A 71833-nucleotide genomic window follows, 5' to 3' on the forward strand; every position below is an offset into this window, starting at 1 on the left:
ACCACCATCCTGTCCCGGTAGGAGAGCCTCTACCATGCTTACCCTACTCCTCTGCCTCCAACCTTGGGACACTATCAGGCTCTGTTGGGGAACCTACCCCAACACCCTACTGGACATAGTGGACTAGCCCTGCTTTAGGGTGCCTAGACACAGTTTGTCCCCTGGCAACTCTTTACTTGCCACTGACAGAGGGCGACATGGGGGTGCCGGAATATAGCTGGTCGAGGAGGGCTCCCAGCTGACTTTGTTGACACTCAGGCAGGTGAAATCCTTCTTCTCTAAGACCCAGAAAGTAAATCATTATTATACTGACTGATCTCTAGCTCAATGGAGAGAGTTCTCCATAACAGATCTAAGTTGCCTTTGCCATGTAGAGGAAAAACACACCTCATAACCAAAAAAGGTCGAAGAGGGTGTCACAGTGATCCCTGGAACCATTTTCTACCGTAGGACAGGGATGAAATATGGTTAGGGTTCCCCTGCCTTGTTGTCCAGAGCAGTTTTCAACTGGTGTGCCTTGAGGAACTCTCAGGTGTGCCCCAAAATGTTTCCTAATCTTGAAAAAAAACAACACTCCCTTATAAACGTGACCTGTGGAACGCAAATGGAATTTTGACTTGAGGGCACCAGTGCCGCTCAGATAATATATCGAATGGCACATAGTTACATCTGTATCGTTGTTTCAAGTCCAGTGCGGTCAGGCTGTTGTTATATTTGAATCATTCATGAGCAAAGTAATTTATAATTTTACTTCGCCTGTGAGAACCATTAGCACAGGCAAGTCTGATTATTAGTCTTAGCTCTACCAGAGCCTCTGCCATAGAAACAAACGGAGCAAGGCTTTGTGTCGGTGGTTTCACCTTTTACAATGCAGAAAACCACTTGCCTCATGCTCAAACCATTCGAAACTAAAGACCTATTTTACCGGATCTACATTAATTTATTTTTTCTTAAAGGGGTACAAACAAATGAATCATGATGAGTAAGGAACTATGCAAACTATGAAAATAGTTCAAATAAACCCCATTTAATCTTTAATGGGGATGGGTAAATACTCCATGTTGAAAGTGTGTTTATTATCTGTGTGTACGTACCTGAGGGAGTGTATGTCTGTGTAATCTGTATCACCTGCCTCTTCCAGGAGGAGGAGGGACCAGAGGTGCTGCTGGTGAAGGAGGAGGGGTATGAGGAGGATCTGGGGAACCCTGAGGGGACCATGGTCATGGAGGACAACCAGACTACACCTCCTCCTGAACCCACAGAGGAACCAGCTGAGCAGCACAGGACCACACAGTCTCACTGAGATGAGCCCACTGTGAATGGCATTAGGTCAGGGCCCTAGTGCTGATCTGCAACATCCTTTCACTCTGTATCTCTTACAGTCAGTAGACATGGAGGATGGGAAGCCTGATCTGCTGCTGGTCAAAGAGGAGACAATAGAAGACGGACCAGAGAGCATTGACCTGCTGAGTGGACTAAAGATGGGGGAGCCTCCCGCCAAACATCTGCAGGAAGAGGTTTTAACCTCATAACAGTTGCTGCCTTTAGCCTGCCTGCTACAGGAGATATCAACTGGAAGATGGACCCTGCGACAACACAGACTCTCCCTGGCCTTTGTCCTCCTCATACTTTCCTAATGTTAAACCAGACCTCAGACAATATCAGTGCTTCAACAGTAAATGGCTACACAAGCCCATTGACATATAACAGTAGTAGAGATGGAATCAATAAAAGCAGAAGCACCAAAGAGAAGTGCTTCCTGTGTTCATTCTGTGGGAAAGCCTTCCGTTTCCTCGAACTGTTGGAGATCCACCAGAGGATGCACACGGGGGAGAAGCCAGTTGGCTGCCACATGTGCCAGGTCAGTTTCTCCCACTTGTCCCACCTGAAGAGGTACAAGAGGTACCACAAAAGAGGGAAATCTTACAGCTGGGCCCAGTGTGAGAAGAGGTTCAGCACCAGCTGACAATGCCCCTGATGGTGCACATGGGAGAGAAGCCGTTCACCTGAATGCACTGCGGGAAGAGGTTCTCAAAGAGGAGTTACCTCAGGATACACCAGCAGAACATGCACACGGCCCATGTATAGTGACATGTACAGTGCCTTGCGAAAGTATTCGGCCCCCTTGAACTTTGCGACCTTTTGCCACATTTCAGGCTTCAAACATAAAGATATAAAACTGTATTTTTTTGTGAAGAATCAACAACAAGTGGGACACAATCATGAAGTGGAACGACATTTATTGGATATTTCAAACTTTTTTAACAAATCAAAAACTGAAAAATTGAGCGTGCAAAATTATTCAGCCCCTTTACTTTCAGTGCACCAAACTCTCTCCAGAAGTTCAGTGAGGATCTCTGAATGATCCAATGTTGACCTAAATGACTAATGATGATAAATACAATCCACCTGTGTGTAATCAAGTCTCCGTATAAATGCACATGCACTGTGATAGTCTCAGAGGTCTGTTAAAAGCGCAGAGAGCATAATGAAGAACAAGGAACACACCAGGCAGGTCCGAGATACTGTTGTGAAGAAGTTTAAAGCCGGATTTGGGTACAAAAAGATTTCCCAAGCTTTAAACATCCCAAGGAGCACTGTGCAAGCGATAATATTGAAATGGAAGGAGTATCAGACCACTGCAAATCTACCAAGACCTGGCCGTCCCTCTAAACTTTCAGCTCATACAAGGAGAAGACTGATCAGAGATGCAGCCAAGAGGCCCATGATCACTCTGGATGAACTGCAGAGATCTACAGCTGAGGTGGGAGACTGTCCATAGGACAACAATCAGTCGTATATTGCACAAATCTGGCCTTTATGAACGAGTGGCAAGAAGAAAGCCATTTCTTAAAGCTATCCATAAAAAGTGTCATTTAAAGTTTGCCACAAGCCACCTGGGAGACACACCAAACATGTGGAAGAAGGTGCTCTGGTCAGATGAAACCAAAATTGAACCTTTTGGCAACAATGCAAAACGTTATGTTTGGCGTAAAAGCAACACAGCTCATCACCCTGAACCGACCATCCCCACTGTCAAACATGGTGGTGGCAGCATCATGGTTTGGGCCTGCTTTTCTTCAGCAGGGACAGGGAAGATGGTTAAAATTGATGGGAAGATGGATGGAGCCAAATACAGGACCATTCTGGAAGAAAACCTGATGGAGTCTGCAAAAGACCTGAGACTGGGACGGAGATTTGTCTTCCAACAAGACAATGATCCAAAGCATAAAGCAAAATCTACAATGGAATGGTTCAAAAATAAACATATCCAGGTGTTAGAATGGCCAAGTCAAAGTCCAGACCTGAATCCAATCGAGAATCTGTGGAAAGAACTGAAACCTGCTGTTCACAAATGCTCTCCATCCAACCTCACTGAGCTCGAGCTGTTTTGCAAGGAGGAATGGGAAAAAAATTCAGTCTCTCGATGTGCAAAACTGATAGAGACATACCCCAAGAGACTTACAGCTGTAATCGCAGCAAAAGGTGGCGCTACAAAGTATTAACTTAAGGGGGCTGAATAATTTTGCACGCCCAATTTTTCAGTTTTTGATTTGTTAAAAAAAGTTTGAAATATCCAATAAATGTCGTTCCACTTCATGATTGTGTCCCACTTGTTGTTGATTCTTCACAAAAAAATACAGTTTTATATCTTTATGTTTGAAGCCTGAAATGTGGCAAAAGGTCGCAAAGTTCAAGGGGGCCGAATACTTTCGCAAGGCACTGTAATGTAGTACTAGTTAGTTTATAGTTCATTCTGTTGGTTTTGGATGTAGTAGGGAACTGGATGAGGTGAACTGAGGAAAGAATGAGCATGATGAGGCAGAGTAGATGATATGCTGATGGTTTGTGTGATGGAGTCTGTAAAAATGCTTTACTTATGAAGAGTGACAACCTTGTCCATTTAGGTTGATACAGGTGTGTTATAGTAAGATAATGATAGTGCCTTAATTAATATTTACTTGACAATAAGTAGTGAAGCTGTGTGTAATGTTAAACCTTTTCCAAATTATTCTAAAATTAATTTTATCCAAGTGAGGTACCAGATTTACAGAAAATGTAAAGTGTTACCATAATGAAAAGTTATTATTCTTGTCCCATATCATTTTGTGCAATAAAAGTACTGTACTTCATAGTCCCTAATGTGAGTGTATGACCATTTTATTGAAATTAAATACAAAATCAACTTACATTTTTGTTGTTGACAGAGACTCCACCACAACCACCACCACACAGAACACAACCAGTGGACAGGAGGGCTGAACAATCTCAGTCCTGGTGGTCATCAGAGAGACAGAGGCTCCAGTCAGGGATCCAGTCTGCAGCCCAGACCCTTCTCTTCACAGTCTCAGTGCATGGATGAAGCAGGGCCTGGTAGATAGACCCTCCTGTTCCTATGATACAAACACCACAGTACCCATGTTGAACAGAGCAGGTCACCCTGGACTTCAAGCATTCACCATGAGAGGTACCTAGCCTATAACACAGCACACAATCCCAACAACACCCCAACAATGGCTAGCGGTCAAGGAGGGAGCTCAATGACTAACCACCTGAAGGTGGTTGCTCCCGCTTCTACCTCTGGTGTCAGTCACAACATGGAGAGGCCCTTCAAGTGTAAACTGTGTTAAAATATCTTCTCCTTCCTGAGTAACCTTACCAGACATTGGAGTGTCCACAAGGGGAAGGAATTGTATCCTTGTGGCTTGAGATATATCAAAAAACATTTCATTAAACTAGGCAAGTCAGTTAAGAACCTATTATAATGACGGCCTACCCCAGCCTAACCCGGATGATGCTGGGCCAATTGTGCTCCACCCTATGGGACTCCCAGTCATGGCCAGTTGTGATACAGCCTGGAATCGAACCTGGGTCAATTGTGAAGCCTCTAGCGCTGAGATGCAGTGCCTTGGAGCGCTGCGCCACTCGGGAGCCCAAAATCAGGGCTGGGGTCAATTAAAAATAAAGGCAGTCAAATCAGAGAGTAAACTTAAATAACAATTGGGGGGGAAAATCTAATATTTTCAATTACTCCTCAAACTAATTAGAAGATCATTTTTTTCCATGTTTTAATTTTAAATTAAAATCACTTCCTGGATTAACTGCCTTCAATTCAAATTGACGCAGATGATGTCTGAGAACTATTCATTTGCTGAAATATTAGATATCATGTGAAGTGTCCTGGGGCAAGAGTTTATTTCGATTTTTGGGGTAAGCTCACTTTTTATTGAAGTGTAACATATTTCCCCTCTGAGTTTGGTTTTGCCTATGTTCTATTAACCTCTCTAGGGTACGTGGGATGGTAGCGTCCCACCTCGTCAACAGCCAGTGAAACTGCAGGGTGCCAAATTGATTTTGCAGAGAGCCACACCAATTTCCAGAAATACTCATAATAAACATTGCTAAAATATACAAGTGTTATGAATGGAATTTTAGATCCACTTCTCCTTAATGCAACCGCTGTGTCAGATTTCAAAAAAACTTTACGGAAAAAGCACACCATGCAATAATCTGAGTACGGCACTTAGAGACCAAAACAACCCAAACAGATATCCGCCATGTTGTGTGGTCAACAGAAGTCAGAAATAGCATTGTAAATATTCACTTACCTTTGATGATCTTCATCAGAATGCACTCCCAGGAATCCCAGTTCCACAATAAATGTTTGTTTTGATCGATAATGTCCATCATTTATGTCCAAATACCTCCTTTTGTTTGCGCGTTCAGTACACAATCCAAACTCACGACGCGCGATCACGAGGAGTAGACTAAAAGTCAAAAAGTTCCGTTAGTCCGTAAAAACATGTCAAACGAAGTTTAGAATCAATCTTTAGGATGTTTTTAACATAAATCTTCAATAATGTTCCAACCGGAGAATTCCTTTGTCTGTAGAATTGCAATGGAACAGAGCTAACTATCACGTGAACGCGTGAGACTGAGCTCGTGGCTCTCTGGCAGACCTCGGACTCATTCCCCTCTCATTCGCCCCCACCTCACAGTAGAAGCATCAAACAAGGTTCTAAAGACTGTTGACATCTAGTGGAAGCCTTAGGAAGTGCAATATTATCCCATAGACACTGTGTATTCGATAGGCCAAGAGTTGAAAAGCTACAAACCTCAGATTTCCCACTTCTTGGATTTTTTCTCATGTTTTTGCCTGCCATATGAGTTCTGTTATACTCACAGGCATCATTCAAACAGTTTTAGAAACTTCAGAGTGTTTTCTATCCAAATCTTGACAATTGACATTAAAGGTAAAAAATAAAATTTTAATTGAAAATTTTTTTCTTATAACTTCAAGAAATTATAAAATATTTTGACAACCCTACTTATAAGCTTTTAAATTATATCAAACTCAACCGTTAATATTTTCTAATGATGAAGACATGGATGTCCCATGGTGGGGGAAGCAAAATGCGTCAACTTTGAGCATCTCTATCTCCTGAATGTTCTGGCATTCAGGTACAAAATAGTCACTTTCTGACCACTTGGGCAAATACGTAGGTAAATTTAATTCAAATCAAAAGGGTTGTGGTCAAAAAGTGATTGAAATCAAATGGAGCGAGCCTTTTGTTTAAGAGGGTAATAGACGATTTTAAAATATCTTTGTTGTTCCATGTAAAGCATCTGTGAGGGGGGAAAGCGCGTAAACGCTTTTCTTTTAGCCACACCCGGTTTGAGCTAACGTTACATCCTTTCACCTCAGTGTAAACGGAAGTAAACAGTGACCAAGATCATTTCCACGTTACAGTTATTTGTTATTTATACTTTTTGTTGACACGATGGAACTCTAAATATGACTCGTTTAACTGCACAGCATCACATACTTAACCCGTGCAGTCTTTATTTCGCGTTAGAGACAGGACTTGGTTACAGGACTTGATAGGTGTTATCTAGGTAACGCTAGCTGCTAACAATGGCTAACTGTATGGTTTTTCACACTCAGATAGCCTCCATCATGGAGGTGCTAGCGAATGCAGCCGTGTCAGAGATCTGTAAACTCGTAGACGACGACTATGCAGTGTTTCGTTTGGAAATAACTCAAAGCCAGAAAGAAAACAGGGCATTACGGAGGAAACTTCTGGAAATGAAGGTGGCACGGGAGCGCGCAGAGAGGACAATGCGAGAGCGCGTCCTCGCCAGTTCCAGAAGTGTCAAGATCCTCGACCGATACAGAGGAATGGCAAGAGGTACATTTTGCAGAATAGTACAGGCGAAATTAAAATTATGTTCACTGTTTCATAAAGCATATATTTTGCAACACTTGTACAAATTGTGGCCCTTAACATTTCAATACTATCCATCTGCAGCCTTGCGGTATAACCTGCGTCTAAAGCTAGTCTGTCAACAAAATCAATACTATCGCCATCTACTTGTAGGGATTAAGGATGATTTTCCTTCCCCCCCTGAATTCGTATTTTATGACTATAGATGTAGAAAACACATTAATTTAAAAAAAACACACGATTAACTCTGGATACAATCGCGTTTGATCACAAACATATATATTTATGCAATACATTTTCCAAAATGGATGAAAAGAAAACTACAATGATATGTATGTCCAAAATAATCTGTTTTGAGGTACTGATAATAATTACAAAAACATGTTATAGAATAGCAAACACTTTAAAATTAACTCAGTGGAAACGTATCTGAATTCTTGATAAATGGAGGAGAACGTTCAATTATCAATCATGTAGGTAATTAAGAACAGTGGTATGATATGACATAACAATTTTAACAATTTTATTTATCTTGCAGTGTTGAAAATTGTGTTCATATGAGAAAAAGTTTGAAACCAGTTTCTGCATATGTAAATATTTATATTTTAAGATGATAACAGGTTATAGCTACAAACATGCCAGTCTGGTGGTTTTAAAGGCCCGAGGTTGGGCTGAAATGTTAAACCTATAGTAAAAGTGAGGTTTTCCCTTCAACCCCACTAAAACAGAATCAAACTCATCAGAAAACAGTCACATACTGACAACGTATCAGGCTCCTTAACGCAATGACAAACATACCACACTTTTCTATTTAAAAAATCTTACAGTATGAATAGGTATAGGTTAACCCTAATGTCCATTTGTTAAAATACACTCGTCTTTTTCAGCAAAAAGATATGATACATGACAGAGATGTTAGAATCCCTCTTCTCTTTTCTTCCCTCGCTATATCTGACACTAATTACAGGCCTCTCTCATCGTTTTAAGTGGGAGAACTTGCACAATTGATGGCTGACTCAATACTTTTTTGCCCCACTGTACATGCCAAATATAGAACATAGTGTTCCATGAAAGTTATAGAAAATAGCTCCTACTCTTTCTATTATCTGTTCAGACACCAATCCTACCTACAGGTCTGGAAAATGAGCTCTTTTAGTATTTCTCCAGCAGGTTTCCTCCCGGTTTCCTCATGTCAAAGACATGTTAAAAACACTACAGTAAATACTACAGTATACAACAATCTGCAATAACACTTACGATAGTATATACTACAGTATTCTTTCACTAAAGTATTTATACTAGACTTAACAGTAAATACTACAGTATTCACTGTTGTGTACTGAAGTCTGCAAAAACACAAAAACACTAGTAGTAGAGTATAATATAGTCTCTTTTTTTTTATTAGGGAAGCGAGAGATACTTCACATTGTTCCAGTTTTCCAGACGGTCAATGACTGCAGAATGGGTCTAAATGATAGTAATCGGAAAATGATAGTGTAGGGGAAAGGTACATCAATAAATAACCTCATAGCCATGTTCACAGAGGGTTGCAAAAACAAAAAACACATTCATATGAACATGTAGTGACTGTTCAAATAAAAGGACTGATAAGTCATCACCTGAAGTAACCTCTTCAATAAGAGACACACGTGGAGACTGAGCAGAACACTGTCATTGAAGTTGTGTAGCCAATGTTTGTACTCTGAAACCACACTCATAATAAGAAGTGGTTGTTTCAAAGACAGAAACATAATGTTTGAATTTAGGCACACGGGCTGTGGTCTCAACAGACAAAACAGACTGAGCCATAGCCAGACATAGGAGCTTCAGGCACTCAGACATCTTGTCTCCAATCCATTTATTTCCTAGCATCTCCGACAAAACATCTTCCCTCATGTTTTCACTTTCCGCTGTAGATGTACAATAGTCCACTAACTATTTGAAAGAAAATAACACTTGATCGTTGTGCTAGTTCATGGTTAGACTGGCATTGAGGTGACTCGCAGTATGCTTCATACGCCTCCTCCTTTCTCTGTTTGTGAAAAAGCACACTTGAACCGTGCATTGTTTTGACAACAGCAAATACCCCCATTTGCCTTTGCTGGATCCAGGAACTGGCTGGGCAGGTTTGTAGTTGAGGTGACATCCCCATGGTGAACACCTGAGTGCTTACTTAATACGTGCTTGGATAGCTTTTTCCTGTTTTCTTTCATGTTACATTTGGGGCGTACTACCGTTTGCCAGTTTTTATATGACACATACCCACCGGGAGATTATTTGATGTCCCAGCCTCTCCCCCGTTGTGTGACCCGGTGTGTGGTGTCCCAGCCTCTCCCCCGGTGGGTGGTGTCCCAGCCTCTCCCCCTGTGGGTGGTGTCCCAGCCTCTCCCCCTGTGGGTGGTGTCCCAGCCTCTCCCCCGGTGGGTGGTGTCCCAGCCTCTCCCCCGGTGGGTGGTGTCCCAGCCTCTCCCCCGGTGGGTGGTGTCCCAGCCTCTCCCCCGGTGGGTGGTGTCCCAGCCTCTCCCCCGGTGGGTGGTGTCCCAGCCTCTCCCCCGGTGGGTGGTGTCCCAGCCTCTCCCCCGGTGGGTGGTGTCCCAGCCTCTCCCCCGGTGGGTGGTGTCCCAGCCTCTCCCCCGGTGGGTGGTGTCCCAGCCTCTCCCCCGGTGGGTGGTGTCCCAGCCTCTCCCCCGGTGGGTGGTGTCCCAGCCTCTCCCCCGGTGGGGAGATGGAGGAACTGACTCTTATTCAAAAACAAAGTCGCAAAAACAATGGAAGTGAGCCTGCACCCTGAAACCAAGGTTGCACCTGTCGATGCAACATCCTGTGGGAACAAACACAAAATGCAGAATACATTAACTCCAGATCAAAATGAATGAACACTAGTGACAAATATTATTGACCAACTTTTATATTGAATTGCTCTACCGAGGTGAGCATTTAAATGCAGGTTTAGTTTGCTTCAGTCGGTGGCCATAGGGATTGTAGAGGCCCACAGAGGACAGTGATACAGCTTGGAGCACCGTGTGCATTTCTGCACCGGGGGTGGCTGCGTCCCTTCCTGCACACTGTGATTTGACAACAGAAAAACTAGAGTTATCGAGGACATTGCTAGCTAGAACAACAACAATATGAATGAGGATGTACTTTCTGAGGACTAAGGATACAATGGAGGTTGGAACGAAAATATACTCCAGAACTTTCTAAGTGCCCTAGTGGTAAATTGAACGTCACCAAGTCAGCCTTCTTCCATCTGAAAAACATCTTACGACTCAGACCCTCTCTCACTGAGCCCACTGCTGAAACCCTCATTCACACGTTTGTTTTATCACGCCCGGACTACTGCAGCGCCATTCACTACGGACTCCTCACCAAACCACTGGACAGACTTCAACATGTTAAAAAAAATGAGGCTGCGCGAGTCCTCACACACACACACACCAGCCCTTGAGACCCCATCACCCCACCCTCATCGAACTCCACTGGCTCCCAGTTCAATACAGGATCATCTTCAAATTGCTCATGCTCACCTACAAAGCACTCAATGGACTGGCGCCCACATACCTTACTGACCTCCTGCACCCCTTCACTCCCACCTGTTCACTGCGCTCCTCTGATACCGGCCTCCTCCACCTCCCTCGCACCAGGCTCCGCTCCACGGGAGACCTGGCTTTTAGCACTGCAGCTCCCCAACTCCGGAACTCCCTCTCCATGTCAACCTCACGATCCATACACATATTCAGGTCCACACGAACACACAGGCTTACCTGGATTCTCTGTAGTCTTGAGCTTTTATCTGTCCTTCGAGTTCACGTCCCTGGTTAGTCTGTCGGCATATTTAGTGTTCTCCCTGGTTTGTCTGTCGTCATGTTTAGTGTTTTCCCTGGTTAGTCTGTCGTCATGTTTAGTGTTCTCCCTGGTTAGTCTGTCGTCATGTTTAGTGTTCTCCCGGGTTAGTCTGTCGTCATGTTTAGTGTTCTCCCTGGTTAGTCTGTCGTCATGTTTAGTGTTCTCCCTGGTTAGTCTGTCGTCATGTTTAGTGTTCTCCCTGGTTAGTCTGTCGTCATGTTTAGTGTTCTCCCTGGTTAGTCTGTCGTCATGTTTAGTGTTCTCCCTGGTTAGTCTGTCGTCATGTTTAGTGTGCTTTTATATACTGTATTTAATATAGGATTTTGTTTTTTTATCCTGTTGACTTTGGGTGTCGTGAAAATAAGTCTAATAATAATAATACTTTTTTTTAAATGATCATTATCATTGTGGGAGGATTTGCTGATTTTCTGTTTCTCTCTAACTGAACATCTCAAAATGAGCTTGATTTGATGTTATCTTGACTGGGAGTTTGATCATAAAGTGCTCCAAAATGGAAATGTTCTCTTCTGAAATATAATTTGAGGAGTGGTAGTTGACCCAAACGTGCCCATGAAATCACCAGGTTCCTGGGTCCAGACCAATCAAAGGCCTTTGTGTCCCATGAATTTACACAAAGTTACAGGGTTTACACAGTCCACCATTATATAATAATCGGAAATCTTTATGATCCAAAAATGCCGATTACCAATTATTATGAAAACTTGAAATCGGCCCTAATTAATCGGCCATTCCGATTAATCGGTGGACATCTAGTGCGTGGCATCATTGTCATCCTTGACCATCAAAACATAGGTGTAGACATCACCTTTTCTGTGTTAATGTTTGTTTCAGAAGATAACGCAAAATAGATTATTTGATTATGGTGGAATGTAAAATGGCCACCAAGAGGCATTTTTGTTATGCCTCCATATCATAAAATGTAAAGAGAGCCAAATTGTACAAGTGTACCAAGTTGTATGCTTTTATGAAAAAGTTAAGTTAAACTGGCTTCCAGTTGAAGCTCGCATCCGCTACAAGACCATGGTGCTTGCCTACGGAGCTGTGAGGGGAACGGCACCTCAGTACCTCCAGGCTCTGATCAGGCCCTACACCCAAATAAGGGCACTGCGTTCATCCACCTCTGGCCTGCTCGCCTCCCTACCACTGAGGAAGTACAGTTCCCGCTCAGCTCAGTCAAAACTGTTCGCTGCTCTGGCTCCCCAATGGTGGAACAAACTCCCTCACGACGCCAGGACAGCGGAGTCAATCACCACCTTCCGGAGACACCTGAAACCCCACCTCTTTAAGGAATACCTAGGATAGGATAAAGTAATCCTTCTCACCCCCTCCCCCCTTAAAATATTTAGATGCACTATTGTAAAGTGGTTGTTCCACTGGATGTCATAAGGTGAATGCACCAATTTGTAAGTCGCTCTGGATAAGAGCGTCTGCTAAATGACTTAAATGTAAATGTTAAGTTGTCACCTAAAACTAAAACATATCGCCTGGACTAGAAGGCAGAGGCTGCGGGGCCTGTTGCCCTGTTCTCCTCTGCGTGTGATTTTTGATGTGTTAACCACATATATGGTTAACCAGAATTGGGTCTTGGTCAATTTTTGGATAGTATGCAATAATTCACCCGATTACTTAGCAATCTTGCACAAAGACACTATATCATATTTGTTATTTAATGAAATTCCTATTATTTACTCATAGAAAACAATGTGACGCATGGAACATAATAAATGAATCAATAAATAGTATATCAAGAAGTTATGAGAAGTGTTACCTCACATCCTTGTCAATTGTAGACAGTGTCTATATTGTACAAAATACCATTGAGCATTGACAGTAGTTAACCTAACCACCTCTTGTCCCCCAATCACTCTCTCAGGTGAAGGACATCCCACTGGAGGCCATAGCAGCTTTATGAAGCCAGCGGAACACAATACATGGAGAGATGACCAACCAATCACTGTTGATGAGGAGAGTGGAACCTCAACCCAGCACGTTATTGTGATAGAGGTTCGTGTAATAGTGCTGCATAAAGAAATAAACGTTTTACTTTGTAAATCAAATGTGGCCAGTTTACTTCAGAAAGGATTCCCTCAGCTATTCACTTGCTTACATGAACATCCTTATTTATCTGCCATAGGGGAGCTTGTGAGGCTTCCCTACGACATTGTTATCCAATTCAACTAGTTACCGGCAACAAACTCCTGTCTTCTTGTGTCAGGCTACAGATGCAGAGGTTATAGGTTCTGGGGTCAAGCAGGAGAGGTCTGTAGGAGAGGAGGACCCACGTCACTGCAGAGACATCCAAACTGGAGCGCCCCCTGAAGCCACGGAGGATCTCGCTGCCGCTGTGCCCCATCCCAGGACCCGACGAAGCATCACGGAGGTCAGTGGAATGCCGAACGACGTCCTCAAGTCAGAGACCGACACAGAGACTTTAACTGTAACACAAAGGCTCTTACATACAAGATCTGACCACAGATCAGACCCAGAGAGACTGGTGCTGGGGAATCTGGGCTGTCCTCCTGCTCCTGGCTCAGAGTATTTACCTGTATTTCACCAGAGCCAGGGGACGGTTAATTCCCATGGAGATGGTGATACGTTAAACACAGGAGGTGATGATCCGTCTTGTTCTTACCTTACAAAGATGGACCCTGGCAACATATCCTTGGGTTTAGAGAGACAGACTGATCTGTCTAGAGGGGACTGGAACCGGTACAGTAGTAGTGTATACTCTGAAGGGTGCCTAGATAAGAAAGGGGAGTGTCTAGTTGTAGATGAGGTGACTGTGAAAGTGGAGGACGACACTCCTCTGACATGGAATGCTGACAAGACTCACTTAGGAGAAGGACACTCGCAAGGCAACACCAGAGACTTCTTAGACTACAGTGAAAGCTTAGCGACAAATCTAAATGTTGTGACCCACTCCCCTTTACACTCTTTCAGGGATCGCGACCCAGTGTCCAAGTCGATGGCTCCTTCCGATTTACAAGGCTGTGTCCTTTTCGATCCGGTATTGAACTCAAACGACAGGACTAGAGCCCAGGCTCAGGGAGGGGGAGCTACATCAGGCAATAGTAAAGAAAAATCGTTCCTCTGCATGTTCTGTAACAAAGGCTTCAGCTGCCCCCAGAACGTGGCGATCCACCAGAGGGTCCACACGGGGGAGAAACCCTACAGCTGTACCCAGTGTCACATGCGCTTTGCCCAGGCTGGAACCTTGAAGAGGCACCAGAGGGTCCACACAGGGGTGAAACCCTTCAGCTGTACCCAGTGTCATATGCGCTTCGCCCAGGCTGGTGACCTGAAGAGGCACGAGAGGGTCCACACGGGAGAAAAGCCATTCGCCTGTAATCACTGCGGAAAGAGGTTCTCTGAGAGGAGATATCTCAGGATACACCTGCAAAAAAACAATTTCCACTCTTTAACATAGAAAGTAACCATTCCACTTGATAGCTTCTGACGTTTAGATCCTACATTAAAGGAACACTCAGAGAGATGACATAGATGCAAAAAGTAAACCACAGCAGTGGGTCAAAATCTACAACAACTACGAGCGTTGAAGTGCAATGCCCAGACATTGTTGGATATACAGTAATTTCAGAAATAATTCACACCCCTTGATTGTTTTCCACATTTTGTTGTTACAGTCTGATTTTTTGTTGTTGCTGAAATTGACATTTTGTGTGTCACTGGCCTACATACAATAGCCCATAATGTCAAAGTGGAATGATGTTTTTAGACATTTTTACAAATGAATAAAAAATTCAAAGCTGAAAGATCAAATCACATTTTATTGGTCACATACACATGGTTAGCAGATGTTAATGTGAGTGTAGCGAAATGCTTGTGCTCCTAGTTCCAAAGATGAGCGATGACTGAGCGGCAGAGGCAAGATGTAATAGATGGTATAAAATACAGTATATACTTATGAGATGAGTAATGTAAGATATGTAAACATTATTAAAGTGGCAAGTGATCAATTTATTAAAGTGCCCAATGACTTTCAGTCTGTATGTAGGCAGCAGCCTCTCTGTGTTAGTGATGACTGTTTAACAGTCTGATGGCCTTGAGATATAAGCTGTTTTTCAGTCTCTCAGTTCCAGCTTTGATGCACCTGTACTGACCTGACCTTCTGGATGGTAGCGAGTTGAACAGGCAGTGGCTTGGGTGGTTTTTGTCCTTCCTGTGACATCGGGTGCTGTAGGTGTCCTGGAGGGCAGGTAGTTTGCCCCCGGTGATGCGTTGCCCTCTGGAGAGCTTTACGTTTCGGGGCGGTGCAGTTGCTGTACCAGGCGGTAATACAGCCCGACAGGATGCTCTCAATTAAAAAGTTTGTGAGGGTTTTAGGTGACAAGCCACATTTCTTCAGCCTCCTGATGTTGAAGATGCGCTGTTGCGCCTCCACCACACTGTCTGTGTAGTTGGACCATTTCAGTTTGTCCGTGATGTGTACACCAAGGACCTTAAAACTTTCCACCCTCTCCACTACTGTCCCGTCGATGTGGATAGGGGGTGCTCCCTCTGCTGTTTCCTGAAGTCCACAATCATCTTCTTTGTATTGTTTATGTTGAGAGAGAGGTTGGTTTCCTGACACCATACTCCAAGGGCCCTCATCTTCTCCCTGCAGGCTGTCTCATCATTGTTGGTAATCAAGCCCACTAATGTTGTGTCGTCTGCAAACTTGATGATTGAGCTGGAGGTGTCCATGGCAACACAGTCGTGGGTGAACAGGGAGTACAGGAGGGGGCTGAGAACACAACCTTGTGGGGCCCCAGTGTTGAGGATCAGCGAAGTGAAGATGTTGTTTCCTACCTTCACTACCTGGGGGAACCTGTCAGAAAGTCCAGGACCCAGTTTCTCAGGGTGGGGTTGAAACCCAGGGCCTCAAGCGTAATGATGAGCTTGGAGGGTACTATAGTGTTGAATGCTGAGCTGTAGTTAATGAACAGGATTCTTACATAGGTATTCCTCTTGTCCAGATGGGATAGGGCAGTGTGATGCCGATTGCATCGTCTGGGGATTTATTGGGTCGGTATGCAAATTGAAGTGGGGTGGCAGGTAAGGTGGAGGTGATATGATCCTTGAATAGTCTCCCAAAGCACTTCATGATGACAGAAGTGAGTGCTATTGGGCAATAGTCATTTAGTTCAGTTATCTTTGCCTTCTTTGGTACAGGAACAATGGTGGCCATCTAGAAGCATGTGGGGACAGCAGACTGGGATATGGAGAAATTGAATATGTCCGTAAACACGCCAGCCAGCTGGTCTGCACATGAGTCAATAAGTATTCAACCCCTTTGTTATTGTGGGCCTAAACAAGTTCAGGAGTAAGCATTTGCTAAAATGTCATATAATAAGTTGCATGGACTCTGTCTGCCATAATAGTGTTTAACATGATTTCTGAATGACTGCCTTGTTTCTGTACACCACACATGCAATTATCTGTAAGGTCCCTCAGTCGAGCAGTGAATTTCTAACACAGATTCAACCAGGGAGGTTTTCCAATGTCGCACAAAGAAGAGCGCCTATTGGTAGATGGGTTAAAAATATAAAAATACTGTACATTGAACATATCCCTTTGAGCACGGTGAAGTTATTAATTGCACTTTGGATGGTGTATCAATACACCCAGCCACTACAAAGATACAGGCGTCCTTCCTAACTCAGTTGCCAGAGAGAATGAAACTGCTCATGAGGCCAATGGTGACTTTAAACAAGAGATCAACCGATTATGATTTTTCAACACCGATACCGATTATTGGAGGACCCAAAAAAATCGATACAGATTATTTTGACGTTTTTTAAAATGTATTTTATATAATGACAATTACAACAATACTGAATGAACACGTATTTTAACTTAATATAATACATCAATAAAATCAATTTAACCTCAAATAAATAATGAAACGTGTTTAAATAATGCAAAAACAAAGTGTTGGAGAAGAAAGTAAAAGTGCAATATTTGCCATGTAAGAAAGCTAACGTTTAAGTTCCTTGCTCAGAACATGAGAACATATGAAAGCTGGTGGTTCCTTTTAACATGAGTCTTCAATATTCCCAGGTAAGAAGTTTTAGGTTGTAGTTATTATAGGAATTATAGGAATATTTCTCTCTATACGATTTGAATTTCATATACCTTTAACTATTGGATGTTCTCATAGGCACTTTAGTATTGCCAGTGTAGCTTCCATCCCTCTCCTCGCCGCTACCTGGACTCGAACCAGGAACACATCGACAACAGCCACCCTCGAAGCAGCGTTACCCATTCAGAGCAAGGGGAACAACTACTCCAAGTCTCAGAGCGAGTGACGTTTGAAACGCTATTAGAGCGCACCCCGCTAACTAGCTAGCCATTTCACATCGGTTACACCAGCCTAATCTCGGGAGTTGATAGGCTTGAAGTCATAAACAGCATAATGCTTGAAGCATTGCGAAGAGCTGCTGGCAAACACAGTAAAGTGCTGTTTGAATGAATGCTTACAAGCCTGCAGGTGCCTACCATCGCTCAGTCAGACTGCTCTATCAAATCATAGACTTAATTATAATATAATAACACACAGAAATACGAGCCTTAGGTCATTCATATGGTCGAATCTGGAAACTATATCATATTCTTTCAGTGAAATACGGAACCGTTCCGTATTTTATCTAACGGATGGCATCCCTAAGTCTAAATATTGCTGTTACATTGCACGACCTTCAATGTTATGTCATAATTATGTACAATTCTGGCAAATTAGTTCGCAATGAGCCAGGCGGCCAGAACTGTTGCATATACCCTGACTCTGCGTGCAATGAACGCAAGAGAAGTGACACAATTTCACCTGGTTAATATTGACTGCTAACCTTTCTTTTAGCTAAATATGCAGGTTTAAAAATATATACTTCTGTGTATTGATTTTAAGAAAGGCATTGATGTTTATGGTTAGGTACACGTTGGAGCAACGACAGTCCTTTTTCGCGAATGCGCACCGCATCGATTATATGCAACGCAGGACGCTAGATAAACTAGTAATATCATCAACCATGTGTAGTTATAACTAGTGATTATGATTGATTGTTTTTTCTAAGATAAGTTTAATGCTAGCTAGCAACTTACCATGGCTTCTAACTGCATTCGCATAACAGGCAGGCTCCTCGTGAGGCAGGTGGTTAGAGCGTTGGACTAGTTAACCGTAAGGTTGCAAGATTGAATCCCTGAGCTGACAAGGTAAAAATCTGTCGTTCGGCCCCTGAACAAGGCAGTTAACCCACCGTTCCTAGCCATCATTGAAAATAAGAATGTGTTCTTAACTGACTTGCCTAGTTAAATAAAGTTGTAAAAAAAAAATTTTTTTAAAGGCTAAATCGGTGTCCAAAAATACAGATTTTCGATTGTTATGAAAACTTGAAATCGGCCCTAATTAATCACCCATTCCGATTAATCGGTCGACCTCTCTTCTCTGTTTACATCAATGATGTCGCTCCTGCTGCTGGTGATTCTCTGATCCACCTCTATGCAGACGACACCATTCTGTATACCTCTGGCCCTTCTTTGGACACTGTTAACTAACCTCCAGACGAGCTTCAATGCCATACAACTCTCCTTACGAGGCCTCCAACTGCTCTTAAATGCAAGTAAAACTAAATGCATGCTCTTCAACGATCACTGCCCGCACCTGCCCGCCCGTCCAGCATCACTACTCTGGACGGCTCCGACTTATATGTGGACAACTACAAATACCTAGGTGTCTGGTTAGACTGTAAACTCTCCTTCCAGGCTCAAATTAAACATCTCCAATCCAAAATTAAATCTAGAATTGGCTTCCTATTTCGCAACAAAGCATCCTTCACTCATGCTGCCAAACACCCTTGAAAAACTGACCATCCTACCGGTCCTCTACTTCGACGGTGTCATTTATAAAATAGCCTCCAACACTCTACTCAACAAATTGGATGCAGTCTATCACAGTGCCATCCGTTTTGTCACCAAAGCTCCATATACTACCCACCACTGCGACCTGTATGCTCTCGTTGGCTGGCCCTCGCTTCATACTCGCCGCCAAATCTACTGGCTCCAGGTCATCTACAAGCCTCTGGTAGGTAAAGCCCCGCCTTATCTCGGCTCACTGGTCACCATAGCAGCACCCACTTGTAGCACGCGCTCCAGCAGGTGTATCTCACTGGTCACCACCAAAGCCAATTCTTCCTTTGGCCGCCTTACCTTCCAGTTCTCTGCTGCCAATGACTGGAACAAACTGCAAAAATCACTGAAGCTGGAGACTCATATCTCCCTCACTAGCTTTAAGCACCAGCTATCAGAGCAGCTCACAGATCACTGCACCTGTACATAGCTCATCTGTAAACAGCCCATCCAACTACCTCATCCCCACACTGTATTTATTTATCTTGCTCCTTTGCACCCCAGTATCTCTAATTGCACATTAATCTTCTGCACATCTACCATTCCAGTGTTTAATTGCTATATTTTATTTACTTCGCCACAATGGCCTATTTATTGCCTTGACTCCCTTATCTTACCTCATTTGCACTCTATGTATATAGACTTTCTGTTTTCTTTTTTTCTACTGCATTATTGACTGTATGTTTTGTTTATTCCATGTGTAACTCTGTGTTGTTATATGTGTAAAACTGTTATGCTTGATCTTGGCCAGGTCGCAGTTGCCAACCTGTTTAAATAAGGTGAAAATTATGCCGATTATTTGTTGAGACGTGTATGTGTGGATTTCATATCGTGGATTTACAAATTGTTTATGTTTAATAAACACACAATGGGACGTTTCATTCTAATGCTTTCATTAAGACTCTCTTCAGTATACATCACACCTGATCTCACCCTATTCTGCATACACACAACCGTGCTTTATAATCAAATACTAAATATACCTACACATACCCACATACTAACAAACACCTACTGTCAAAATAGTTTAGTCAGGTTTGTCTGATGGGGACTTAGAACTTATGATAGCTGACTTGTTTTTACCCACAACATATTTATGTCCACCATGATGGGTTTAACAATAATGAAGTCATTCTGTATCTACAGTATAGGACTCAAATATAGCTGGGATAGATAAACACTCATGTTGAAAGTTATTATCTGTGTGTATGTACCTGAGGGAGTGTATGTCTGTGTAATCTGTATCACCTGTCACTTCCAGGAGGAGGAGGGTCCAGAGGTGCTGCTGGTGAAGGAGGAGGGGTGTGAAGACAGTCTGGAGAACCCTGAGGGGACCATGGTCATGGAGGACAACCAGACTACACCTCCTCCTGAACCCACAGAGGAACCAACTGAGCAGCACAGGACCACACACAGTCTCACTGAGGTGAGCCTACTGTGAACTACTGTCTGAATGGTATTAGTTCAGGGCCCGTATCCACAAAGTGTCTCAGAGCTGATCATAGATCATAATGAATGAGACTATGTAGGTGAGGAGCTGATCCTTGATGGATAATGAGACTCTTTGTGGATACTGGCCCAGATCTTGATTCATTTTGTGTGAAGTGTCAGACCATGCCTTTGAATTATCAAACCATTAGTGTCAAGTAATCAATTCAACTAACATGTTTGCATCATACTCATAGCAATCCCTCATTGCCCAATCAGAAGATGCTCCATAGCAGGGTGCTCATATCAGATTTCTTGATCCAACATCCTCTCACTCTGTATCTCTTACAGTCAGTAGACATGGAGGATGGGAAGCCTGATCTGCTGCTGGTCAAAGAAGAGACAATAGAATATGGACCAGAGAGCATTGATCTGCTAAGTGGACTAAAGATGGGGGAGCAAGGTAAGGGAGAAAGACATATAGCCCACATACAGAAATAGATCTTCAAGTGCACCTGGCTATTGTTTTAAACAAATTATAATGTATGAACTTGACCAGGTGATTGTCAAACAAAAACTCCATATGTAGAGTTCTCTGCCATGTTTGTAAAGTATTTTGTAACCGCTTCCTGCAGGTGGTTTGCTGGAGGCTAACAGAGACTGGGTGGCCATCTTGGATTCTCAGACTGGTGCAGCCAAGGGCCCAGGGGACGACATCACCGAGCAGTCCAGGACCAGAAGCGACATAGTGGAGGTCAGTGGATGGGACAGCGTCTTCAACTCTAGGCTGGGGAACAACACTGTTAACCACAACCAGAAACAGACAGTGGAACACAAAACAACAACCAAACTTAATCTCCATGACAACAGACTGGCTGAGACTGAGGCGAGGCATAGATTTGGTCTGCAGGGACGGGGAGGTGTCAGTATGCGGCGGAAGAGAACAGACACAGACTCGGCTAGCGATGCTCCGTCCTGCTCCTATATTTGTGATTCAGAGAGACTGATGGTGCCTCAGGTTAACTCCCTAACAAGTGCTGCCTTCAGCCATCCTTCAATAGGATCTATCAACTGGAACATGGACCCTGCGACAACACAGACACTCACTGGCCTTCATCCTCCTCATACTTTCCTAATGTTAAACCAGACAGACAATGCCAGGGCATCAACACTAAATGGCTACACAAGCCCATTGACAAATGACAGTAGTAGTGGTAGTAACGCTATCAGCAGATCCGGTGGCAAAGAGAAGCGCTTCCCGTGTTCATTCTGTGGGAAAGCCTTCAGTTTCCCCAAACAGGTGGAGATCCACCAGAGAATGCACACAGGGGAGAAACCATTCAGCTGCCACCTTTGCCAGGCTAGTTTCTCCCACTCCTCCAACCTGAATAGGCACCAGAGGGTCCACACAGGGGTGAAACCCTTCAGCTGTACCCAGTGTCACATGCGCTTCGCCCAGGCTGGTCACCTGAAGAGGCACCAGAGGGTCCACACAAGGGAGTAATCCTACAGCTGCCCCCAGTGTGAAAAGAAGTTCTCCTGCCAGAACCAGCTGAAGATGCACCTGAAGGTCCAAACGGGATAGAGGCCTCCTACGCACTGCAGGAAGAGGTTCTCAGAGAAGAGCTACCTCAGGATACACCAGCTGAAAAACCAATCCACTCTATAACAAAGAAAGTAACCATTCCACTCGATATCTTCTGACTTTTAGATCAAACAAAACATAAAAGACAATTAAATATAATTGTAGTCAGCAGGAAATCTCTACAGATGCATTTGGAGTACAGAGAGTAACATATTTTAGTGTTGAATATTTTTGGGTAGAATATTGCATCTAGACAAGGCATTTAAGCAATGCAAGAACTTTCCATTATACATTTCAATCTGGTTCCGGGGCATCATTTGAAAGCTTATTATATTTCCAACATGACTAGCTAAGTTCTAAAATACGGTCTTACAGTGTTAGGCTTTGATAAGGCACTTTAGACAAACAGATCTGCATTTTGTTGCACATAGAATGGAGTCATAAGTGCATTCAAGTGCGTGTTCCACATCAAATTTTCCTCACAATACGACAAACATGCTCATTCTGTTCAGGACAACCCAGGGTATGACATATGTCATCCTTGTCACTGTACATCAAACATGACGAACGTTGATACCCCAAATGACACGGGTTTTCAAATGTGAAACGTGAAGTGCACATTTTTGTTGACAAGCACCATTACTGCAGGAATGAAATAATACAGTTTGATTGTTTAAGAAATCTAAAAAGTCTCTCTTTTTGTTTACAATCATTCCACGACACTTCTCACAAAAATGTCTGTAGCGTCCGAACGGTTTTGCCTGCAAACTAATATGACCCCTCTATGGAAAGATGAGGCGCTTCCGAACATGATGTTCTCCGTTTTGCTCTACGACCCCCATAAGTGTCACAGGACTTGTCAGAAGGTAACCGGTGCTGATTAAAACAATGAATGGAAGTAATGGGGGTAGTTTTGTGCCTACCCCCAAAAAATAAGAATACACTAAGATCGTGTTGGGAAAAGAATAAGATTTCAAATGATGCACACCTGACCCAGATTGAGATTTATAACGGAAAATGTTTGCATTGCTTAAACAACGATAGTAATTGTGTTATGGTGGGAACAGAGGGCTGTGTAATTTTTTTATTTTTTTATAAATAGAAGTGTGCTTGCTTCAGTTCCTCAACATCGAAGCTAGGAGCTCAAAAAGCACCTTATATTTGAAGGCTCTTTCCTTGAATCATAAAAGATCATTATTATGTAGGAACTGCACGGTTTGGAGAGGTGTGTGTCCACTTGGAGTCACCAGTTAGTCCTCACTTAAACCCTTGTCATTTGTTGATCTTATGTTGCACCTACCCCCCTTTTTTCCAATATAATTATCATGTTACTGAATGTATCCAGAGTATTTTCAGATTTCGTAATCAACAAATGTGGCAAAGTCCAGTAAAATGAACATGAAATCAAGTGTCATGTTTGGATTGAGTCTTGTCAGGTGAACTGCTGTGTCCTCACCTTTAGGAGATCATGGGGAAATGATCAGACCAAAGTGTTCTCTTTCAACTGCTACCATGGGAATGCATATACATTTACATATTTCTTCTGTTGGAAACATTTCAATATGGCCCTTTCCATATAGACAAAAATGTCCACAAGTGTAAAGGGTGAATGAGAACATTTCTCGAGTTCATTATGTTTTTCTGTTGTTGAGACGTGTATGTGTGGTTTTCTTGTGTATTTAAAACTTGTTTATGTTCAATAAACACAAAATGGGACTTTTCATTCTGAGAATTCCATTGAGACACTTTTGTATACATCAGGGTCTGTATTAACAAAGCGTCTCCGAGTAGAATATTTGTCATACGTGCTGAGAATAGATACATTTTACTCTGATGGGTAAAAATAAAAGCTATGCGTGAAGCCTCTTTAGTGATAAGAGCCATGCCTAGTTGATAGATACAGTATTTAGGAGACGTCTTAACCAGCTTAAAGTTACCAGCAGGTGTCTTGATGATAGAAAAAAAGCAGCAATTCAGTGTTTCTTGCACCACATGTAATTGCTGTGGAGTCTTTGTAGTTCTTAAAATAATAAATCCATAAATAATTTAGACTTACATGCAACAGTATCTCTTGCACTTTTTTGGATTTATAAGCTGGAAGTAGAAACTAAAATGTTGTTGTTCATTATTTTACGCCAATAAGGGGAGGGGTGGTAGGGTTAGTAGAAAATAATAGAGTAAAATAAAATAAAATAAAGTTGTTTATTTATATATGTATTTGATGTGTTATGGCGGTGTAAAGGAGGCGAAGTCAGGTGCAGGAGAGCAGAGTAGAGTAAACATGAGCACTTTTATTCCGTTCAACAATAGGCACAAAAAATGACATTAAGTGCCCAAAAACACGGAACATAAACTATAAAAGTATCGCGCGTGAACATACACCATAAACAAAGAACAATTACACACAAAGACATGATGGGGAACAGAGGACTAAATACATGTAGCTTGATTGGGGAATGAAAACCAGGTGTGTATGGAAAAAGACAAAACAAATGGACATATGAAAAAGGGAGCGGCGATGGCTAGAAAGCCGGTGACGTCGAACGGTGAACGCCGCCCGAACAAGGAGAGGAGCCGACTTCAGCGGAAGTCGTGACAGTACCCACCCCCCCTTGACGCGCAGCAGTTCGGGATCCAAAACATCTGCAACCGGAACCCAGCACCTCTCCTCTGGACCGTACCCCTCCCACTCCATGAGGTACTGAAGGCCCCACGCCTCGAATCCAGGATGGAAAGAATTATGTACGCCGGGCCCACTCGATGTCCCAAGGGGGAGGAGGGACCTCCCACACCTCAGATTCCTGGAGCGGACCAGCTACCACCAGCCTGAGGAGAGACACATGGAACGAGGGGTTAATACGATAATCAGAGGGAAGCTGTAATCTCACAAGGTCCTTTGCTGTTGTTCTGGGATTGATTTGCACTTTTCGCACCAAAGTACGTTCATCTCTAGGAGACAAAACGTCTTCCTGAGCGGTATGATGGCTGCGTGATCCCATGGTGTTTATACTTGCGTACTATTGTTTGTACAGATGAGCGTGGTACCTTCAGGTGTTTGGAAATTGCTCCCAATGATTAACCAGACTTGTGGTCTACAATTATTTTTCTGAGGTCTTGGCTAATTTCTTTTGATTTTCCCATGATGTCAAGAAAAGAGGCACTGAGTTTGAAGGTAGGCCTTGAAATACATCCACAGGTACACCTCCAATTGACTCCAATGATGTCAAATAGCCTATCAGAATCTTCTAAAGCCAGACATACATTTCTGGAATTTTCCAAGCTGTTTAAAGGCACAGTCAACTTAGTGTATGTAAACTTCTGACCCACTGGAATTGTTATACAGTGAATTATAAGTGAAATAATCTGTCTGTAAACAATTGTTGGAAAAATTATGTGTGTCATGCACAAAGTAGATGTCCTAACCAACTTGCCAAAACTTTAGTTTGTTAACAAGACATTTGTGGAGTGGTTGAAAAACAAGTTTTAATGACTCCAACCTAAATGTATGTAAACTTCCGACTTCAACTGTATGGAATCATGTAGTAACCCAAAAATCTTTTAGATTTTAGATTGTTCAAAGTAGCCACGCTTTGCCTTGATGACAGCTTTGCAGACTCTTGGCATTCTCTCAACCAGCTTCACCTGGAATGTTTTTCCAACAGTTTTGAAGGAGTTCCCACATGTGCTGAGCACTTGTTGGCTGCTTTTCCTTCACTCTGTGGTCCAACTCATCCCTAACCATCTCAATTCGTTTGAGGTCAAATATATCCCTTACACTGCCTGGAGGTATGTTGGGTCATTGTCCTGTTCAAAACCAAATGATAATCCCACGAAGCACAAACAAGATGGGATGGCGTATCTCTGCAGAATGCTGGTTAAGTGTGCCTTGAATTCTAAATAAAAAATCGGCAGTATATCAAATACTTGTTCTCCCAACTGGATAGGTTGGGAGAACATAGGTACCCTTCAACTGTGAGAGACGGAATCTAAAACAAAAATCCAGAAAATCACATTGATGATTTTTAAGTAATTAATTAGCATTTTATTGCATGACATAAGTATTTGATACATCAGAAAAGCAGAACTTAATATTTGGTACAGAAACCTTTGTTTGCAATTACAGAGATCATACGTTTCCTGTAGTTCTCTATTTTTGTCTCATATGACCACATGACCTTCTCCCATTCCTCCTCTGGATCATCCAGATGGTCATTGGCAAACTACAGACGGGCCTGGACATGCGCTGGATTGAGCAGGGGGACCTTGCGTGCGCTGCAGGATTTTAATCCATGACGGCGTAGTGTGTTACTAATGGTTTTCTTTGAGACTGTGGTCCCAGCTCTCTTCAGGTCATTGACCAGGTCCTGCCGTGTAGTTCTGAGCTGATCCCTCACCTTCCTCATGATCATTGATGCCCCACGAGGTGAGATCTTGCATGGAGCCCCAGACCGAGGGTGATTGACCGTCATCTTGAACTTCTTCCATTTTCTAAAGATTGCGCCAACAGTTGTTGCCTTCTCACCAAGCTGCTTGCCTATTGTCCTATAGCCCATAAGTAAATAACACAAACAGCACTTACAGTTGGCCAGGGAAGCTCCAGCAGGGCAGAAATTTGACTAACTTGCTTGTTGTAAAAGGTGGCATACTACGATGGTGCCATGTTGAACGGTCCTCTGTAGCTCAGTTGGTAGAGCATGGCGCTTGTAACGCCAGGGTAGTGGGTTCGATTCCCGGGACCACCCATACGTAGAATGTATGCACACATGACTGTAAGTCGCTTTGGATAAAAGCGTCTGCTAAATGGCATATATATTGAACGTCACTGAGCTCTTCAGTAATGCCAATCTACTGCCAATGTTTGTGTATGGAGATTGCATGGCTGCATGCTTGATTTTATACACATCGTAGCATAACATTCCAAAATATCTTGAGGGGAAGGTTTTGAGGGAAACGTTTACGTATGATTTGACATGTTTTCTTATTTTTCTTACAATTTTTATCCTGTTTTAGCATGTAAAAATTATTGGAACGATCAGAGGTTGGACCTGAGCAAATGTATAAGTACTTCCTTACACATATAGAATATTTTTTGTGTGGTTGAAATAGCCAAATCCACTAATTTGAAGGGGTGTCTACATACTTTTGGCCATGTAGTGTAGTTGAAGGCTTTTTCTTTGCGTAATAAAAATGCATTGAAACTACTTAGGAACTGTGCAGTTTGGAGAGGTGTGTGGCCACTTGGAGAGACACCAGTTAGACTTCTCACTCAAACCCTTGTAATAGGTTTTTCTTATCTTGCACCTACTCCAACGTTTCAATGAATATTTTTTATTATGTTACTGAATGTATCCAGAGTATTTTCAGATTTAGTTATTGACAAATGCTGTGAAAAGTACAGTAAATGTCAAATGCACATCAAATCAACAGTGTCATTTTTGGATTCAATTTTGTGTCAGGTGAACTGTTATGTCCTCACGTTTGGTCTTATAATTTCCATATAATCTCCAAAGTGTTTTCTTTCAATTGCTACCATGGTAAATCATATGCTTTGTACAGTTCTTCTGTTAGAAACACTTCAATTTGGCTCTATCCATATAGGCCAATATCAACAAATGTAAGGGGTTATCAAGTGTGGGACCATGCCTTTGAATAATCAAACCATTAAAGACTGAAGTAATTATTATACCTTTATTTCAACAAGGAACCCAGACTAAGACCAAGGTCTATTTTACAGCTGGGCCCTGCATATACATGTTTACACATACAGTTTAGGTACAATGATTAAAAAACTACACAAGACAAACAAAAAACTACACAAGACAAACAAAACTATCACAAAAAAAAATACAGCAATAGATTTCATTTACACAGGTTATTCTACTAACAGCACAAGAACTTGCATTCCCCGAAACAGTTACAAACAATACAAAAATAAAAATGCTCCAATAAATATTTAAAATGAGCAACAGGGGGACAAGAGTCTCAAGTTTTAAGTTTAGTTTGCAGGCTATTCCATAGGCAAGGAGTGCAACAGGAAAAGGCAGTCATACCCAACTCTGTGGAAATCGCATGGGCCTCAAGTGTAATCCATGCTTGAGACCTGGTTTTAGGAATTCTAATTCTAATATTGATGAGTGATGATAAATAAGAAGGCAGCTTATTCAGAAGTGCTTTATAGACAAACACGAGAGCATGTTGTTCTCGTCTCACGGACAGCGAAGTCCAACCCACATTATGATATAAAACACAGCGGTGAGTTCTGTAGCTTAGCACCCGTAATAAACCTAAGTGCACAATTATAAGTAGAATCCAGCGATTTAAGTGTTGATGCCGTAGCATGCAAGAAAATATTATCCCCATAATCTATAACAGACAAAAGTAGCTTGCACAACTTGTCTTCTATTTGTAGAGGACAAACATGTCCTGTTTCTATAGAGGAAGTCTAGCTTGATTTTTAGCCGTTTACAAAGTTAATTAATATGCATTTTAAAAGACAGTTTATCATCCAACCATATCACTAAGTATTTATATGCAAAGACCTGATGAATTCGAGAACCATCTAAGCTCGTAAGTGCAAGTGTATTTTCAGCCAACTTTTTGAACCTATTAAAAATCATAAAATGTGTTTTCTTTGCATTTAAAACAAGTTTCAGCTGTATAAAATACCCTTGTAATATTTTAAAATCTGTCTCTAATAGTGATAATGCTTGGTCAGCCGTTGAAGCGATAGAGTACATGACAGTGTCATCAGCATATAAATGAATTTGACACTTTCTTATCTCATCACCGATATTGTTTATGTAGAGAGTGAACAGTAATTGACCAAGTATAGAACCTTGTGGGACCCCTTTAACCAACTCCAATGGCTCTGACTGGATGCCGTCGAAACTCTAACAGCCTGACTTCTATCCTTTAGATAGTCATGAAACCAACGACAGACATCCAGGCCCAGTCCTATTGACGACAGCTTACCCAAAAGTATCGCATGGTCTACAGTGCCAAAAGCTTTAGATAAATCTGTGAACAAAAAGGCGGCACAGTACTTTCTATTATCTAGGGCATTAGTAATTTCATTTACAACACGTACAGTGGCCGTAATAGTACTGTGTTTAGGTCTGAAGCCAGATTGATTACTAGAAAGAGTATTGTTAACGGTTAAAAAAGATTGTAGTTGCCTATTCACCAATGACTCTAGAAGTTTAGCCGATCAGGAGAGCTTAGAGATGGGCCGATAATTATCCAATTCACTACCATCACCTCCCTTGAGGAGTGGTAAAACAAAAGCTGTTTTCCAAGATTTAGGAATCTTTCCTACGACAAATGTTTGATTAAAAATGTGCTTCACTACACCAGCAATAATAGATGCCGCACACTTGAGTACATATGGATCCAGATTGTCAGCGCCTAAAGATTTCTTAGAATCTAGATATCAGATAGTGCAGATAAGACCTCATCTTATCTAATCAAAGCAAACTAGCATCTCTGCATAGTATCAAATCAGCAAACATGTTTGCATTGTACTCATAGCCTTCCTTCACTGTCCAATCAGAAGATGCTCCATAGCAGGGTGCTCATATCAGATTTCTTGATCCAACATCCTCTCACTCTGTATCTCTTACAGTCAGTAGACATGGAGGATGGGAAGCCTGATCTGCTGCTGGTAAAAGAAAAGACAATGGAAGGCGGACCAGAGAGCATTGATCTGCAGAGTGGACAAAAAATGGGGGAGCAAGGTAAGGGAGAAATGCATATAGCACATTGTCTTCCAACAGGTAGCATCGCTTCTATGCAAGGCTCATCCCTAATCAGTGCTGGAGGGATCGTCTCACTATCTGACATACAACAATGCATATAGTCTACATACAGTAATGCACCTGACAATTGTTTTGTTCTTCTTCATTCATAAAATGAAATCAGGACAACTTATGTTTGCATACAAACGCAGACATAATAAATGAACTTGACCAGGTTATTGACAAAAAACAAACAAAAAAAACTAACCTCTTCCTGCAGGTGGTTGGCTGGAGGATAACAGAGGAGACTGGGCGGCCATCTTGGATTCCCAGACGTGTGCAGCCAATGGCCAAGCGGAGGTCATTGGATGGGACAGTGTCCTCATCCCTGGGCTAGGGAACAACACTGTTAACCATAATCAGATACTGACAGCCGAAAACAAAGAAACATCCAAACTTAGTCTCTATGACAACAGACTGGCTGAGACCAGGGCGAGGTATAGATTTGGTCTGCAGGGTCGGGGAGGTGTCCGTATGCGGCTGGAGAGAACAGACACAGACTCGGCTAGCGACACTCCGTCCTGCTCCTATAGTTGTGATTCAGAGAGACTGATGGTGCCTCAGGTTAACCCCCTAACAGGTGCTGCCTTCAGCCTGCCTTCTATAGGATCTATCAACTGGAACACGGACCCTGTGACAACACAGACTGTCCCTGGTGTTCGTCCTCCTCACACTCTCCTAATGTTAAACCAGACCTCGGACAATGCCAATGCCTCAACACTAAATGGCTGCACAAGCCCGATGACTAATGACAGTAGTAGTAATGCTATCAGTAGATACGGTGGCAAAGAGAAGCACTACCCATGTTCATTCTGTGGGAAAGCCTTCAGTTTCCCCAAACAGGTGGAGATCCACAAGAGGATACACACAGGAGAGAAACCATTCAGCTGCCATCTTTGCCAGGCCAGTTTTTCACACTCATCCAGTCTGAAGAGGCACCAGAGGATGCACACAGGGGAGAAACCATTCAGCTGCCACCTGTGCCGGGCCAGTTTTTCCCACTCATTCAACCTGAAGAGGCACCAAAAGGTCCACACAGGGGAGAAACCATACAGCTGTACCCAGTGTGAGAAGAGGTTCTCGCGCCAGCAGCGGCTGAAGATGCACCTGAAGGTCCACACAGGAGAGAGTATGTTTGCCTGTACCCAGTGCGGGAAGAGGTTCTCAGAGAGGAGCTGCCTCAGGATACACCAGCAGAAAATGCACACGGCCCATGTATAGAGTATAGTGACATCATAATCTAACTGAGCAGCAGCAGTTAGGGAGAGCTCCTTGTAAAATGTTATTCTTTTTGTTAAATTATTTTGTATTTAGTGAACAGTTTGGTTGTTTCAATGCAGTGCTGTGTTCTCCACATCTGGAGATGTTAGTAGATGTTTTTCCTTTGAGAAGATTGTTTGTTTTTGAGAGAATGATCAACCTGACTCTAAAGACTAGATTGTCTACTAAGTCACCTTGATCATCTGGCAAGAAGCAACAAGGGCAAGATTGAGGGACTTAGGGCATCAGGACAAGACAAGATAGAGGATAAAACCAACAGAAAGAAGGAATTGATTTGGAGGATTTCTAAAGGAAAGACAGTACAAGACATTAGAAAGTCAACCAACAAACAAAAACACACACAAAGGAGAGGTAGGATTGTTCTGGACAATGTAATTGGTGTGTACAGTGTTAATTACACAACTAATAGCATTATATTTTCATTATAAATAGTGCATTATTTAAAACCGTTACATGCATGTCAGTGGAGGCTGGTGGGAGGAGCTATAGAAGGACAGGCTCATTGTAATGGCTGGAATGGAATGTATGGAATGGTATCAAACATATGGAAATCATGTTAGACTCCGTTCCTTTTATTCCATTCCAGCCATTACAATGAGTCGGTCCTCCTATACCTCCCGCCAGCCTCCACTGACATGCATCAATACTCAAATTCTAAAAATAACAATGGCAACAGTAGCAGAAGCTTGGCATATTCCATTTGATCTACTAGCAGAAAAAAACTCTGAACATTATAAACCGCATCACATACTAAAACTGCTGAGGGAAAATCCAGAGACATTGTTGGCTGATTACACCCTAATTGGAGACTCTGTTCACAATGTTGACATCAGCTAACCGCTCGCCCCCACACCATCTGCCCGGTACAGTTGAAACCAGAATTTATCCATGAAGAGCACACTTCTCCTGGGAGCCAGTGGCCAATCAAAGGTGAGCATTTGCCCACTGAAGTCGGTTAAGAGGCCGAACGGCAGTCAGGCCAAGACCCTGGTGAGGATGACGAGCATGCAGATGAGCTTCCCTGAGACGTTTTCTGACAATTTGTGCAGAAATTCTTCAGTTGTGCAAACCCACAGTTTAATCAGCTGTCCAGGTGGCTGGTCTCAGACCATCCCGCAGGTGAAGCAGCCGGATGTGGCTCGTGTGTTTACACGTGGTCTGCGGGTTGTGAGGGTAGTTGGACGTACTGCCAAATTCTTTAAAAACAACGTAGGCAGGTTTTTGGTAGAGAAACGAACAGTCAATTCTCTGGCAACAGCTCTGGTGGACATTCCTGCAGTCAGCATGCCAATTGCAAGCTCCCTGTAAAACTTGAGACATTGGTGGCATTGTGTTGTGTGAGATGCCTTTTATTGTCCCACGAACAAGGTTCTTGATATGCCATGGCAAAGGAGAAATGCTCACTAACAGGGATGTAAACACATTTTTGCACAACATTTGAGAGAAATAAACTTTTTGTGCCTTTGTAACATTTCTGGGATCTTTTATTCCAGCACATGAGAAATGGGACCAACAATTTACAATTGTGTTTATATTTTTTGTCAGTATATTCTTTAAAAACAAGTTACCTACTGACCTTCAGCATGCATATAGGGAAAGGCACTCAACTTGTACTGCAATGACTCAGATTACTCAAATGACTGATGTTTGGCTCAAATAAATGGATAATAAGATGATATTTGGAGCTGTATTAGATTTATTAGATTTCAATGTTGCATTTTATGTTATTAATCATGATTTGTTATTGAAAAACCTCACGTGTTATGGCTTTACATCACCTGCAATCACAATTACTATATCAGAGTTACTTATCCAATAGAACTCAAGAGAGTATTCTTCAATGGTAGCTTCTCTAACATCAGATATGTACATACAGTGCGGTATCCCTCAGGGCAGTTGCCTTGGGCCGTTACTCAATTTTTACAAATTATTTGCCACTTGTCTAAAATGACAATGTATGCTGATGATTGCACACTCTACACATCGGCACCTACAGCCAGTACCTACAGCATCTGAGACTCTTCACAAGTAGTTAGTCAGTGTCAGAATGGATAATTAAAAATAAACTGGTCATAAATACGTCTACAACCAAAAGCATTGTATTTGGTTCAAAGCATTCTCTTAGACCTAAACCTTAACTGAAGTTGTGCATAAAGGGTGTGACCATTGGATGAGTTGAAGAAGCTGAACTCCTAGGAGTAACATTGGATGGTCAGTTATCATGGTCAAGTCATATTTGGCCTCCCGGAGTGGTGCAGCGATGTAAGGTGCTGCATCTCAGTGCTCGAGGCGTCACCACAGACACCCTGGTTTGAATCCAGGCTGTATCACAACCGGCCATGATTGAGAGTCCCATAGGGCAGTGCACAATTGGCTTAGCGTTGTCCGGGTTTGGCTGGTGTAGGCCGTTATTGTAAATAAGAATTTGTTCTTAACTGACTTGCCTAGTTAAATAAGGGTTAAAAAATATACACTGCTCAAAGAAATAAAGGGAACACTTAAACAACACAATGTAACTCCAAGTCAATCACACTTCTGTGAAATCAAGCTGTCCACTTAGGAAGCAACACTGATTGACAGTAAATGTCACATTCTGTTGTGCAAATGGAATAGACAACAGGTGGAAATTATAGGCAATTAGCAAGACACCCCCAATAAAGGAGTGGTTCTGCAGGTGGTGACCACAGACCACTTCTCAGTTCCTATGCTTTCCTGGCTGATGTTTTGATCACTTTTGAATGCTGGCGGTGCTTTCACTCTAGTGGTAGCATGAGACGGAGTCTACAACCCACACAAGTGGCTCAGGTAGTGCAGGGCAACAACCCAGCAGCAGGAGGAGCAGGAGGAGCACTGCCAGAGCCCTGAAAAATGACCTCCAGCAGGCCACAAATGTGCATGTGTCTGCTCAAACAGTCAGAAACAGACTCCATGAGGGTGGTATGAGGGCCCGACGTCCACAGGTGGGGGTTGTGCTTACAGCCCGTACAGGACGTTTGGCATTTGCCAGAGAACACCAAGATTGGCAAATTCGCCACTGGCGCCCTGTGCTCTTCACAGATGAAATCAGGTTCACACTGAGCACATGTGACAGAGTCGGGAGACGCCGTGGAGAACGTTCTGCTGCCTGCAACATCCTCCAGCATGACCGGTTTAGCGGTGGGTCAGTCATGGTGTGGGGTGGCATTTCTTTGGGGGGCCGCACAGCCCTCCATGTGCTCGCCAGAGGAAGCCTGACTGCCATTAGGTACCGAGATGAGATCCTCAGACCCCTTGTGAGACCATATGCTGGTGCGGTTGGCCCTGGGTTCCTCCTAATGCAAGACAATGCTCGACCTCATGTGGCTGGAGTGTGTCAGCAGTTCCTGCAAGAGGAAGGCATTGATGCTATGGACTGGCCCGCCTGTTCCACAGACCTGAATCCAATTGAGCACATCTGGGACATCATGTCTCGCTCCGTCCACCAACGCCACGTTGCACCACAGACTGTCCAGGAGTTGGTTGATGCTTTAGTCCAGGTCTGGGAGGAGATCCCTCAGGAGACCATCCGCCACCTCATTAGGAGCATGCCCAGGCATTGTAGGGAGGTCATACAGGCAGGTGGAGGCCACACACACTACTGGGCCTTATTTTGACTTGTTTTAAGGACATTACATCAAAGTTGGATCAGCCTATAGTGTGGTTTTCCACTTTAATTTTGAGTGTGACTCCAAATCCAGACCTCCGTTGGTTGATACATTTGATTTCCATTGATAATTTTTGTGTGATTTTGTTGTCAGCACATTCAACTATGTAAAGAAAAAAGTATTTAATAAGAATATTTAATTCATTCAGATCTAGGATGTGTTATTTTAGTGTTCCCTTTATTTTTTTGAGCAGTGTATATACACTCCCATTCAAAAGTTTGGGATCACTTAGAAATGTCCTTGTTTTTGAAAGAAAAGCACATTTTTTGAAGGCCAGTACCCCAGAGTCGCCTCTTCACTGTTGATGTTGAGACTGGTGTTTTGCGAGTACTATTTAATAAATCTGCCAGTTGAGGACTTGTGAGGCATCTGTTTCTCAAATTAGACACTCTAGTGTACTTGTCTTCTTGCTCAGTTGTGCACCGGGGCCTCCCACTCCTCTTTCTATTTTGGTTAGGGCCAGTTTGCTCTGTTCTGTGAAGGGAGTAGTAAACAGCGTTGTATGAGATCTTCAGTTTCTTGGGAATTTCTCACATGGAATAGCCTTCATTTCTCAGAACAAGAATAGACTGACGAGTTTCAGAAGCCTGTAATCAAACCCACAAATGCTGATGCTCCAGGTGCTCAACTAGTCTAAAGAAGGCCAGTTTTAATGCCTCTTTAATCAGAACAGTTGTCAGCTGTGCTAACATAATTGCAAAATTGCAAAATAGTTTTCTAATGATCAATTAGCCTTTTAATAAAATTAACTTGGATTAGCTAACACAACGTGCCATTGGAATACAGGAGTGATGGTTGCTGATAATGGGCCTCTGTACGCCTATGTAGATATTCCATAAAAAATCAGCTGTTTCCAGCTACAATAGTCATTCACAACATTTATCTACACTGTAATTCTGATCAATTTGCTGTTATTTTAAATGGAAAAAAAATGTGCTATTATTGAAAAATTAAGTGACCCCAAACTTTTGAACAGTAGTGTATATATATTGACAAAGTTTTTGTGAAGATGCGGAGAGGTATGTATGTTATAAAAACATGTTCTGCGTTATTGGCACAAAGATCAACTGTACTATTTGTTCAGGCTTGGGTCTTGTCCCATCTTGATTACTGTCCGGTAATATGGTCAAGTGCAGTAAAGAAAGACTTAGCAAAGCTGCAGCTGGCTCGAAACAAAGCAGCACGCCTTGAACCTTAACTTCACACAAAGAACTAACATCAACAGCATGCATGATAGTCTGTCATGGTTGAGGGTTGAGAAGAAATTGACTACTTCTCTTCTAGTCATTTTAATAAACATTTGTGTGTTGGAAATGCCTAAACACTTGTATAATCTATTTGCATACACTTCAAAACAGACATATATACCCCAACAGACACACCACTATGGGTTATCTTCACAGTACCCAAATCAAAAACAGATTTAATCCGTTGCTCAGTTATGTATAGAGCCATGTCATCGTGGGATGTTTTAAAAACATATTCTATCACAGCGCCTCTCCTCTTTCTAAAAATCTTATTTAACTGTACTGTATATAAGAATATGAATATTTGAATAGTATTTCTGTTTTCTCTTGGTGTCTTTCCTATATATACAGTGCCTGTCTCAGCCTCCAGTATTTATGCTGCAGTAGTTTATGTGTCGGGGGGCTAGGGTCAGTTTGTTATATCTGGAGTACTTCTCCTGTCCTATTCGGTGTCCTGTGTGAATTTAAGTGTGCTCTCTCTAATTCTTTCTTTCTCTCTCTCGGAGGACCTGAGCCCTAGGACCATGCCTCAGGACTACCTGACATGATGACTCCTTGCTGTCCCCAGTCCACCTGCCCGTGATGCTGCTCCAGTCCAGAAGAGGACTGGCCACCCCACATAGCCTGGTTCCTCTCTAGGTTTCTTCCTAGGTTTTGGCCTTTCTAGGGAGTTTTTCCTAGCCACCGTGCTTCTACACCTGCATTGCTTGCTGTTTGGGGTTTTAGGCTGGGTTTCTGTACAGCACTTTGGGATATCAGCTGATGTACGAAGGGCTATATAAATAAATTTGAATTTAATTTAATTTAATTGGCATCAAGAAAGTATTCGGACCCCTTGACTTTTTCCACATTTTGTTACATTACATCCTTAGTCTAAAATTATATATATTTTTAAACATCCTCATCAATCTACACGCAATACACCTTCATGCATTTTTGCAAATGTATAACAAACAAAAATAGGATGCAGACCCTTTGCTATGAGCCTCGAAATTGAGCTCAGGTGCATCTTGTTTCCATTGATCATCCTTGAGATGTTTCTACAACTTGATTGAAGGCCACCATTGGTAAATTTAATTGATTGGACCTGATTTGAAAAGGCAACACATGAGTTTGGAGGAATTGTCCGTAGAGCTCCGAGACAGGAAGGGTACCAAAATATTTCTGTAGCATTGAAGTTCCCCAAGGTCACAGTGGCCTTCATCATTCTTAAATGGAAGAAGTTTAGAACCACCATGACTCTTCCTAGAGCTGGCCGCCCAGCCAAACTGAGCAATCGGGGGGAAAAGGCCTTGGTCAGGGATGTGACCAAGAACCCAATGGTCATTCTGATAGAGCTCTAGAGTTCCTTTGTATTGATGGGAGACCCTTCCAGAAGGACAACCATCTCTGCAGCGCTCCACCAATCAGGCCTTTATGGTAGAGTGGCCAGACAGCAGCCACTCCTCAGTAAAAAGCACATGACAGCCCGCTTGGAGGAAACCTGGCACCATCCCTACGGTGAAGCATTGTGGTGGCAGCATCATGCTGTGGAGATATTTTTCAGCGGCAAGAGACTGGGAGACTAGTCAGGATCAAGACAAAGATAAACTGAGAAAAGTACAGAGATCCTTGATGAAAACCTGCTCCAGAGCACTCAGGACTCAAACTGGGGCGAAGATTCACCTTCCAACAGGACAATGACTCTAAGCACACAGCCAAGTCACGCTTTGGGACAAGTCTCTGAATGTCCTTGAGTGGCCCAGCCAGAGCCTGGACTTGAACCTGATCTAACATCTCTGGAGAGACCTGAAAATAGCTGTGCCGCAATGCTCCCCATCCAACCTGACAGAGCTTGAGAGGATCTCCACTAGAGAATAATTGGAGAAACTCCCCAAATACAGGTGTGCCAAGCTTGTAGCGTCATACCCAAGAAGACTCAATAATGTAATTGCTGCCAAAGGTGCTTCAACAAAGTACTGAGTAAAGGGTCTGAATATTTCAATTTTTTATTTTTAATAAATTAGCAAAAAATTCTAAAAACCTATTTTTGCTTTGTCATTATGGCGTATTGTGTGTAGATTGATGAGCGGAAAAAATAATTGAATCAATTTCAGAATAAGGCTGTAATGTAACAATGTGGGAAAGGTCAAGGGGTCTGAACACTTTCAGAAGGCACTTAATTCTTACGTTTTCATTTTTTTTTGTTGAATGTAATAACTAGTTCTTGTCTATTACAGTTCTGTACTTTGTCATGTATTTGTATGTTTTATGTGGACCCCAGGCAGAGTAGCTGATGCATGTGCAGTAGCTAATCGGGATCCTAATAAACTAATCATGTAATGTATTACTAGTTAGTTCGTTTGTAGTTAATTCTGTTGTATTTGGATGCAGTAGGAAACTAGATGAGGTGAACTGAGGAAAGAATGAGTGTGAAAAGGCAGAGTAGATGATATGGTGATGGTTGGTGTGATGGCCGGGGGGCTCTAGCGACTCCTTGTGGCAGGCTGGGCGCCTGCAGGCTGACCTCGGTTGTCAGTTGAGCAGTGTTTCCTCCGACACATTGGTGCAGGTGACTTCCGGGTTAAGCGGGCGGGTGTTAAGAAGCACAGTTTGGTGGGTCATGTTTCGGAGGACGCTTGACTTGACCTTCACCTCTCCAGAGCCCGTTGTGGAGTTGGATCGATGATACAAGATCGTAATTTGATATCACGAAAATGGGGAGAAAAAGGGGGGTAAACAAAAAAAATGATAAGCATTGTCTGTACAGTAAAATGCTGTAAATGACGTCAAGAGCTCAGGCTCTGTGCTTCACAGCGCTGGATGGGTTTTGAATGACAGCTGTTCTGAACTTGAGCACCACACGCGACAAGAAGTTGCCCCCATCCCTCCCTCTAATTGGGCAACTTTTGCAGATGTTTTGATTTCTGAGGGAAATGCTGTAAATTAAGAGGTCTCAATGTATTCTGAAAGATGAGACGTTGAGGATTATAATAAATACTGCTTTGATGTCATACTTGCAAGTCAAAAACCTGTGAGTCCAGACGTGCTCTTCACATTTCCATGTCATCAAATTAATGTCATAAACACTGTGAACATTTATGATCACTATGTTTGATGTACATTTACTAGATGACATGGCATCATACCCTGGGTTGTTCTGAACAGAATGAGTCTGTCTATTGTGAAGAAAATTTGTCACGAAACACACACCTGAATGCACCCGACTCCTTTCTATATCTATACAATTACAGCCCGTTTCTCTGAATTGCCCTGTGAAACCTTAACACTAAGATTGTACCTCATGTTGGCAATAGAACAAGCTTTCAAATTATGATTACCTGACCCAGACTGAAATTTATAATGGGCTGTTTTTGGATAGTGTAAACAACAGTAATTGTGTGATGTCGGGGATGCAGGGCTGTGTTCAAAACAACTACAAGACTGTTTGCTCTAGTTCCTCAATGGCACAGCTCGGAGCTCAAAAAAGCACCTGATAGTTGAAGACTTTGTGTCGTGAAATTACTTAGGAACTGTGCACACTTTGGAGAGGTGTCACCAGTTAGTCCTCACTTAAACCCTTGTCATTTTCTGGTCTTATGTTGCACTTACCCCACATTTTCCAGGAATAGTCTTATCATATTAATGAATGTATCCAGAGTATTTTCAGATTTCATTATCAACAAATGCGGTGAAAAGTGCAGTAAATGTAAAAATAGTGATTTTGGGATTCACTCTTGTATCACGTGAAATGTTGTGTCCTCAACTTTGGTCTGATAATGTTCCTATCAGCACCTAACTGTTCCCATTTTAATTGCTACCATGTTTATGCATATGCTTTTCATATGTATTCTGTAAGAAACACCTCCCTGATCGAGGCTCCAGTCAAGGATCCAGTCTGCAGCCCAGACCCTTCTCTTCACAGTCTTAGTGCAGGGATGAAGCAGGGCCTGGGTCTGATAGAGATAGACCCTCCTGTTCCTATGATACAAACACCACAGTATCCATGATGAACAGAGCAGGTCACCCTGGGCTTCAGCCTTCACAGAGAGTGGTGGGAGACCCTCCTGGCGGAAGTCTATCTCCTTCAGGATCTCATCTGGTGACTGGGTTCATAGAAAGCCTGGACCTGGGTCCAATACAGACAGGGTCAGGATGGACATTCACCACAAGAGGTACCTAGCCTATAACACATCACACAATCCCAACAACACCCACACAATGACTAGAGGTCAAGGAGGGAGCTCAAAGACTAACCACCTGAGGGTGGCTCCTGCTTCTACCTCCTCTGACGTCATTGGGTCACAACGTGGGAAGCCGGGCATTAGGACGGATGCTGACAAGCCGTACGCCTGCCCCACATGTGGGAAGCGCTTCACTGAGGTGACTTATGTGACGAGGCACCAGACCGTTCTCACCAAGGAGAGGCCCTTCAAGTGCAAACTGTGTTACAAGAGCTTCTCCTTCCTGAGTAACCTTATCAGACATAGGAGTGGTCACAACGGGGAGAAATCATAGCAGTGTGGCTTAAGATGTAAACAGGAGATATCTGGGAACCATTCTTTAGCTGATATATTATAGTTATCATGTTTAGTGTCTTAGGGTTAGAGTTTTTTTGAGGGATTACTAAGTCCCTCAGTTGAGCATCTTTCTCACTTGAAACAGACTTATTTTTTAGTGTGCTGGCATACACAAGATATTGTCATTGAAGTGTAACTATATTCCCCCTCTGAATTGGTCTGTTCTATTCATAAAAAATATACTGTCCCTCTTTTGTATAACACCCCCTTCCCCCAAGAAAACATTAGCAGTGGTGAGGTAGACCAGAATTAAGTGGTAGACTTACAATATTTGCCTTGTGAAGCCTACCGGAATAGATTTTGGACTGGTGGGATTTTTTGCGTGCATCCTCCACCCAGAGGAAGCGGATGCTTCGCTGCTCAGGGCTCAACCTCTGTCATGCTTTGCTCTCTGGAACAGGAAGCCGCTCAAAGGGGTGATCAGTGGGGTAGTGTTGCGTGTAGAGGTGGATCTAAGGAAAATATATATTTGTGGAGTTTGTGACGCCCGCTATTTGGTGAGACGTACTGTAGACCCGGTGGCAATGGTGAGACTGAGAATATCGTCTGTCTTGTTGAGCTTTGACAGAGTTTCTACCTGACAAGGTCAGGTTAGGTTGTATTTGCTATTCTATGAGGGCCTATGTTCCCAGCCCGCTACGGTGCTTTAGGTGCCAAGGATTCAAACATGTTGCATCAGTGTGTAGAAGGGATATCACACAATGTGAGAAATGTGTAGGAGGGAATAGTCATAAGGAGTGTACAGTTGGGATAGAGAAAGCATTGTATGTCAACTGTGGGGGCGCTCATGCAGCTGGGGATCCGAAAGCGCCCTCAGAGACAGGTTGAGATTGCCAGAGTTTGAGTTGGGAGGAAAGTTTCCTATGCTGAGGCAGGGAAGAGAGTAGAGGTGAGTGATTTGACTGGGAGCCCCTAGTGAGTAGGCCTAAAGGGAGAGCTCCAGAGAGTATGACATTTTGTCAGGTTGGATTTCCTGTTTTATAGCCATGGTGATCAACCACACTGCACTGATGGAGTAGAATTCACAGAAGATAGATGTGGTAGTTGCAGCAGCAGAGAAATATTTGGGTGTGAGAGATTTTAGTGCAGAAAATGTACAGGGAGTTTTGAGAGAAGGGGTTCCATCCTCCAAGGCTGATGGCCAGATGTAGGATCTCTTAGGGCCAAAGTAGTTTGATGGGGTGGTGGGTTTTTGGGGAGAGTGGGTCGGTGTAGGGTTAGATGGTGGTGCAATTTAGAGGTCCTGAACAGTCATTTTGAAACATATTTTTTAACTAACTACCAGGAAGTTAGAAAAGACAGGTTGGGTTTTGGCACCAGTGGAGTAGCTATATAGCAATATAAACCACGCTCCTCTGCAAACATGCCTTTTCTGGTGTTGGTTACACAGTGGTCCTTATTTAAATTAGATAAGAGAATATCATGTTGTATGAAAATGAGAGTTAAGGTGATGTTACCTTACCCCTTAATAATGAATCCAAGTGTTTGACATGGGGGGGGGGGACCAGTAATTTATGATAAAACTTTATAAATGTAGAAGCAACAGTGACCTTGATGATTTTCCCATTACTTTTTTTTTTTTTACCAAAAAGGTGCAATCCATCCTCCGAGCTGCGAAACGCAGCAATAAGCAACACGGCGTCTAGTCTGCTGGAAAGCCACACGAAGAAGACACCAACTAATAACATCCTTTCTCAGTATGTACGGAAGTAAACTATGACCAAGAACAATTTACACATGAGCGTTTTTTCATTGTTATTTGGACATTTATAAATACCATGGAACTCAAAATATGGCTCATTTAACTGCGCAGCATCACATCCCCCATCTATTATTGAATTCGCATTAGAGACAGGACTTGGTTGCTAGACGTTATCTTGGTATCGCTAGCTGCTAACAATGGCTAACTGTATGGTTTTTCACACTCAAATAGCCTCCATCATGGAGGTGTTAGCAAATACAGCCGTGTCAGAGATCTGTAAACTCGTAGACGACGACTATGCAGTGTTTCGTTTGGAAATAACTCAAAGCCAGAAAGAAAACAGAGGATTGCGGAGGAAACTACTGGAAATGAAGGTGTCACGGGAGCGCGCAGAGAGAACAATGCGAGAGCGCGTCCTCGCCAGTCGTCCCAGTAGTGTCAAGATCCTCGACCGATACAGAGGAATTGCAAGAGGTACATTTTGTAGGAGGCTGCGGAGCAGGTCGCCGTTCATATATAGCTCAGTGCCTGTTGCCCCGTTTCCCTCTGCACGTGTTCAGATGTGTAACCCAGAATTGGGTCTTGGTCAGTTTTTGGATAGAATGCAATAATTCTCCTGATTACTTAGCCAGCTTGCGCAAAGACACAATATCATATTGTAATTTACTGTATTTCTTATTATTTACTAATTGAAAACAATGTGATCAATAAATTAATAGTATATCAAGTAGTTATGAGAAGTGTAACCTTGCCAATTCTAGACAACATCAATAGTGTACAATATACCGTTGAACATTAACAGTAGCTAACCGAACCACCTCTTTTACTCCAATCGCTCTCTCGGGTGAAGGACATCTCACTGGAGGCCACAGGAACTTTGTGAAGCCAGCGGGGCACAATACATGGAGAGATGACCAACCAATCACTCTTGATGAGGGGAGTGGAATCTCAACCCAGCATGTTATCATGATCGAGGTTAGTGTAACAGTGTTGCATTGAAAATTACAATTACTTTGTAACTCAAATGTGGCCTGTATTTCAGAATGTGTGAATGAATTTCAGAATGACCAATCAAATTTGATAGATTGATCTATCCTTGCTAGGTGCCCCGCTAACGCCTTCTCTCGTTTGGTATTATGCCCATTATCTCAACACCTTCCTTTTCATATAGAATTAGCTTGAGCACTTCATACCATTTTAATACCACAGTGAATATACCTATTTACATTATCAACACTTTTTCCCTTTCTTGCCCTAGTTTGGTGCAGTGGTAGCATATTGGGCAATTCTGGAAGGTTGAGCACCTCTGGGAGACTCAGGACCTCTCCTTCCTCTTCCACGTCCTCTTGAAATTGTGGAGGCACGGTCGGCAGAGAACTGCCCTGGTGGGGTCTTCCCCATCTCCTCATTATGTGTCCTGCCCACACCATCCAGAGGATATTCACATTCTTCCCATGTAGACCTCTGCACAAGTCTGGTTCATCCTTGGGAGCAATTTACAAACGCTTGAAGGTACCACGTTCATCTGTGCAAGTATAAACACCATGGGACCACGCAGCTGTCATACCGCTCTGGAAGGAGACGCGTTCTGTCCCCTAGAGATGAATGTACTTTGGTACGAAAAGTGCAAATCAATCCCAGAACAACAGCAAAGGACCTTGTGAAGATGCTGGAGGAAACGGGTACAAAAGTATCTATATTCACAGTAAAACGAGTCCTATATCGACATAACCTGAAGGCCGCTCGGCAAGGAAGAAGCCACTACTCCAAAACCACCATAAAAAAGCTTGACTACGGTTCGCAACTGTACATGGGGACAAAGATCATACTTTTTGGAGAAATGTCCTCTGGTCTGATGAAACAAAAATAGAACTGTTTGGCCATAATGACCGTCATTATATTTGGAGGAAAAGGGGGGAGGGGTCCAAATGGACAATGACCCCAAGCATACTTCCAAAGTTGTGGCAAAATGGCTTAAGGACAACAAAGTCAAGGTATTGGAGTGGCCATCACAAAGCCCTGACCTCAATCCTATAGAAAATTTGTGGGCAGAACTGAAAAAGCGTGTGCGAGCAAGAAGGCCTACAAACCTGACTCAGTTATACCAGCTCTGTTAGGAGGAATGTGCCAAAATTCACCCAACTTATTGTGGGAAGCTTGTGGAAGGCTATCCAAAATGTTTGACCCAAGTTAAACAATTTAAAGGCAATGCTACCAAATACTAAATTGAGTGTATGTAAACTTCTGACCCACTGGGAATGTTTATTTTTTTAAATTTATTTTATTTCACCTTTATTTAACCAGGTAGGTTAGTTGAGAACAAGTTCTCATTTGCAACTGCGACCTGGCCAAGATAAAGCATAGCAGTGTGAGCAGACAACACAGAGTTACACATGGAGTAAACAATTAACAAGTCAATAACACAGTAGGAAAAAGGGGGAGTCTATATACATTGTGTGCAAAAGGCATGAGGTAGGCGAATAATTATAATTTTGCAGATTAACACTGGAGTGATAAATGATCAGATGGTCATGTACAGGTAGAGATATTGGTGTGCAAAAGAGCAGAAAAGTAAATAAATAAAAACAGTATGGGGATGAGGTAGGTGAAAATGGGTGGGCTATTTACCAATAGACTATGTACAGCTGCATCGATCGGTTAGCTGCTCAGATAGCAGATGTTTGAATAGTTGAAGTTGGTGAGTGACCAGTGAACTGAGATAAGGCGGAGCTTTACCTAGCATGGACTTGTAGATGACCTTGAGCCAGCGCGTCTGGCGACGAATATGTAGCGAGGGCCAGCCGACTAGAGCGTACAAGTCGCAGTGGTGGGTGGTATAAGGTGCTTTAGTGACAAAACGGATGGCACTGTGATAAACTGCATCCAGTTTGCTGAGTAAAGTGTTGGAAGCAATTTTGTAGATGACATCGTCGAGGATCGGTAGGATAGTCAGTTTTACTAGGGTAAGTTTGGCGGCGTGAGTGAAGGAGGCTTTGTTGCGGAATAGAAAGCCGACTCTTGATTTGATTTTAGATTGGAGATGTTTGATATGAGTCTGGAAGGAGAGTTTGCAGTCTAGCCAGACACCTAGGTACTTATAGATGTCCACATATTCAAGGTTGGAACCATCCAGGGTGGTGATGCTGGTCGGGCGTGCGGGTGCAGGCAGCGAACGGTTGAAAAGCATGCATTTGGTTTTACTAGCGTTTAAGAGCAGTTGGAGGCCACGGAAGGAGTGTTGTATGGCATTGAAGCTCGTTTGAATCTGATGAAATAAATAAAAGCTGAAATCATTCTCTACTTTTAATCTGACATTTCACATTCTTAAAATAAAGTGGTGATCCTAACTGACCTAAGACAGGTAATTTTAAATGTCAGAGTTTAAATGTATTTGGCTAAGGTGTATGTAAACTTCCGACTTCAACTGTATATGTGAATAACTCACATCAGAGTGTTTAAATAAGTTCCAATCATAATCCTTTACTCGGGTGTTACACGTTGCAGGTCACAACATCCTAATCAGACACTCATAATGCACCTGTTTATCTATCCTAGATATGTGCCCCACTAGCACCATCTCTGGGTTGGTATTATGACTATTATCTCAACACCTACGACAATGTTATCCAATTCAACTCATGTACCGGTAATAACCACCTCTCTTCTTGTCAGTCTGCAGATGGAGAGGCTGCAGGTACTGGAGGATCGTGTCTGGTCAAGCAGGAGAGGACTGAAGGAGACGACCCACAACACAGCAGAGAAATCCAGACTGTAGACACGGGGCACCATTCCACCACCGCTATGCCCCAGCCCAGGACCAGACGCAGCATCACGGCAGTCAGTGGAATGCAGAACGCCGTCCTCAAGTCCGAGACAGACAAAGAGACTTTAACTGTAACCAAAAGGCTTTTACACACAGGATCTGACTACAGGTCAGACCCACAGAGACTGAGGCTGGGGCCACTGGGCTGTCCTGCTGTTCCTGGCTCAGAGTACTTACCATTATTTCGTCAGAGCCAGATGACGGATCATTCCTGTGGAGATGGTGATCGTGACCCGTTAGACACAGGCAGTGATGATCCGTCTTGTTCTTACTCTACAGAGCTGGACCCAGGCAACATGCCCTTGGGTTTAGAGACACAGACTGATATGTCTAGAGGGGACTGGAACCGGTACAGTAGTAGTGTATACTTCGAAGGGTGCCTAGATAAGAAAGGGCAGGGTCTAGTCGTAGATGAATTGAAAGTGGAGGGCGACACTCCTCCCACACGGAATGGAGATCTTCACCTTGGAGACGGACACTCACAGGGCAGAGATTTCTTAGATTACAGGCAAAGCTTAGAGACAAATCCAAATGTCACAAACCACTGCACTTTACACACATTCAGGGATGGCGACCCAGTATCCACGTCAATGGGACCTTCCGACCCACACGGCTCAAATGACAGGGCTAGAGCCCAGGCTCAGGGAGGGGAAGCAACATCAGGCAATAGTAAAGATAAACGGTTCCTCTGCATGTTCTGTAACAAAGGCTTCAGCTGCCTCCAGAAGGTGGAGATCCACCAGAGGGTCCACACAGGGGAGAAACCATTCAGCTGTACCCAGTGTCAGATGCGTTTTGCCCAGACTGGTGACCTAAAAAGGCATCAGAGGGTCCACACGGGGGAGAAACCATTCAGCTGCCACCTGTGCCGGGCTAGTTTCTCCCACTCCTCCAGCCTGAAAAGGCACCAGAGGGTCCACACAGGGGAGAAACCCTACAGTTGCCCCCAGTGTGAGAAGAGGTTCTCCCACCAGCACCATTTGAAGATGCACCTGAAAGTCCACACGGGAGCGAGGTCGTTTGCCTGTACACACTGCGGGAAAAGTTTCTCAGAGAGGAGCTACCTCAGAATACACCAGCAGAAAAAACATTCCATTCTATAACATAGAAAGTAACCATTATGCTCAAAGTTTAGATCAAACCTTGCAAAGATTAATTTATTGTTGTCAGCAGAAAAAAAACAGATGCATTTGGTATAACAAGAGTTACAGATTTCAGTGTTGAATATTCCTGAGAAGAATATTGCATCTAGACAGTGTGTGATATATAATATATGCAGTGCCTTCGGGAAGTATTGAGACGCCTTGACTTTTTCCACATTTTTTTACATTACGGCTTTATTCTAAAATGGATTAAATTAAACAAATCCTCAGCAATCTACACACAACAACCCATAATGCGAAGATAGGTTTTTAGACATTTTTGCAAATGTATTACAAATAAAAAACACCCTATTTGCATACAGTACTAGTCAAGTTTGGACACCTACTAATTCAAGGGTTTTTCTTTATTTTTACTATTTTCTACATTGTAGAATAATAATGAAGACATTAAATTATGAAATAACACATGGAATCATGTAGTAACCAAAAAAGTGTTAAACAAAGATTCTTCAAAGTAGAGACCCTTTGCCTTGGTGACAGCTTTGCACACACTTGGCATTCTCTCAACCAGCTTCACCTGGAATGCTTTTCCAACAGTCTTGAAGATGTTCCCATAAATGCTGAGCACTTGTTGGCTGCGGAGGCAGGGACTGGGAGACAAGTCAGGAAAAATGAACGGAGCAAAGTACAAACAGATCCTTGATGAAAACCTGCTCCAGAGCGCTCGGGACCTCAAACTGGGGCGAAGGTGCACCCTCCAACAGGTCAATGACCCTATGCACACAGCCAAGACAATGCAGGAGTGGATTTGGGACAAGTCTCAAAATGTCCTTGAGTGGCCCAGCCAGAGCCTGGACTTGAACCCGGTCAAGCATTTCTGGAGAGACCTGAAAATAGCTGTGCATCAATGCTCCCCATCCAACCTGACAGAGCTTGAGAGGATCTGCAGAAAAGAATGGGAGAAACTTCCCAAATACATGTGTGCCATGCTTGTAGTGTCATACCCAGGAAGACTCAAGGCTGTAATTGCTGCTAAAGGTGCATCAAAAAAGTACTGAGTAAAGGGTCTGAACACTTATGTAAATTTGATATTTCAGTTTTGTTTTTGTAATAAATTAGCAAACATTTCTAAACCTGTTTTTGCTTTCTTATTATGGGGTATTGAGTGTAGATTGAATTTTTGAATAAGGCTGTAACATAAAAAATGTGAAAAAAGTCAAGGGGTCTGAAGACTTTCCAAAGGGACTGTAAAGCCTAAAGTTTGTTGAATATTGTGTTTGTACTGTAAGCTCTACAATGTTCACAAATGCCTGTTTCATTACTTCCATTCAACTATTGTTTTGACATTTTTTAATAAGAAAATTAAGGCAATTTATCAAGTACATGCAGATTTTTAGTTCAGACATGTTTGTGTGGTTTTCATATGGAGTATTTAAACTAACTTTGTTTGAGAAATCCCATTTTGTGTTTATTAAACATTCTAAGACTTACACCGAACAGCGCTTTATAACCATTATAGACATACTGAATATACCCACACATACCCACACACTAACACCTACTGTACATGTCAAAATAGTTTAGTCAGGTTTGTTTGATGACTTGACTTATCATAGCTGACTTATTTTTACCCATAACATCATATTTACAGTCAAAAAGTATTCACACCCCTTGAATTTTTCCACATTTAGTTGTGTTACAGCCTGAATTTAAAATGGATTAAATAAGAGATGTATTGTCACTAGCTTACACACAATACCCCATGATGTCAAAGTGGAATTATGGTTTTGCAAAATGAAAAGATGAAATGTCTTGAGTACGTTAGTTTTCAACCCCTTTGTTATGCCAAGCCAAAATAAGTTCAGGAGTTCACATTTGCTTAACAAGTCACATAAGTTGCATGGACTCACTGTGTGCAATAATAGTGTTTAACATGATTTTTGAATTGTATCGAACACATCTGTCATGTCCCTCAGTCGAGCAGTGAATTTCAAACACAGGTTAAACCACAAAGACCAGGGATGTTTTCCAATGTCTCTGAAAGAAGGGCACCTATTGGTAGCTGGGTTAAATATAAAAAGCAGACATTGAATATCCCTTTCAGCATGGTGAAGTTATTAATTGCACTTTAGGTGTATACAATACACCCAGTCACTACAAAGATACAAGAAGGAAACCGCTCAGGGATTTCACCATGAGGCCAATGGTGACTTTAAAACAGCTATAGAGTTTCATGGCTGTGATAGGAGAAAACTGAGGATGGATCAACAACATTGTAGTTACTCCACAATACTAACCTGATTGACAGAGTGAAAAGGAGGAAGCTTGTACAGAATAAAAAAATATCTTGAAACATGCACCCTGTTTGCAACAAGGCACTAAAGTAATACTGCAAAAATTGTGGCAAAGCAATGTCCTTAATGCAAAGTGTTATGTTTGGAGAAAATACAACACATTACTCAGTACCACTCTCCATATTTTCAAGCAAGCATTATGTTATGGGTATGTTTGTAATCGGTAAGGACTGGGGAGTTTTTCAGGATAAAACAAACAGAATGGAGCTAAGCACAGGCAAAATCCTAGAGGAAAACCTGGTTCAGTCTGCTTTCCACCAGACACGTGGATATGACTTGACCTTTCAGCAGGACAATAACCTAAAACACAAGGCCAAATCTACACTGGAGTTTCTTACCAAGAAGACAGTGAATGGCTGAGATATTTATCTATTTAATTTTCAATAAATGTGCAAACATTCAAATAAACAAACAAATAAACAAAGATTGCTCTTTTTCAATGGGAAAGAATGATTGTTTTCCTCAATTTGTGGGGGTGTGGTCGACTGGAATTCTTTCTTATGACATGAATACCGACACAGAGTATACAGTTGACATGTAACCAGGTCAAAAATCCCAATCCTACGGTTCGCAAAACTCCCACGTAGGGAATTCGAGCATGCGAGAAGAGCCCTGTGATTTGAGGGTAGGCCTGCAACAGTTGTAGCTTAGGTCCAGTTGCAGAGTCAAAGAGAGTCATAGCTATGGTCACACAGTTGTTGTAGAAGACCGGAAGTGGGGAACAATGTCGGACAGAATGGAAACGCGTAGCTAGCTACAACGAGAGGACTAGAAGGATAAAGGGCTACTATGCCTTTTTAACACTATCAACAAGGCAGGTCCTACAGGTTGTAGTTTTGTCTCACCTGGACTACTATTCAGCCGTGTGGTCAGGTGCCACAAAGAGAGACCTCGGGAAAATTGCAATTGGCTCAGAACAGGGCAGCCCTTAAATGTACTCGGAGAGCTAACGTTAGCAATATGCATGTACATCTCTCATGGCTCAAAGTGGAGGAGAGATTGACTTCATCACTACTTCTTTTTGTAAGATGTGTTGACATGGTGAATGCATCGAGCTGTCTATTTAAACTACTAGCACACAGCTCGGAGACCCATGCATACCACACAAGACATGCCACCAAAGGTCTCTTCACAATCCCCATGTCCAGAACAGACTATGGGAGGCGCATAGTACTACATAGAGCCATGTCTACATGGAACTCTATTCCACATCAGGTAACTGATGCAAGCAGTAGAATTAGATTATTTTTTTAAAGATTAAAATACACTTATTTGAACAGCGGAGACTGTGAAGAGACACACACATACATGATAAGACACAGACTCTACACACAAGTACACAGATTTTGTATTGTAGATATGTGATAGTAGAGTAGTGGCCTGAGGGAATGTGTTATGAAATGCAATGTCATGTAATATTGTAAATGGTACAGTGCCTTGTGAAAGTATTCGGCACCCTTGAACTTTGCAACCTTTTGCCACATTTCAGGCTTCAAACATAAAGATATAAAACTGTATTTTTTTGTGAAGAATCAACAAGTGGGACACAATCATGAAGTGGAACGAACTTTTTTAACAAATCAAAAACTGAAAAATTGGGCGTGCAAAATTATTCAGCCCCCTTAATACTTTGTAGCGCCACCTTTTGCTGCGATTACAGCTGTAAGTCGCTTGGGGTATGTCTCTATCAGTTTTGCACATCGAGAGACTGAAATTTGTCTCTGAAGGGTATTTGGCCTGGTTTGCTAACTTCCTCTCTCAAAGAGCGTACTGTATAAAGTCAGAACATCTGCTGTCTCAGCCACTACCTGTCACCAAGAGAGTATCCCAAGGCTCGATCCTAGGTCTTCTCAATTTACATCAGCATAGCTCAAGCAATAGGAAGCTCTCTCATCCATTTATATGCAGATGATACAGTCTTATACTCAGCCGGCCCCTCCCTGGATTTTGTGTTAAAACGCTCTACAATAAAGCTTTCTTAGTGTCCGACATGCTTTCTCTGCCTTTAACATGGTTCTGAACACCTCCAAAACATGTGGTTTGGTAAGAAGAATGCCCCTCTCCCCACCGGTGTGATTACTACCTCTGAGGGTTTAGAGCTTAAGGTAGTCACTTCATACAAGTACTTGGGAGTATGGCTAGATGGTACACTGTCCTTCTCTCAGCACATATCAAAGCTGCAGGCTAAGGTTAAATCTAGACTTGGTTTCCTCTATTGTAATCGCTCATTTTTCATCCCAGCTGCCAAACTAACCCTGATTCAGATGACCATCCTGCCCATGCTAGACTATGGAGACGTATTTTATAGATCGGCAGGTAAGGGTGTTTGAGAGGCTAGATGTTCTTTACCATTTAGCCATCAGATTTGCCACCAATGCTCCTTATAGGACACATCACTGCACTCTATAGTACTCTATATACCCCTTGCAAGACCCACTGGATGATGCTTATTTATAAAACCCTCTTAGGCCTCACTTCCTCCAATCTGAGATACCTACTGCAGACATCATCCTCCACATACAACACCCGTTCTGCCAGTCACATTTTGTTAAAGTTCCCCAAAGCACACACACCCCTGAGTCGCTCCTCTTTTCAATTCGCTGCAGCTAGCGACTGGAATGAGCTGCAAAAAACACTCAAACTGGATCTCTTCATTCAAAGACCAATCATGGACACTCTTACTGACAGTTGTGGCTGCTTCCTGTGATGTATTGTCTTTACCTTCTAACCCTTTGTGCTGTTGTCTGTGCCCAATAATGTTTGTACCATGTTTTGTGCTGCTACCATGTTGTGCTGCTACCATGTTGTTGTCATGTGGTGCTGCTACTATTCTGTGTTTTCATGTGTTGCTGCCATGCTATGTTGTTGTCTTATGTCTCTCTTGTCGTGATGTATGTTTTTTCCTATATTTTACATTTTTAATCCCAGCCCCGTCCCCACAGGAGGCCTTTTGATAGGCCGTCATTGTAAATAATAATTTGTTCTTAACTGACTTGCCTAGTTAAATAAAGGTTAAATAATAAATAAATAATCATTAACACGGGGGTGTTTATTAATAAGGAGTATTTGAGGATTTGGCTATTCTGACAAATCTATGGATAGCGTAATTGCGTCTTTCAAACAGGAAGAAATGGGCTCAAACAAAGCCTTCTTGTAGTTAATGAAGTCGAATTAAAATTAAGACAATTGTTGAAATGAATAACTTTCAACACCATTTGTTGTCCCCCTCTTTTTCATTATTCCGCAGCCGTTCCAAAGCTATCTGCCCGCGTGCGTTTTAGTTGATTTTCCCCTGGTTAATAAGTTAATGATTTAAAAGTGTCTGTCTCATGACATTGTAATAGGCTACAGAAAAACCAAATAGACTACTACTCTTTCAACCGTAGGCTACATAATTTATGTTAAATTAATTTGTTGGAGCGCCACAGCGCTGCGTCTTGAGAGGCGTGCTGGGCATGAACAAGCTAAATAATATTTTGCACCCCTGCCTTTGGCAAAGTGGGCACTGCTTATCATGGGTGCGGCATCAGCGCTCACCTAAATAGGCCGCATGCCACTGGTTGAGAGAAGTTATCATTGTTTCGAGGCAGAGTAATGTGAGGTGTTATGTGTTGTTGGAGGTGCATCTTGGTCAGTTTAACACGGAACATGTGGCACTTAAACTGCTGCTCTAGGTGGCTGACTAATGGGTGTTGTGCCGAAAATCTCCCCCTACCAGAACCACCCCCCTTCTAATTTCCTTAATTTTGTGTATAGATTCAAATACTTTCTCTGGCACAGATCAGAGTCAAATCCTTTCTATAGAACAAGCTTCACGTGGGCATAGGCAACCGAAATGAATAATGAATGTATGTGTGTGTTATATTAAACATAGAAGAGGGAGTAAAATGTTGGCAAGCAATAAACATTTCAGAACAACTATGGCTGAATTATTATCCTTACACTTTCGAAAATACTAGTCCAATAAGACATGGGAGAGACTACGAAGAGATTTATTTATAGACTAATCAAATCAGATCAGTAGCGGATTTAGTTGCTGGCGACATGGGCAGCCGCCCAGGGTGCGGCCGGGCAGGCGGGCGCTGAAGGGGGATTCGCCCAGGGCGCCATACAAGCTAGAACCGCCACATACATTTGGAACAAATAGCCAAACCGAAAACTGCGGGGGGGAAATACTTTCTGCTACTAAGATCAGTGAAATTTAGGCTAAACTGACAATGGAGTGAAGAGCATAAATCTCAACTGGCAAGCAAGTAGCAGCAATCAAGAAAGCAATGGGGGGGATTTTCGGCATAACACCAGCGGTGGGGCCTAATAACATAATTATATTGAGATTCCCTATTAATTCAATAGCATCTCTGTGGGCCTAGTCATAAAGATGTATAATTTTACTTTTAATACAGTGCCTTGCGAAAGTATTCGGCCCCCTTGAACTTTGCAACCTTTTGCCACATTTATAAAAAAATAAATAATAATCCCTCCTTGTGTCCCTTCCCATTGTTGATAAGATTAGTTTGGTGCTGTTCTAGATAGTTTGTTGTGTGTCCCGTGGTACTGGTAGGCCCTGTTTAGCACAGCCTAGCTGAGCCTGCTAGTTCCTCGGCTGTTTTACACCCCTCCCCCCCCTCTCCCTTTCCCCTCCCCCTCCCCTCTCACTGGTGTTGGGCTGTAAAGGGAGGGGGGCCTCCATCATGTCAGCAGCACAGGCTGGCATGAGGAGGCACCATGCGGTGCGCCTCCTTTTAAAGGAGAAGGGAGGAAAAATAATGGAGTTATCCCGATTGGATTTCTCCAGAAAATTCCTCCAGAAAGAGCTCGGTTTTCATCCCGCGTAGGTAAACTGCATCTTAGCCCCCCCCCTATAGGAAGGGCTTCGATGTCAGTTTTTCCAACACCAGCTTCCTGAGGGAGTTATGGGGGAAATTCCAGAACGCCCTGAACACCCAGGGGTCCCTCACAGCGATGTTTGAGGTGACCAAGCTGACGGATAATAGCATTAAAACCGTTATTATCCGTATGTACAATGAAACCGTACAGCCGGAGGACGTTGCAGTATGGCTGGGCAGGTACTGCAACGTGAAGGGTCCCCTGATCCAGGTAAAAGAGCTCGATGGGATCTGGACAGGGGCCTGGAGGGTCACTGTCCAGCAAAGGGAGGACCCTGGGGGCTATGGTGGGTTGAAAGCCATCCCATCCACCATAGTCCTCGGAGAGAACAGGGGCCATGTTCACTACCAGGACCAGCCCAAGCTGTGCCGTAAGTGTGGTGAACATGGCCACCTTGCAGACGCCTGTCAGAAGGTCGTCTGCATGAAGTGCCGGGAGGTGGGCCACCGCTACGAGGAGTGCACGAACGGAAGGTCGTGCCACCTCTGTGGCGAGCGGTCCCACCTCATCCGCGACTGCCCCTCCTCCTGGGCCAACAGGGTCAAGGCTGGAGGGAGGGAGTGGGCGGCCGCGGACCGGGCTTTCGAGCGCCAGAGGGCTGGAACGTCAGTTGCCGACGTGGTAGTGGAGGAGCCGGTGGTGGTGGAGGAGGAGGCAGTAGTGGAGCCGGTAGTGGTGGTGGAGGAGACAGTTGTGGAGCCGGTGGTGGTGGTGGCTGTAGTGGAAGGCGCGTAAGGTGCAGTGGTGGAAGAAGTGGGAGGAGAGGACAAAGCCCTCCCTACCCCAATCCCCCTGCCCCAGACTAATGTGACCCCTGAAGGAGAAAATGCCGAGAAAGACGGCTCCGGAGAGATTTTCAGCGAAAGCTCCCCAAGTGGGTCAGATATTATAGGGTCGGTGTCGGAAAGCACCATGGAGACGGTGTCAGAAGGTACGGGGGAGGAGGGGGAGATTCTGGAGGAACACCTCCCCCACGTAAAAGAAACGCTGAGGAGCTCTCTGACTCCGAACAGGGTGAGGAGAAAAAGGGAAAGGTGGAGTGGAAGAGCTCCCAGGGGGAGGAAGAACCCAGAACCTTCCCCTTCAACTCCCCCAATCAAGTCTCCTTTTTAAGTCCTGTTTTAACCTCCTCTCCCTTCCAAACCCCTTTACCCCGGAGGGAGAGAGAGAAAGTCCCTGAAAACGAACCTCCTTTTAACTGTTCAATGCCTTTTCTTTTAGCACTGTTTTTACTCACCCCTTTTATGGCTTTTAAAATCACCACTATAAATGTGAGGAGTGTAAAAACAGCAACAAGAGCACAGTAGGTTTTATCCTTTTTAAAAAGGTTTAACTCGGATGTGTTTTTACCACAGGAGTGTGGTCTACCCTTTTTATCCTCTTACAGGAAATGGGAGGATAAGTGGCAGCACGGGCCCTCCATTTGGAGTGGTTCCAATTTTAACAAGAACGACGGTGTTGCCATTTTAATCAAGACCCCACAGGTGGTGAAGGGGAGCACGGTGGTAGTGCTCTTTTAGCCAATTGTACTTTTATGGGGAGGGATTTTAACGTGCTAAATGTGTATGGTTTTAACGATAAACATGACCGGTGCACACTTTTAGAGGACCTGCAGTCCCACATGCTAGGGAGGGATCCTCTAGTGGTGGGTGGGGATTTTAATTGTGTTTTAAGTAGAGCAGACAGGAGAGGGGCAGGAGGGGATTTTAAGGTAGACAGGTCAAGTGTTTTATTGCAAGGGCTTTGCAGGGATTTTAAACTGACTGACTGTTTTAAAACCCTGCATCCAAGAGAGGAGGGCTTCACCTGGACCAGTGGTGACGGCACCAGAGCCTCTCGCATTGATTATCTGTTTACCCGGGACTGTCCCCCAACTGATGCTCGAATAACCCCTGCTTTCTTCTCAGATCACGTAATGCTGACATGCACCCTTTCACTAACTTCGGGTGTGACTGTGGGAAGTGGGCCCTGGAAATTGAACTGCTCCCTTTTAGAAGATGATAGAGTAGTTAGTCAGTACAGAGAGCAGTTCAGCCAGTGGCAGACGCTACAGGACTTCTTTGACACACGAGCACAGTGGTGGGAAATGGTGAAGGGAAGGACGAGGACCTTCTTTAGAGAGATAGGAAAGGAAAAAAGCAGAGAAAAAGGTAGACGCATGGTGGGACTACAAAAGCGACTGGAAAGGTATTTTAACCTATGCCAACAGGGCCTTGATTTTAACCAAGAAATTAAAGAAGTAAAAAAGGAAATGGCATTTTTAGCAGAACAGAGAAGCAAGGGGGTTATTTTAAGAAGCAAGGAAAGGGAATTAGAAGAGGGGGAGAAGTGCACAAGGTACTTTTTAAAGAAAATAGTAAGGGTAGGTTAATGACTTGTTTAAAAAATAAAGATGGGGTTTTAAAAACAGATACAGAAAGAATAAAATAAGTAGTCGAGGATTTTTATGGGGAACTGTTTGGGGTAAAAGATGTGTGCGAAGAAACAATGGGGGACCTTTTAACATACATCGACAAGACCCTACCCAATACAGACGACCTGACAAAAGACCTGACGAGGACAGAAATCGAACAAGGACTGAAACATTTTAAGAGGGGTAAATCACCGGGGGAGGACGGCCTCCCTTTGGAGTTTTATTTGACCTTTTGGGATGTTTTAGCCGACGAACATCTGACTGTTTTTTTACCGACTTTGAACATCTTGACAGACTACCTGACAGTTTTAGAGTGGGGATCGTGACTCTTTTATATAAGAAAAATGCCAGGACGGACCTGAAGAACTGGAGACCGATAACCCTTTTAAACTTTGATTGTAAACTTTTTACCAAGGTTTTAACACTCAGAATCTCTTCTGTTTTAGGGGAGGTGATCCACCCGGACCAAACCTGTGCCGTGCCCGGAAGGAAGATCACGGACTGATCCGAGATGCCATCTGTTATGCGAGAGACAGAAACATGCGGCTTGTAGTCCTAAATTTAGATTTTGAAAAAGCTTTTGATCGGGTCTCGCACCAGTACCTCTTTAAGGTACTGCAAAAAATGGGTTTCCCGGACAGGTTCTTAGCTTGGGTGGGACTGCTGTATGGGGACATCACCAGCAAAATCCTTGTAAATGGGCATCTGTCAAAAGCAGTGGGAGTACACTGTGGCGTCTGTCAGGGCTGTCCGTTCTCTCCTCTTCTGTTCGTGGCCTGTATTGAACCACTGGCACAGGACTTGAGAAGGGACCAATGGATCAGTGGGGTGGGTATCCCGGGGAGTGGGGGGATGACCGCCAAGTGTGTCATTTACATGGACAACGTCAACATTTTATGTACCGACCTTTTATCCGTCGACAGGACTCTGGACAGGACTGACTGGTACGGACGAGCCTCCGGGGCGAACAGAGACAAGACAGAGGCCCAATTCTTTGGACCGTGGGCAGACCCAGACTTGACCAGACTACCTCTGACAGTTAAACTGACGGACATAAGGGTACTGGGGGTAAAGTTTGACCGGGGGGAGGAGGGAGCGGTAACTGGAGTGGAATCCTGGGGACAGTAAGACAGAGACTGGGTTTTTGGGGACTACGACAGCTGACTTTTGAGGGCAAGGTTTTAATCATGTGATTTTACCTGTGCTTTTATTAATCAGTTTTGTTTTTATCCCCCCTCGAAGGAGTATTTTAGACCTAGAGAGGATGATTTTTTACTTCCTGTGGGGAAGCAAGTGGGAGAGGCTAATGAGGGAGGTGGTCAAGAGGCCCAGGTCCAAGGGGGGGAAAGGCTTGCCTGACCTCTACTTGTTCCTGGGCAGCCGCTACACAGCGTTACATCTGACTCTTGCCACCTCCCCGGTCAACAACAAGACTCAGGCCCTCGCACGGTTCTGGCTGGGATCTTACCTCAGGACTCTGAGGCTGATCCAGGTCGACCTGCAAGCCCCAGTCTCTTTCCTGCTACCCCCGCACTACGTCCAGCTCCAGAAGTTTTTAAGACATTTTAAACTGGAAAAAGAAACAGTCACGGTCTTAACAAAACACCGCTCTCTTCTCTCTCTTGTGCAGGATCGTGAACCAGTGTGTCCAGTGCGCGGGTTCGCTATAGGTGAGCCCACAACGGTTTGGCGCAACGTGGCCCATCCTGCTCTCCTGAACCGGCATCGGGACCTGTCCTGGATGGTCGCCCACGAGATCCTCCCGGTCAGGGCCGTTATGCACTCACGGGGCATGGCGAGGACATCCGCGTGCCCCCGACCAGGCTGCGGCCAAGAAGAGTCGGTGAGGCACATGCTCTGGGAGTGCAGAGCCGCCAAGGACCTGTGGAAGGAAGCAGGCCCCCTGATCACCTCGTGTCTGCCAGCAGGGGAGGACCTAACACCTCAGCTCACCCTCACGTGTCTGAATGAAGCACTGTGGTCCTCCCGTAACCTGCTGGTAGCGAAAAACGTAGAGACCACCCCCCAGGCAGTGGCCATGGTAGCCACGGAAGCCCTGGGGTGGTACGGATGGAAGGGGGCCTCGACCCCAGGCGAAGGGTCCCCCACAACACCCTAGGTCCCGGCGGCCACGGCCTGACAGTGCTGCGGCGCCTAGGACGATGCGCCTAGGGGAGGGATCTCCTCTGGGCCCCGAAGGACGGGACGATGACCTATTCAGAAGAGCAGGATGAGGTGAGCTTGATAAAGACTCACCCTGCTCCTGTACAAGGGACCGAAGACAGCCTTTTAACAAAGTGGCTTTTTAACATGTTTTTCATGTCTTAAAAAATGTTTTACCTTTGTTAGATCATTAGTACACATTTTAAATGGTTTTTACAGATTTGATGTTTTTACAAGGAAAGTTGTTTTCATTGGTTTTAACAACATGTACTCTTTAGCAAATTTAAATGTAACTTTCAAATGCTGTGTTTTATGCTTTGTTGACATTTTTATGTGAAAAAATGATGTAAAAAATATATGAGCTACTTTTAAAGGAATTGTGTCAATAAAACTTTTCAAATTAAAAATAAAATAAAAATGGTGTAATACCCTACAGCTTTCTTGACATTTTGTTTTCATTATTGTGATAGGCTCATGTTTTACCGGGACGGCGTACCCCCACTATTTATTTTACTTGGAGCCTGTACTGGACCATACAGCCTTACGTTCATTCCTGCTTCAGGCTATTTATTTGGTGTTGAAGAATGGACAATTGTGGGGAACCGGTCTCCAAGTAGGCTACACGTTAACGTTAGCTATCTGTGTGGAAAAAATGTCATCACAGGTAAGACATTTAACTTTTTTTTGTATAGTCCGTTGCTTTAGTTTATAGTGTGTTGTTGGTTTTGGCTAGTTTAATGTCAATGTTTTGGTTGGTAATTAGCTAGCACTTATGTGGCTAACGTTAGCGCCTTCATGAAAATGGGCATGAGTGAAGAACAATATTACGTTTGTCAAAATAGTGAGAATACTTGGGAGCTGGCAATGTTTCTTAAATGTAGTTTTGTAATGGACTTAAACAAGCACACAACAACAAAATTGTGTCTGAAAAATGTTTTTGCTGCTAGACAATTAGGTAACCACAGGTACCCACAACGTTCCCAAACAGTTCGAACTACTAATTTTAAAAATTACTCTCTCCAGAAACAAGTCTCTCACTGTTGCCGCCTGCTTACCGACCCCCCTCAGCTCCCAGCTGTGCCCTGGACACCATTTGTGAATTGATCGCTCCCATCTGTATAACCATTCACTGTTTGTATTCTTTCATGATTTATGATAAATAGTTACGAGCCTAAATGACTCGCGGATGATTACTATTGATTTAATGAACTGAACTGTTGACCTCCCTAACTTATGTTAATAATGAATGGTATGATTTGATCTTTGATTATGAATTTGATTGGATACATGTTATTTGTTTCCTTTGTGATGCAGCACTTTGTGATTCCTGCCTCAGTCTCATCCATTCCTCTGTCACCTGACACGTGACCACCTGTTCACCTTCACTGTCAGTCATCCTACCTGTCCAGCTACCCACACAGATTCCACTAATCTTTCAATGGTCCTTCGAGCCGGATGATGACTGAACCAAAGACAGGTGAAAAGGAAATGGAGGCGGAGAGGGAAGAATTGTTTCCACTGGAAGGAAGAAGAGAAGAGGAGAGAGCAGCTGAGGGAAAGGTCTTGGAACAAAGGAAATATCCAGGAGCTAAGCCTAAAGCAACAAAGGCTTCATCCTCAACCACCAGCAGCACCAGAAGAACCAGGCAAGCACATGGTTATCTTAAGGATTATGTGGTCGAGTTTCCGACATCAAAGGGCATGCCCACCAGAGCTCAAAGTGTTGATGGATCAACTGTACGTTTCAGCCACCAACCATCCCCTCTGAGCCAAGGACTGAAAACTGCTTTGGAGCAGGAAAGTGGTCTACATGAAGAACCTATGGAGGAGGTAACTCCCACCGCACAGGTCGACCATCTTCCTGAGGCAGGCTCCGCTCACTCCTTAACTAATGGGAAATCGTTGAAGCACTCTAGACGGAGTGGGAGTTCGACCAGTGGATACCCCTTTGGAAGTGGCCATGTCAGCCGCCATTCACTAGCCCTCAGCGATTCACAGACCGCTGTCCTACAAGAGAGGATGAAACTATTAGCTTTGGAGGAAATTGAGCATCAGATTGAGGAGGAACGACAGGCTGATGAACGATGTCACCAATTGGATGTGCAGGCCCGTAGTAGAGCTCTACAGGAAAGGGAATTCATTGCCAAGGACCTGGCACAGCAGCAACGGCACCGTCAAGCCAGAAGGGAATTGGAGGAGGCACGGATGGTCTCATCCTTCCTGGAGAGGAACGAACAGGGAGTTGACGTGACCACCCCTTCACATGGACCTGACCTGTCTGCCTTTCTTTCCCAATCTGCCACTCTGGTACAGCATGGCACACAGTCCCCGGAGGCTCCGGGGTCAACAGCCAACACGGAGCACGGGAGACAGGCCTCTCCGCCAATGCCCTCTATGCCAGTGACACAAGTTAGCATTCCTCCATCTGGACAAAGCCTCACTCCTTTGCCTTTCTGCCAATTACCAACCAGGGCAATATTGCAATAGTAAGGGGCACTTCCTTGGCTCATGCCCCAGGGTAAAAAAGCTCACTCAAACTCAATTGAAGGCCTGGATCACTTCAGGCGAGCGATGCTACAAGTGTGCCCGTAGCCATAAGGCGGAGACCTGCACATTGAGGAAACCCTGCAACGGCTGTAAAGAAATCCATCTCACCGTGTTGCATGATCTAATTCCCCAAGCACAGAAGGAGCAGAGTATGCTCATGGTAGGAGCTGCAAAGGAGCTGTACCTCGACCAGCAGAACCGGTCTCCAAGGGTTATGTTGAAGATGGTCAAGGTCACTCTGCAAAGTGAAGGGAGAAGCATTGATACATTCGCCGTTCTAGATGATGGGTCAGAAAGAACAATCATTCTCACGGCGGCCACCCGTCAGCATAACCTGGAGGGGACCCCCGAGACCCTTAATCTCAGAACGGTGCGACATGATGTTATCCAAATGAAAGGCTCTGCTGTAACCTTTAGCATTTCACCTTCAGGAAACAGGGACGTGGCCTATAACATCACCAATGCCTTCACGGCAGACGGCTTGAATCTCGCAGAGCACTCCTGCCCGGTAAGTGTTCTACAGAAACAATATCCTCATCTACGAGGATTGCCTCTTCCTAACCTGGCCAGAGTAGCACCACTTATCCTGATTGGGTCAGACCACCCACATCTCGTCACCCCGACTGAGCCTATACGAGCTGGACCAGAAGGAGGGCCCATTACTGTCCATACATCCTTGGGTTGGGCTGTGCAAGGTCCGTCCCATCTACTTCTCTCCACCCAAGCTGTACAGTCATAGCAAGTCCTCTTCACCAGAAGCAATCCAGATCCATTCCCCTGTGCAGCCACTGACCTCCTTCGGAAAGTTGAGATGCTCTGGAAGATGGACACCTTCTCCAACCGGAAGCTACAGGAGGTCACTCGCTCGAAACATGCCTCCTATACATTAGACCTCCTGGAGAAGAGCACCACCACCACTGAAATGGATGGCATTCGCAGGTATGCAACCCCACTGCTACGGGTGCCCAACCATCCTCCTCTGGCAACCACGACACGGGCTGTACTCCCACTACTGCGTGGAACGGAGCGATGCCTGGTGAAGAATCCTAAGCTTGCAAGAGTTCATAACCGAGAGATTCATAACCTTGTGAAGAAAGGCTACGTTACTGAAGTGACAGCTCATGAAGAGGGAAACGCACTCCGTGAATCCTGGTATCTCCCTCACCATGTTATCCAGCAACATGGTGGGAAGTATAGACTTGTCTTCAACTGTTCATTCCAAGCTGCTGGTCAAAGCCTGAATGACTGACTAATCCCCGGACCAACCTTAGGTCCTTCCTTGCTCCCATTTGGCACCACCTGCAGGCCTTGCTGTGCCATATACGCTCTGCAGAGACACGCACGGGAGCATCCAGACAGTGACCCAGAAGTATTGGATTCAGTGGAAAATTCCTTCTATGTGGATAACTGCTTACAGAGCATCCCATCCACGGCTGAAGCGAAAGTACTTCTTGATAAAGTACGGGATCTCCTGTCCAAAGGGGGATTTGAGGTCAGACAGTGGGCTAGTAACAGAGCGGAGGTTATCCAGCACCGCCCGCCACAAGCTAGGTCCAGTAGCAGTGAACTATGGCTAACGCAGTCTGGTGCTAACCCAGAAGAGCCCACTCTAGGACTGAGGTGGAGCTGCATACCGGATACCCTGGGGTATAAGCACCGCTCATCCCCAAGTACCGAAACCCCCACTCTGCGCACCATCTATCGGACCCTGGCCAGTCAATACGATCCCCTTGGGTATATCCTGCCATACACAACACGGGCCAAATTCTTAGTCCAGGACCTATGGCAGACCAAGAGGGACTGGGATGAACCAATCCACCCGGCTGACCTAGTGGAACGATGGATCTGTTGGGAAACGGAGTTAACGGAGCTCTCTGATGTCATGTACCATCCTGTGCTGACCAACTGGGATCATGCCTGGAACTGCATGTGTTCTGTGACGCTTCGGAGTGAGCTTATGGGGCTGTTTCCTATCTTAGAGTGGAGTATAAGTCAGGCCACACCCATGCCTCCTTTGTCATGGCCAGGTCCAGGGTCGCAACCAAGAAGCAGTTGTCAATGCCTAGGCTGGAACTCAGTGCTGCCCTTTCCGGAGCCCAGTTGGCCTCTACCTTGCGAGCCGAGCTCACCTTGCCAATCCAAAGGGTCATCTACTGGAGTGTTTCGACCACTGTATTGACCTGGCTCAAGTCGGAGTCCTGCAGGTATAAGGTGTTCGTCGGAACTCGCATTGCGGAAATCCAAGACCTAACAGGTCCAGGACTGGAGGTATGTTGATAGCATAAACAATCCTGCTGATGACATTACTGGAGGTAAACCCCTTCAGGAACTGGCTCAACCCCATCGCTGGTGCTTGGGACCACCATTTTTGTCCCAACCAGAGAACGAATGGCCGACAGCCCCCAGGCGTGCGGCCCCTCCGCAACCAACTGAAGCTCATGTGTCCGCCCAATGCTACAGCATCTCTACGGAACCAACAACGGCTCTCCCTGACCTAACACAATCTCAAACACTGCCGGATCTGATCGCCGCCACAAACCAGACCTCAGATGGGGTGGCTTCTATACCCACCTCCCTCGTGGCAGAGACCCTACTCCTCCAGCAAGCACAAGCAATTAGCTTCCCTGAGGAGTTAAAAGCTCTGAAAGCCGGAAGGGAAGTGGCTAAGGACAGCCGTCTTCTCTCTCTTGCCCCAGAATATGATCCAATCCTTGGAGTGATCAGAGTCGGAGGGAGGCTGCTCCAAGTAGAGGTTTTGGACCCAGATGCTATCCACCCAATTATCCTTGACTCCAGACACCCTCTTACCAGGCTCCTCATCAAGAATTATGATGAGAGGCTTCTCCACCCAGGGCCAGAGAGGGTCTATGGGGAGATGAGGCGGAAGTACTGGATAATTGGAGGACGAGGAGCCATTCGTAAGCACCAATACGCCTGCGTAGAATGTCAGAGATGGCGGGCCGGAGCTACGGTTTCCAAAATGGCAGATTTACCCCCTGCTCGCTGGTTGTCAAACACATTCAAGTGTTTGACAACCAGATGTGTCCACCTGGACCTACTGGAGAGTTTAGATACTGAAGCCTTCCTCATGGCCCTACGGCGGTTTATCTCCCGACGGGGGAAACCCTACGAGATCCTGGCTGACAGAGGTACGAACTTCAAGGCGGGAGAAGCCAGGTTGGAGGAAGCCAACCGTCCTGATAGAGGTGGAAGGGATTCTGAACTCCAAACCCTTGGGATATCTCTCTGCAGACATCGCTGACCCCGATCCGGTTTCATCGAATATGCTCTTGATGGGATGCCGAGATGCGTCACTTCCTCAAGCCATGTATGCTGATACCAACCTCGTAGGAAGACGCCGGTGGCGACACAACCAAATCTTAGCTGACCATTTTTGGGCCCGATTCATTTGGGATTACCTACCAAGTCTACAGCACAGAGGGAAATGGTGGAGAGAAATGGCCAGCCTGGAAACTGGCCAAGTAGTAATGATGGTGGACACTCAGCTGACTCGAGCCTCCTGACTGGTGGGCCGTATAACTAAGACCATGCCTGGGACCGATGGTCGTGTTAGATCAGTGGAGATCCAGGTGAAGAACCGGACATATATCCAGCCAGTTGCCCGACTATTTCCACTCCCCGAGATGACAGAGGACGGGGAGCAATGAGCCTTTTTTGAGGAGTGTGGAATTTAACAAATTTCCGGGGTGGCTGTAGAAAAGGCCCATGGAGTTGGTGGAATAATCCTTTAATTCATTGCCATTTACTCAGCTGGGCGCTTTAATTAGGTCAGGTGGAAATGTCCGACAACTCCATAAAAGGAGGAAATTGCCATCGCCTTATCTCGCTGCTTTCTCTTCCTTAACTTCATCTGATCCAGAAGTTCTGTGCGTCCATGAATCCACGTCAGTCGACCGACTCTTACCTTTCATCTGAATTATCTGTGGCGATCGGGAGAGTGGGCCATTCAGTTACTGTTAATAGTTATTACCGCGGAGCGTGGCTTGGAGCGCACGCTTCAAACATATTGTGTAATGAGAATTGTCAATGATCACGTACCTACGGATCCTCATTGGCCAATTATGCAATCGATATGGTTCATGTGTATTGAAATTAATTATATGTACACATGAAGACAATTGAAAGAGTGAAATGATAAATGTCATTGTTTGCTAACTGATTGACTTTGATAATGGGGATTATAGATTGTATAACCATTCACTGTTTGTATTCTTTCGAGTTATGATAAATAGTTACGAGCCTAAATGACTCGCGGATGATTACTATTGACTTAATGAACTGAACTGTTGACCTCCCTAACTTATGTTAATAATGAATGGTATGATTTGATCTTTGATTATGAATTTGATTGGATACATGTTATTTGTTTCCTTTGTGATGCAGCACAAAGGAATTCCTGCCTCAGTCTCATCCATTCCTCTGTCACCTGACACGTGACCACCTGTTCACCTTCACTGTCAGTCATCCTACCTGTCCAGCTACCCACACAGATTCCACTAATCTTTCAGGTACCGCTTTTTCGCAGCTTTCACCTCCCGCCTCTAGCACGCGCTAGCGTTTCGCGAATGTTGCCGGAAATAGAAATACGATTGCAACCGATAACTCGCCAGGATCACTGTGACGTTTCAGAATAAGGCGACACTATACCAGAGACGAAGAAGTGAACATTGACCATGAACAATTTCCACGTTAGCGGTTTTATTGTTGTTATTTATACGTTTATTAACATAATGGAACTCAAAATATAACGAATTTAACTGCACAGCATCACATACGTACCCCATGTAGTGTTTAATTTGCGTTGAAGACGACTTGGTTGATAGATGTTATCTATGTAACGTTAGCTAACAATGGCTAACTGTATGGTTTTTCACACTCAAATAGCCTCCATCATGGAGGTGCTGGCGAATGCAGCCGTGGCAGAGGTCTGTAAACTCGTAGATGACGACTATGCAGTGTTTCGTTTGGAAATAACTCAAAGCCAGAAAGAAAACAGGGCATTACGGAGGAAACTACAGCTACTGGAACTGAAGGTGGCACGGGAGCGTGTCGTTGCCAGTCCCAGTAGTGTCAAGATCCTTGACCGACACAGAAGAATGGCAAGAGGTACATTTTGGCGGAGGCTGCGCTGCCTGTCACCGTTAATATATAGTTTAGTGACTGTCGCCCCAATCTGCTCTGTGTTCGGATGTATATTACACATAATTAGGTATTGGTCAGTTGTTGGATAGTGTGCAATAATTCCCCTGATTAGTAAGCTATTTTACGCAAAGACATATCATATTCTAACCAGATTCTTGATTTACTGCATATTCTATTTACACAATGAAAACAGTGTTATGCATGGAATATAATACATCAATCAGTAAATATTATATCAAGAAGTTATGAGAATTGCTACTTTACATCCTTGTCAATTTTAGAGAGTGTGAATAGTGTACAATATACCATTGACAACACCTAAACCACCTCTTTTCCCCAATCATTCTCTCAGGTGAAATACATCTCACTGGAGGCCACAAGAGCTTTGTGAATCCAGCGGGACACAATACATGCAGAGATGACCAACTAATCAATGTTGATGAGGGGAGTGGAATCTCACCACAGAACATTATCGTGATAGAGGTTAGTGGAATAGTGTTACATTAAATTACAGTGCATCATGTGACCAGTTCACTTCAGAAAGGCTCCCCTCAGCTTTTCACTTGCTTACATGTCCATCCTCTTTTATCTGCCATAAGGGAGCTTGTGAGACTTCCCTACGACATTGTTATCCGTTAATAACCTCCACTCTTCTTGTGTCAGTCTACAGAGGCTGCAGGTCCTGGGGTCAAGCAGGAGAGGTCTGAAGGAAAGCAGGACCCACGGCATAGCAGAGACATCCAGAATGGAACGGCTGGAGAGCCCCCTGTAGCCACGAAGGACCCCACCACTGCGCAGCCCAGGACCAGACACAGCATCACGGAGGTCAGTGGAACGCCGATCGCCGTCCTCAAGTCTGAGACAGACACCGAGACTTTAACTGTAACACAAATGCAATTACACAGAGGATCTGAACACAGATCATCAGGCCCAGAGATACTGGGCCTGGGGAGACTGGGCTGTCCTCCTGGCTCAGAGTATTTACCAGTATTTCACCAGAACCAGAGGACTGTTCATTCCCATGCGGATGTTGATGGTGACTCGTTAGACACTGGCGGGGATGAACCGTCTTGTTCTTATGCTACAGAAATGGACCCTGGTAACATATCCTTGGGTTTAGAGACACGGACTGATCTGTCTAGAAGGGACTGGAACGAGTACAGTAGTAGTGCATACTCTGAAGGGTGCCTAGATGAGAAGGGCAAGGTTCTGGGCGTAGATGAAGTGACTGTGAAAGTGGAGGGCGACGTTCCTCCCACATGGAATGCAGATAGTCACCTAGGAGATGGACTCACACAGGGCAGAGATTTCTTAGATTACAGGGAAAGCTTAGAGACAAATCAAAATGTCGCTACCCACTCCCCTTTACACACGTTCAGGAATTGTGACCCAGTGTCCAGATCAATGGGGCCTACTGATCCACACCGCCTCGTCCTTTTCGATAAGGGATTGAACTCAAACGACAGGGCTAGTGCCCAGGCTCGGCGTGGAGGAGCAACATCAGGCAAAAGTAAAGAGAAACGGTTCCTCTGCATTTTCTGTAACAAAGGCTTCAGCTGTCCCCAGAAGGTGGAGATCCACCAGAGGGTCCACACTGGGGTGAAACCCTTCAGCTGTACCCAGTGTCCCATGGCCTTCGCTCAGGCTGGTGACCTGAAGAGGCACCAGAGAGTCCATACGGGGGAGAAACCCTTCAGCTGTACCCAGTGTCCCATGGCCTTTGCCCAGGCTGGTCACCTGAAGAGACACCAGAGGGTCCACACAGGGTAGAAATAATACAGCTGACCCCATTGTCAGAAGAGATTCTTGCAACAGCTGAAGATGCACCTGAAGGTCCATATGGTAGAGAGGCTGTTTGCCTGTACGCACTGCGGGAAGAGGTTCTCAGAGAGGAGATACCAGAAGAAAAAACATTCCACTCGGTAGCTTCTGACAGTTCGATCAAACCCTGCATTAAAGACAAAGCTGAATTGTCATTGTTGTCGGCACGAAAAAGATCCACAGACTCATTTGCAATTACAAGAGTTACCGATTTCAGTGTAGATTATTGCATCCAACGTTGTCTATATATATATATATATATATATATATATATATATATATATATATATATATATATATATATACACTGCTCAAAAAAATAAAGGGAACACTAAAATAACACATCCTCGATCTGAATGAATGAAATATTCTTATTCAATACTTTTTTCTTTACATAGTTGAATGTGCTGACAACAACACGACACAAATTATCAATGGAAATCAAATTTATCAACCCATGGAGGTCTGGATTTGAAGTCACACTTAGAATTAAAGTGGAAAACCACACTACAGGCTGATCCAACTTTGATGTAATGTCCTTAAAACAAGTCAAAATGAGGCTCAGTAGTGTGTGTGGCCTCCATGTGCCTGTGTGACCTCCCTACAACGCCTGGGCATACTCCTGATCAGGTGGCGGATGGTCTCCTGAGGGATCTCCTCCTGGACTAAAGTCTGTGGTGCAATGTGGCGTGGCGTTGGTGGATGGAGCGAGACATGATGTCCCAGATGTGCTCAATTGGATTCAGGTCTGGGGAACGGGTGGTCCATAGCATCAATGCCTTCCTCTTGCAGGAACTGCTGACACACTCCAGCCACATGAGGTCTAGCATTGTCTTGCATTAGGAGGAACCCAGGACCAGCATATGGTCTCACAAGGGGTCTGAGGATCTCATCTCGGTACCTAATGGCAGTCAGGCTACCTCTGGCGAGCACATGGAGCGCTGTGCGGCCCCCCAAAGAAATGTCACCCCACACCATGACTGACCCACCGCCAAACCTGTCATGCTGGAGGATGTTGCAGGCAGCAGAACATTCTCCACAGCGTCTCCAGACTCTGTCACGTCTGTTACATGTGCTCAGTGTGAACCTGCTTTCATCTGTGAAGAGCACAGGGCGCCAGTGGCGAATTTGCCAACCTTTTAGGTGTTCTCTGGCAAATGCCAAACGTCCTGCACGGTGTTGGGCTGTAAGCACAACCCCCACCTGTGGATGTCGGGCCCTCATACCACCCTCATGGAGTCTGTTTCTGACCGTTTGAGCAGACACATGCACATTTGGCCTGCTGGAGGTCATTTTGCACGGCTTTGGCAGTGCTCCTCCTTGCACAAAGGCGGAGGTAGCGGTCCTGCTGCTGGGTTGTTGCCCTCCTACGGCCTCCTCCACATCTCCTGATGTACTGGCCTGTCTCCTGGTAGCGTCTCCATGCTCTGGACACTACGCTGACAGACACAGCAAACCTTCTTGCCACAGCTCGCATTGATGTGCCATCCTGGATGAGCTGCACTACCTGAGCCACTTGTGTGGGTTGTAGACTCCGTCTCATGCTACCACAAGAAAGAAAGCACCACCAGCATTCAAAAGTGACCAAAACATCAGCCAGGAAGCATAGGAACTGAAAAGTGGTCTGTGGTCACCACCTGCAGAACCACTCCTTTATTGGGGGTGTCTTGCTAATTACCTATAATTTCCACCTGTTTTCTATTCCATTTGCACAACAGCATGTGGAATTTATTGTCAATCAGTGTTGCTTCCTAAGTGGACAGTTTGATTTCACAGAAGTGTGATTGACTTGGAGTTACATTGTGTTGTTTAAGTGTTCCCTTTATTTTTTTGAGCAGTCTATAAGGCATGTACAGTTGAAGTTGGAAGTTTACATAGACCTTAGCCAAGTACATTTAAACTCAGTTTTTCACAATTGCTGACATTTAATCCTGGTAAAAATTCCCTGTTAGGTCAGTTAGGATCACCACTTTATTTTAAGAATGGGAAATGTCAGAATAATAGTAGAGTGATTTATTTCAGCTTTTATTTCTTCTCATTCCTAGTGGGTCAGAAGTTTACATACACTCAATTAGTATTTGGTAGCATTGCCTTTAAATTGTTTAACTTGGGTAAAACATTTCAGGTAGCCTTCCACAAGCTTCCCACAATAAGCTGGGTGAATTTTGGCACATTCCTCCTGACAGAGCTGGTGTAACCGAGTCAAGTTTGTAGGCCTTCTTGCTCACATACGCTTTTTCAGTTCTGCCCACAAATGTTCTATAGGATTGAGGTCAGGGCTTTGTGATGGCCACTCCAATACATTGACTTTGATGTCCTTAAACCATTTTACCACAACTTTGGAAGTATGCTTTGGGTCATTGTCCATTTAGAAGACCCATTTGTGACCAAGCTTTAACTTCCTGACTGATGCCTTGAGATGTTGCTTCAATATATCCACATAATTTTCCTTCCTCATGAAGTCATCTGTTTTGTGAAGTGCACCAGTCCCTCCTGCAGAAAAACACCCCCACAACATGATGCTGCCACCCCCGTGCTTCACGGTTGGGATGGTTTTCTTCGGCTTGCAAGCCTCCCCCTTTTTCCTCCAAACATAACGATGGTCGTTATGGCCAAACAGTTCTAGTTCTGTTTCATCAGACCAGGGGACATTTCTCAAAAAAGTACGATCTTTGTCCCCATGTGCAGTTGTAAACCGTAGTCTTGCATTTTTATGGTGGTTTTGGAGCAGGGGCTACTCCCTTGCTGAGCTGCCTTTCAGGTTATGTCGATGTAGGACTTGTTTTACTGTGGATATAGATACTTTTGCACCTGTTTCCTCCAGGATCTTCACAAGGTCCTTTGCTGTTGTTCTGGGATTGATTTGCACTTTTCTTACCAAAGTACGTTCATCTCCAGGAGACAGAACGCGTCTCCTTCCTGAGCGGTATGACGGCTGCGTGGTCCCATGGGTTTTATACTTGCGTACTATTGTTTGTACAGATGTACATGGTACATTCAGGCATTTGGAAGTTGTTCCCAAAGATGAACTTGACTTGTGGAGGTCTACAATGTTTTTTCTGAGGTCTTGGCTGATTTATTTTGATTTTCCCGTGATGTCAATTAAAGAGGCAGTGTGTTTGAAGGTAGGCCTTGAAATACATCCACAGGTACACCTCCAATTGACTCAAATGATGTCAATTAGCCTAACAGAAACTTCTAAAGCCATGACCTAATTTTGGGGGATTTTCCAAGCTGTTTAATGGCACAGTCAACTTCTGACCCACTGGAATTGTGATACATTGAA

The 71833-nt window shown here is 44.0% G+C and overlaps 4 protein-coding genes across 6 annotated transcripts in view; all 4 read left to right on the forward strand.

Moving 5' to 3' along the window:
• Positions 1–1438: 1438 nt before the first annotated feature.
• On the forward strand, positions 1439–32760 carry LOC124019089. 3 transcript variants are annotated; one of them, XM_046334448.1, is made up of 9 exons: positions 1439–1861; positions 4209–4374; positions 12967–13097; positions 13309–13473; positions 20257–20421; positions 20775–20886; positions 21059–21177; positions 29630–29741; positions 30022–32760. In XM_046334448.1, exons 1-9 carry the CDS (start codon positions 1580–1582, stop codon positions 31020–31022), a joined length of 2253 nt encoding a protein of 750 aa, XP_046190404.1. In that variant the 5' UTR covers positions 1439–1579; the 3' UTR covers positions 31023–32760. The 3 variants fall into 3 exon arrangements, with proteins under 3 accessions (XP_046190404.1, XP_046190407.1, XP_046190405.1); XM_046334451.1 differs by lacking the exon at positions 1439–1861 and having other exon boundaries at positions 4345–4468; XM_046334449.1 differs by lacking the exons at positions 1439–1861; positions 4209–4374 and adding an exon at positions 6686–7190.
• Positions 32761–42257: 9497 nt separating this feature from the next.
• On the forward strand, positions 42258–47494 carry LOC124019099 (zinc finger protein 16-like). Its single transcript, XM_046334468.1, has 3 exons — positions 42258–42747; positions 43124–43248; positions 45946–47494. The coding sequence occupies exons 1-3, from the start codon at positions 42471–42473 to the stop codon at positions 47197–47199; spliced, it is 1656 nt and encodes a 551-aa protein (XP_046190424.1). The 5' UTR covers positions 42258–42470; the 3' UTR covers positions 47200–47494.
• Positions 47495–57947: 10453 nt separating this feature from the next.
• Positions 57948–59398, forward strand: LOC124019104. The gene has a single exon (XM_046334472.1). It carries the CDS (start codon positions 58118–58120, stop codon positions 58970–58972), a length of 855 nt encoding a protein of 284 aa, XP_046190428.1. The 5' UTR covers positions 57948–58117; the 3' UTR covers positions 58973–59398.
• Positions 59399–66226: 6828 nt separating this feature from the next.
• The window catches only part of LOC124019088, a gene marked incomplete at its 3' end in the record, with an annotated part of 8788 nt that continues 3181 nt past the window's right edge, over positions 66227–71833 (forward strand). Inside the window, exons 1-3 of the mRNA XM_046334447.1 lie at positions 66227–66690; positions 67079–67209; positions 67390–67551. Of these exons, the coding sequence (XP_046190403.1) occupies positions 66435–66690; positions 67079–67209; positions 67390–67551 (549 nt within the window). The remainder of the gene's footprint in view (positions 66691–67078; positions 67210–67389; positions 67552–71833) is intronic.

This window comes from Oncorhynchus gorbuscha, unplaced genomic scaffold, assembly GCF_021184085.1.
Source record: "Oncorhynchus gorbuscha isolate QuinsamMale2020 ecotype Even-year unplaced genomic scaffold, OgorEven_v1.0 Un_scaffold_7:::fragment_2:::debris, whole genome shotgun sequence".
NCBI lineage: Eukaryota > Metazoa > Chordata > Actinopteri > Salmoniformes > Salmonidae > Oncorhynchus > Oncorhynchus gorbuscha.

What these genes read in the sequence shown, in the direction of transcription:
- LOC124019099 (XM_046334468.1), top strand. Translation starts at nt 42,471, where the DNA reads ATGGCTAACTGTATGGTTTTTCACACTCAAATAGCCTCCATCATGGAG. An exon ending in ATACAGAGGAATTGCAAGAG is followed by an intron (nt 42,748 to 43,123) that starts GTACATTTTGTA and finishes TCTCGGGTGAAG; the next exon opens with GACATCTCACTGGAGGCCAC. An exon ending in AGCATGTTATCATGATCGAG is followed by an intron (nt 43,249 to 45,945) that starts GTTAGTGTAACA and finishes TCTTCTTGTCAG; the next exon opens with TCTGCAGATGGAGAGGCTGC.
- LOC124019104 (XM_046334472.1), top strand. Translation starts at nt 58,118, where the DNA reads ATGATTTTTTACTTCCTGTGGGGAAGCAAGTGGGAGAGGCTAATGAGG.
- LOC124019089 (XM_046334448.1), top strand. Translation starts at nt 1,580, where the DNA reads ATGGACCCTGCGACAACACAGACTCTCCCTGGCCTTTGTCCTCCTCAT. An exon ending in TTGGCTGCCACATGTGCCAG is followed by an intron (nt 1,862 to 4,208) that starts GTCAGTTTCTCC and finishes TGTTGTTGACAG; the next exon opens with AGACTCCACCACAACCACCA. An exon ending in ACAAAAAATGGGGGAGCAAG is followed by an intron (nt 29,742 to 30,021) that starts GTAAGGGAGAAA and finishes CTCTTCCTGCAG; the next exon opens with GTGGTTGGCTGGAGGATAAC.